Source organism: Scleropages formosus, chromosome 14 (genome assembly GCF_900964775.1).
Source record: "Scleropages formosus chromosome 14, fSclFor1.1, whole genome shotgun sequence".
In the NCBI taxonomy this organism is placed as follows: Eukaryota; Metazoa; Chordata; class Actinopteri; order Osteoglossiformes; family Osteoglossidae; genus Scleropages; species Scleropages formosus.
The window spans coordinates 19,214,557-19,284,515 of record NC_041819.1 but is presented as its reverse complement, the minus strand read 5'-3'; the positions used below and the strand labels follow the sequence as shown (position 1 = coordinate 19,284,515).

Below are 69,959 nucleotides of genomic sequence, written 5' to 3'. Positions count from 1 at the left end.
AGAGTCATTTGGTTGACTTTCGGAGAATGTGGAACAACGGCTTTTTTGGCACCGATTTTACAGTGAGACTGCCTATTATAGACCCTAGGAATGACATCTTTGGGTTGACCTGCATCTCCATTTTTCTGTATACTACTTAAATGCTTAGAATGAAATTTCTGTGCATCCCTTTTAACAGGTGATCCTTTCTTCCCTTTTGACACAAGTTGATCCCCTTGATCTATGATTGATATAGTTTCAGGTCTGCCTAAACTCTGAAGGTCTTCTAAAAATGCTGAATTTTTTCCATCTTTGCTGCAAAGTGTGGAAGCTAATACAGGATTAGCAACACCTACATACGTCCCGGGAAGGTTTATAGAGCCATTTACTGAAATTTTGGAATAAGATGTAGATGGTTCCAAGACCTGGTGGTTCAACAAAGTAATACCATTCTTTGGTGGAGCACCATTTCTCATGGTGTCTAGAAGGATTGCATAAGGAACAGTCGGTGCAATGTTAGCCTGCGTCTGATGAATCTTCTTTGAAGCCATGGTATCATTCTGCCCAGATTCCAGGTGAGGATCTGATAGTAATGCTTTCTCAGCTTCAGTTTTCTGTCGCTTTGACTTTGAAGACAAATCAAGGGGCAAGTCTCTTGCTTCACCAATGCACACAGTGGGATGCTCCTCGGTGCTACGCAGTGACTTCAGCCTGGCATACGTCAGCGATGCATTTTCAACACTATGAGGCACATTTGTTGAGGGACATTTCTCCATTTCGTTCAGCATCCTGCTCGGCGCATTAATGCTGGCCTGAGTTGAACAAGTGTGGGAGGAAGGAGAAATCGAGAGCGGGAGCACAGGAACAGAGTCCAGTGTAGACTGTTTTAATGGGAAAGGACCTGCGGGTGACGGCACAGATTCTTGGGTCAAAGTGTGCTCTTTCCTGGCTTTGAAGCTCTTCCTGCTGGACAAAGTGCCACAAGCGGGTTTCCGTGTTGCAGTAGGGAGCTCAGCCTCAGGTGCCAGGGCTCTGCCTATGGAGAGGTGGTAAGAATACGCTCGAAGCTGCGTAGACATAGCGGAACTTGTGCCTTGCATGTGACTATCAGCACTTACAGCAGCAACCTGCCCCAAACTGTGAAGAGCGATTTTTCCCACAGGAGACTCAGAGTTAGAAGGGACAAGAAATGCTATAGGCTGACCCGCTTTAAAATGTGAAGAGCACTGAACACCAGGGGGAAGATTTATTACAGTCTGAGGCTGCGTATGTGTTTTTTTGGTAGGGTCTGTAGGATCCTGGTTCAGAGGAGCCACAAGCTCATCACCGTCAACATTTTTACAGACCTTTGTCTGTTCCTGCAAAGCAGTGGTCTGCAGAGCAGGGCTTAACAAGGCTGTGCTATCATATGAGAAAGTGACGGGGGCTTCGAGACAGTTTTTTACGTGACCGCTCTTTAAAGACACTAGGTTCTTCAGATCTGCTGTGGGGCCTTGCTTCCGGTCAAGTGGAAGATCTGCAGTGAGATCTGGCGGTAATTTTTGAGATGGAAGATTCCCCACCATAATCCTGTGCTCCTTCTTAAGGTCTTTGCTTACTGCCACTCCATCCCCCACATTCATCTGAATGGGGTTCACCTGGTTAACAACAAAAGAACAAAATTCCATGCAGAAATAAATATTCTCAATGTTATGCATTACCAGTTCAGGTAACTCTGTTCCTCAAGATATGCCTGGATATTTTAGATGTGGCCACCTAAAAATGACCAGAGCTCTCCTATTTTCAGACTTGGGTAAAGTTGGTGTTATCTGAATCGTACAGCAGTTTCTGGACTAAAGGTTTGCTTTACTCTAAAAATATTTCACTGTTCATTAGCAGTCATTTTAATTTATGAACATCCTTAAAATTTAAAATATTTTTTGCTTCTTCCAGCGAACGCATACACCAGCATGTCTGACCTACAGAAATCCTAACTGGGAAAAAAAAACACGTTACCTGCATTCAGGAAATGCTAACATAACATTCCTTCTGAGGTGTTGCTAGCAGGTCTTCACCACTGGCCTTTTCTTCAGTATATGAAGCTCCACTGTTGAAGAAAATGTTGTAGAAGCATTTTATTCGGCATGTAATACGTTCACTGGAATATGCGCAGGTGCTAAGAGTATGTAAATGCCAACCGGTAAACTGATATTGAAAATATTTTTGGCACTTTTCTCCCACATTTTCTGTATCAAATTTGTCAAATCACATCTTCCTCCCCGAGATCTCCAGAGCACAGAGGACAGCTGAGGTGTGAACTTCCAGTTCACATTCTTAACTATGCCTTTATTTTCACACAAGTCTAGTTGACCCTCGTGGGAGGGCTAAGCAACACATCGCTCAACACTGGCAACCAGCAGCTTGCAGGTGCCTGACAGATTAGTCGAGGCTGTAATGAGAACCAAGAGGCAGACCTTGATCTATCACCCTCCCCAGTAAAAGGAGGCCAGTTTCGTTCAAAAACAAGATTCTTGGTCACAATCAGAGAACGACATACTCATGACTCTTACCGCAAAGCTCTATTGGTACTAGGCTGGTTGCCACTTTTACTACATTAGGATCCATTCCTTATTACTAATAGCATTTCGTGCTGTGCGAATGAATATGTGTTATGGTCTAAATTAGGGTTCCTAAAATGGTATCATGTGCTAGACAGTACATGGATTTAAAAGTGATCCATAAACCACCAAATTTACTGGAAAATAAGTACGAATTTCTTACAGAACCCGTTCAGTCAGTTCTTGCTAAAGTACAAAGAAGATCCACACATGCACCGGCCTGCGAGAGCATGATCTGAAAAACCTGCGCTAAATTAAATGCTTTTCCAAGCCTGAATATTAAGCAAATGGAAAAAAAAAAGTGCAAGTAAACTGTTTCAAAATATCTGAAAGTAAACCAAACTTTGTGCAAAAGCTGCTGATGTTTCACTAAAACTGAATACCTAGACTTCAAGTGTGATGCCCAGCAGTCCCTTATTTTCAGAGTGCAGACAGTCCAATTAAAGTCACCATTTGACTTCATCATTCATCTCACACAGCATACAGTTTATGACCTAAAACATCAGATTTATGAAGCACCAAAGACTGCTTTCTTTCATTTCAGCTTAAAGTACTCTTAACAGTGCTAAAGATCCCACAGCTAAAAAGAAAAGATTCACCTCAGAAAATATTTTATAAAACACAACACACAATTGCTAAAACAGAGCAAACATAATTACAATTTATACTGGATTGTAGCCACCGATTGGATGTATCAAAGCATTCTGAAATCGACTCTTCAACAGGGTAACAAACTGGCTAAGTAAACCTGCCATTTCCAAAGCCCCGTGCATTTGGAACCCTGTGTTCTCATGATCCCTGTGTGACTCCCTCACTGTTCTTTGCCGAAGTGGTCAACGATAACTGAGGAACATACATTACTGCGCTTGGGGTGCCAAGATTACAGCAGAGAAGGGAGAGCGGGGTAGGACCAGGGTGGGAATGTGGGATGGGTAAGAGAATGGGTCCCTCCTCTCCCTTTCTCAGATTCCTAAGGTGTTTTAACGCAAACACCTTAGGAATCTCAGGAAAAAAGTGACAGCAACACCAGTGATCTATTCAGAATCGGAGGGGGGTGAACCATTATTCCCATAAGCACTTTTAAGATCTAGAACATTAGAGTACTTAAGCTGAGTTTCAGTTTTGTTTTCAGGTTACTCACAAACATGAAAGTGCTCATCATTCAGGCCAGCGCAGATTAAATGTGCATATGAAAAAATTAATTGAAGAAATATCTGCACCAAACTCAAATTGCCAGAACAAAGGAAACGGCACATATCAGCTAACACCGAAGAACTTCCAATAAAAACCAGAGTCAAGATCTAGTTCTCCTGAACGAAACGTCCGCTGAAATCACTGCATCGGTGTCCAAGTAGATGACAGTGTGAGCTCATCATCGCTTCAGAAGGGATAATGAGCTCTGCTTAGAAATGTAAACTCATTATAAAATGGGATGCTCTTCATTCAAAGGTTTCAGCAAGGAAGGTATGCTGTTCTTTTTTTAAACCTTAAATTGAACAATCAATCCACCAGTCTGCTACTGAACTCTTACAAGTTGCTCTCCATTCATCAACCACTGCTCACCATACAGTAAGTACATCATGTTGTGACACATATAGAAAAAACCACATTAATTCTCTATAAAGATTCCTGTCTTCTCCAGAGTTTCCCCAAATCCACATTTCCCTGCCCTGAAGTGAATAAGAAGTAATTAAAAACAGTCTCAGACCTAAAGGATGGGGGGTTAGGAACCATATCTTTTTCTTGTATTATACAAATTCGAAAAAAAAAAGATGCTCCGACTTCTCACTTTGCTCACAATTCGAAGCATTTCGATTCTGAACTGTCACTCAAGAGTCCTAAACTAAAGTAAACTGATTTTTTTAATAAAAAAAAAAAGAAAAAAAAAACGTCCCTCAAGTTGCGTGTCAATTTCTCCACACATGGCAGTATCGATCTTCGAAGTTCATCGACAGATTCCACAAAAGTTCGCGGATTTTCGGCAGACTGGACTCTGGGGTGTTTTTATGAAGAAAATGCTACGGGGAAATTTGAATGAAAAAGAGGGGGCGCGTCATTAAAAAAAAAAAAAAGAAAAAAAAAAAAAAAAGCAGAAGTGTGGCGCACGAAATTGGTTCGGCGAGTTCATCGAGTCTCCGAAGGCTGAGTCGTCATTTCCATAGAGCTCGCGCGGACGTCGCGCGCAGAGCAGCGGGGACAATGTGGCCAACAGCGCCAACACACAACAGCGCAGCTCGCGCAGACTGAGTTCCCACGAGCGCCCAGCCGAACAAATAGACAACGAGCGTTTGCGTGGATCTGCGGGAAATAAGAGAGAGGAGGGGAAACACTTTTGACGCACTCCGTCTTCATTCGGAAACGTTAGGCGGGATGCCTCCTAGTTGGGGCGCTTTAACATTATCGCGAGCCGAACTCGCCGTCCGCCCGCCCGGGGCGTGAGGACACGTGAAGGAGCGCGTTTTCTCACAATGTGATCCGAACAACACAACATCTGAAGAGCCCACCTTGCCCAGACTCTGCCGACATCGCGTGGAATTGTGGAAATATCAGCGTCCGCCTGCGGGGAACCTCTACTATTTCGCCGCTGCGACTCGTCCGTACGACCGCATTAGATTAACATCACTATTGCATTTACTCTGACGCGGAATTAAAAATAAAATGTGGTTAGCAAGCGATGTGACAATTTGTGCATATTAAAATGACAGTTTCATCCGGTGTGCGTGCGTTTAAAAATTACATACAAAAGCCAGCGAATTCTGTGCCGTTCATTGTCGTCCGTCGGAGTTCAATAATCTTCCCCCCGTTTTCGGTTCCGAAAGTCCAGCGGGGTTTTGTCAAGGCAGTCCGTACTGTATTGCTGTCTCCGATGGGAGAGTGGTGGATTGAGAGCTAATTTATTATGGGATTTGTAGTTTTTCGTTAGCAATACTCTGCCAACGACGGAGCTAAGGAAGGGAGGAGCATCAACTACAAATCCCAGCATTCAATGCGATGAGTAGCCGCTCGAGGGGAAAAGGGATCGCAACGGTGCGCTAAACTGAAAAAGCCGTAGTGGTGAAGTGGAAGCAGAAATAAAGGCTAATAAAGAAGACTCAGACTGTCACAAAGCACATGCACAAAAAGAGGGATTTTAAAATTAAACTATGTAGCCGATACTGAATATGTCATCATGAAGTGTTAAAGACAAGGCAGTGGAAAGGTCTCGAGTGGTGCAGGGACATTGAGACCCGCGAACTGTAACGAAATGTTAACTAATAAAAATGATTTTACGTTCCTGGAACTCGCGCAAATTGTGTCGTGTTTTAGTCTGAAAGGAAGGCAGAGTAAAATACCTATCCACTCATAGACAGATTCTTGTCTAACACCTTTTTCCATTCTGACTCAAATGTACCAGGAGAGCACGAGAAACACGCAAAAGTTTGCTTAAATGACTGTAGGATAAAAACCTCTAGACTGAAAACCCCGTTAGTGGAAGAAAAGTACTCGTCTGACTCTACGTATTGAAGAAAAGTACTCGTCTGACTCTACGTATTCACCTCACCGTCTGGCGTTACAGAGCTGCTTTCCAGATCAAGCAAAATTGGGGTTTGTGACAGTATGTATTTATCGATACTTTTGCAAATGTAACTTTTCTTTATTCTAATACAAATACATAAATAAAGTAGCAAATGCACGTGCGATGAAAGTGATATGAAGTGGATTTTAGGCAATGCACTGAAAAAGAACTCAAATAAAAACGCCAGTATTTGGGGGGGAAAAACCCTAGACCCTTGAAACAATACGATCCAGTAAACTTTCCCTTCACTTTCTTTGGGGGAAATCTGAGTAAAATACCAGCCTCAAGTCCCAGTTGCAGTTAATCCCTTTAAAGGGTCCTTTATTCTAAAAGATTATAGGAACAGTGCAGTATTGTGAGGTATACCAAATATTACATAATTAAAATGCGAATATGGAAATATACCGTATATTTCAGCAAGCATTTTAAACCTTTTTTTTCCCCATACTGAATCTCATAACACAAAATTCATTTTAATTCAAAGTAATTGTACAGAATGCTCTTCTCACACTGACACAGAGCGCTGAACAAAGGATCAGAAGACATAATCCAAATAAGAATAATTTTCCTTACAAACCCCATATAGTAACATGGCAGTATCAGTTTTTTTTTTTTTTTAAAAAGGAGAGATCTGCGGGAGACCGTTACTGCATTTGTTCTGTTCCTCAACTACAATCGTTGTCCTACAACTATCAAGAATAGGTACCGATAATCATATCAGATAATCAGTCAATCATTCATTTTGTTCTTTAAATTTCTTTTTTCCCCGTTTGTTTCCTTGATTGATAGTTATAAAGATCTCGTATCCATACAATCCATTTTAATTAGTTTGCTCGGCCCTCATTAAAACAGCTTTTTGTCCTTCAACTCTGACCTTACATGTGAGGCCATGAGCATGACTGCCAATATTTCATTTATTTTAAAAGACAAGCTAATTAGTAATAAGGCAGAATTTACTGCAATTAACTTTGCTTACTAAATGACACCCGCCAAAAGAGCGAAATCTACTTGAAAAGCCTCTTGTTATACTTTTCATTTGGAAACCAACCAGCGAAGAATTGGGTGAACACGGCGGCACAGCGAGTAGCGCTGCTGTTCCACAGCGCCTGGGTGCTGCGAGAGCACGTGGGTTTTTTCCTGCTGTTCGCGTGGACTGGTCACTCTGAAATCACCGTGTGTGTTCCATTGCTGCATGGATGAGTGACCCAGTGTAAGTAGTGTATTTAGCAGTGTAAGTCACCTTGGTGAATAAGGTGCGTGGGCTGATAACACTATGAGTTCATTGGAAGTGACTTTGGAGAAAAGCGTCTGCTAAATGAATAAATGTAAGATGCTTCGAATAGAATATTTCATGTCTTGGAGTTGAAATTATATTTTAAAAAGTCTAAGCAAGCTTTACAAAGAAATTAATGGCGAAAAGCAATGATTATTACCTAACTAAAACTGATTTAGATATCTGGTAATTGGGAGACACGGTGGCGTAGCGAGTACAGCTGCTGCCTTATAGCGCCTCGACTGTTCGGCCGTAGATTCGAGTCCGGGTTTTGATAATGTAGAGTTCGCATGTTCTCTTTCTCCTGGTGTTCCAGTCCCCCCGCCCACCCCAAGTGACCACAGACATGCAGCTTAGGTGGACTGGTGACTTTAAATAGCTCGATGTCTGTGGCTACTCTGACATGAACTGGTCTCCTGTTCGGGATGTAACCCCCGAGCCTTGCACCTGATTCCGGGATAGGCTCATGACCCCCGCGACCCTGCTCACGAGAGACAGTTAATGAAAAAGGATAGATGATATTTGGTAATTGCTATCACGTTCATTCCCATAATCTTTAACGTAAAAAGTGGAAATTAGTGTTTTCTAAATTCTTTTCTATGGAGTCGCAGCAAGCACAGATTGTAAGAGACTAATACCACATGGGTTGCTGCTTCAAGTCCCAGGAGAATATCCTGTTGTACCTTTGGTAAGCACTTTATTTCTTTTTGCGGTGAATATCCAGGTATTTGTCTTAGTAAAAAGTCAAATATGGCAGCATTACTGAAAAGTGTCAAGTATAACGCATCACACATAACTACAAGCATACACATCAATACCGATAAGGGAAGATTCTTTGAAGAAAAATGTTAACTTTCTGCAAGAGAATTAAACAAGTCCTCATTAATGAATAAATGTTTCCACATAATCATCGTATTAAAAAAATCAGAAAAGGGGAAACCACGCAAGGAGAATGTGGAGCCTATAACCCCCCCCCCCGCAAATACTGCAATTTTTCACCCAAAGAGCTGAACACGAAGTCGTTTGGATCAAAGATAATAATCCAAATAATTAATTCTGGAGAATGAAAGATTTCTTCATTATTAGCCTATATTTAAATTTTAACTGATGCGTTTCTCAACAGTACGTTACAACATTACAGAAGCAACATGCGATGCCATGTACATCACCACTTTTACAGTATGAGCCCAGGGTAAGTATTTACATTTATTCATTTAGCAGACGCTTTTCTCCAAAGCGACTTCCAACGAACTCTATGTAGTGTTATCAGCCCACACACCTTATTCACCACGGTGACTTACACTGCTAGATACACTACATACAGTGGCTCACTCATCCATGCATCAGTGGAACACACTCTCTGTTACTCCCACACTATGGGGGAACCTGAAAAGCATGTCTTTGGACGGTGGGAGGAAACCAGAGCACCCAGAGAAAACCCACGCAGACACGGGGAGAACATGCAAACTCCACACAAACTGAGCAGGGATGGAACCCATGTCCTCTCGTACCACCCAGGTACTGTGAGACAGCGGCGCTACTCGCCGTACCACCGTGCCGCCGTAAGCAAGGTACCGTGTGGGGATTGAACCGGAGACCTAATTCCAAGGCTGCAGCGCTAACCACTACGCCACCTACTGCTCTCTTAAGTTCTCTTTCGTGACCCAACCGGCACAAGCAGAACGGACACCAAGGTCACACCTCACTGAGGAGGGGTCGCGTTCAACTGGTCTCCCCTAACTGACACCATTAACTTCGCGTTTTTCAACTGAAGTAACGTGGAACGCAAAATCAGAGACAGGCCCACGCAACAGAATGAATCGCGACAACGCGTTTCATTAGCCCAGTTAGTGACACTGTTGCGGGCAGAGGCTCCAGGGACACTTCAAGACGCCCCGATATTTTCCCCAGACACGGCCCCCGAGCCCAGAGAATTCCACGTGGGGAAGGAGGGTCACACCTGAGGTGGCGCCGATTTACACGCACACGTGGTTCACGCGCGTCTCAGAGTGAAGTAAATATAACGCGATCGCTAATTCCTTCACCGAGGCCTCGGATTGAAGAGCGACGCGAACGACCTCCCCCCCCCACCTCCTCTTCATCCTCCGCCCGGAAACTATCAGCGAAGAGGTGAAGACATCTGCGGGAATGTGCCTTACACGGGCGCGTGGGTTATATAAACACGCAGGCTCCGTACCACCTAAAACGTGTTAATATTCCGACAGTGTGCATGGCTTCGATCATCGAGCATCTGGATGCAGGGCGGCCGAGCGGGGAATGAATTGAGAGAGACGTAATTCCGTAATTAAACACGACGACCGAACGCGGTGGGTGTGTGTGTGTGGACAGCGCCCCGTGGGCTGCGACTCCCACAGTCCGCGTGCCGCAGGAAGGGAGCGGATCGTCCGGAAAAAAAGCCCGCCGGACGCGTACCGGACTGGGAAGGCGTGGCGATTCCGGCCCCGGGTCCGATCGCCTCGTCGAGTTCCGGTCAAAAGCTGCATGAGTGGCTTGTTTTGACCCGAGTGGACCCGGTCCTGACGCGTGATCAAGATTCGCGTGCCGACGTTCACAGCCTCCTGTCAGAAGAGAGCTGCGTGGCCCGTGGAAAGCAAGGGGGCAAAGCACCTTGATTAAGAACATTCCCCAAATAAAAATGCATTATGATTTCTTTATTTAAACCAACACCGCCTTCTGTACTGGTCATTTCATTTATAGTTTTGTTTTTTTTTTTTTTTTTAGGTCCACGCCTGACTCTCTTCTTAAACTCGCATAATGCTTAACTAAAATCCTCCGCTTTACTAAACCCAGCAAGTTTAAGCGAGTGAAGAAAACATTTTTGTAAAAGAAACACGAAGAATTGCTTATTGTTGGCATGGAACCCAGCGGTCATGTTGACGAATGGAAGCTAAACTTATAATCTAAGGAAACGGTGACAATTACAGTCCAGCATAACAAGCGAAGGATATGACCACATTTATTAAGTTGGACTGTTGGGCAGAAGTAAAACTGTTCAAAGCGACCCAGAAATAATAAATAGAACGCAGAAGAGCAAAGAAAGAAGGCAGCACACATGATAGGATACACGGGACGCGACCCCCCAGAAAATATTTTGTAGCAAGCGGTTGCGTTGCATTTCCAGTCCAGGTTTACACGCAGAATTTCACGTTTTCGCACGCTTCTCTGACCTTGTTTCATTTGTTGTACAAAATTAATTTGAAATTCCGCGACAAATTGTCTGAAGTGCAAAATGGGACCGACGTGGTTCAGTCAGTCTCGTGAATGCAGAGTAACAGCCCGATAATAAAAGTCTCATTTTACACGATGAAAAAAAAAAAAAAATACAAGGCGGACAGACCGTGCATGTGTTGTAAGCACCAATTATATTTAGCAAAAATACGTTAAAAAGTTTAAAGACTTAGAGTATTGCCCCATGACGTCGTGTAATGCCCCTAATACCCCTCTTTCGCCAGCAGTGCCTTTGTTATTAATGGAAATTGCTCTCGAGCCGCCTTACCTTAACCACTCAGAGCTGTCCGCCGGCCTTAGCCTGGACTTATTCACGCTGAAGCGTCGGATCACAGCGCCGATCCCTTTCCCGGGGATCTAAAATCGCCTTAAAGTCGAACAAAACGAAGGTAAAATTTGGGCTTCTCCGCACGATCTTCCCTTATTGCCAGTTTCAGTCCGCAGAAGCCGAAGCGAAGCATCGCGCACCCTGGGTCCTAGCGCCGGCGGGTTGGTGTCCACAGGTGAACAGCTCAGGTTGGTTGGTACCCCAGGTTGACGAGAGACGCGAATTAGAGGTGGATGTTGCGTGTACCTGCGTTACATTTATTAGCCTTTATTTAGCAGAGGCTTCCTCCAAAGCTAATCGAAAAGTTAGTTTATCGACGATTTATATTTATTCACTGTTCGATGCCTCGATAACTAAGGTTTCCACAGGAGCAATCATCTGAACCCGCGACTTTCAGGTTGCAAAGCGACGGTGTGTGTTAGTGCAAATTTAGGCTAATAATGACATGCAGAACTTGGTAAGTACTGGTAAATACTTAGGACTGATTACTGGTTACTGATTATTGGTAATCTTAAACTGTACATTGGAATGAATTACAATAAACTGAACTGATAAACGATACAGTGAAACATGTTTTGCCCTTACAAATTCCAATTGCTGTGCTGTGCATAGAATTTCAAACAACTGTACTTCTGTGCAAATGTATAGGCCTTTAGCATATACGGGGGCGTGGTGGTGCAGCAGGCTTGGTTGGGTCCTGCTGTCTGGTGGGCCTGGGGTTCGAGTTCTGCTTGGGGTGCCTTGTGGTGGACTTGCATCCTTCCCTGGATGTGTCCCCTCCCCCTCCAGCTTTGCGCCCTGTGTTGCTGGGTTAGGGTCTGGCTCCCTGCAACCCCGCTCGGGACAAGCGGTTTCAGCCACTGTGTGTGTGTGTGTGTGTGTGTGTGTGTGTGTGTGTGTGTGGGGGGGGTGGAGTGGGCTTGGGTGGGTCCTGCTCTGTGGTAGGTCAAGGGTTTGAGTGCTGCGTGGGGTGCCTTGTGGTGGACTTGCATCCTGTCTTGGGTGTGTCCCCTCCACCTCCAGCCTTGTGCCCTGTGTTGCTGGGCTAGGCTCTGGCTTGCTGTGACCCTGCTAGGAACAAAGGAACAAGTGGCTGTGGACATTGTGTGTATGTGTGTATGTATATATAATATATATATATATATATATATATATATGTATTTACATTTACACACAGCCTGTGATGGACTAGCATCCAGTCCTGGGTATACGACCCTGATCGTGACAAGTGATTCATGGAAATGGAGGTCAAGAGGTAAATGTATGTGTGTGTGTACAAATATTTATATGTGTGTAATATTCTTCAGGATTGCTTATGAGAAAGATCAATTTCAATTCAAAATAATTTAAAATAAATTTGAAAGTTTGAAAATTTGAAAGTTTTGAACCCTTTAGAATTTTCTGTGTTTCAGCATAAATATGAGGTAAAACATGATCAGGTTTTTACAAAAGTCCTAAAACTGGATAAAGAGAACAAATGAGACAAAAACATTAAACTGCTCTAATGAAGAAAATGGTCCAATGATACATATCTGTGTGTGGCAAAAGTATGTGAACCTTTAGGATTAGTTCATCTGAAGGGGAATTTAGAGTCAGCTGTTTAAATCAGTGGAATGCTGTGAGTGGGGGATGCCTTGCCTTATTTGAAGAACAGAAATCTGGGGCTTACCTGTCAAAGTCTGATATTCACAACACAGGTTTGTGGAAGTGTGTCATGGCTTCTACAAATGAGATTTCTGAGGACCTCAAAAAAAGAGTTGTTGATGCTCACCAGGCAAGAAAAGGTTACAAAACTGAGGAACTAAAGGCTTCACTTGCATTGGCTAATGTCAGTGTTCATGAGTCCACCATCAGCACAACACTGAACAACAATTGTGTTCATGGCAGGGTTGCAAGGAGAACGCCACTGCTCTCAAAAAAGAACATTGCAGTTTGCTAAAGACTATGTGGAAAGGCAAGAACTGCATTCCAGCATAAGAAACTTCTGTGAAACATGGTGGTGGCAGTATCATGCTTTGGGCCTGCTTTGCTGCCCCTGGACCAGGACAGTTTGCCATTATTGATGGAACAATGAATTCTGAATTATATCAGCAAATTCGTTAGGAAAATTTCAGGGTATCCGTCCGTGACCTGAAATTTAAGAGAAAGTGGTTGATACAGCAAGACAATGACCCTAAACTCACAGGTCGCTCTACCAAAGAATCGTTAAAACAGAAGAAAGTTAATGTTTTGGAATGTCTGAGTCAAAGTCCTGACCTTAATCCTATACAAATGCTTTGGAAGGACCTGAAGCGGGCAGTTCATGCAAGGAAATCCACCAACATCCCTGAGCTGAAGGTATTCTATAAGGAGGAATGGGCTGAAATTCCTCCAAGCTGATGTGCAGTACTGATCAACAGTTACTGGAAACATTTAGTTGCAGTTATTGCTGCACAAGAGGGTCACACCAGTTTTTGAAAGCAAAGGTTCATACTTTTTGCTGCACACATATGTGACATTGGATCATCTTGCTCAGTAAATAAACAAGTATAATGTTTTTTAATTGAGGTTTTCTTTATCTAGTTTTAGGACTTGTGTGAAAATCTGATCATGTTTTAGGTCATACTTATGCAGAAAAAGAGAAAGTTCTAAAGGGTTCATAAACTTTGAAGCACCACTGTAATAATATTAAACTAAAGTTAATAATGTGGAATATTTTTACCCTCATCCCATAGGTTCAAGTCCCAAGAGTGCTGGTTTTCGTGAGAAACAGACCAAAAATGTCCAGTAAAATATCCACCTGTTTGCATGGTTAAAACTTTTAAAATCATTTTGTGATACCTAAGCAATAAAGGTAGGGGATATGGTGGCACAACGGGTTTGAGCAGCACCTCGCTATTTGGCGGGTATGGGGTTCAAACCGTGCTTGGGGTGTGCAGTGGCTCTATGTTTCTCCCTGTGTGTGCCTCTCCCAACATACAGAAGATGGCACTGGTAACCCCCCTCTGTTCCTCCCTTGGCATGAAAACCCCACAGGTGGTTGCAATGGGTCAGGTTTGACTTGATGGCATCATCAACAATAAAGCTGTATAAAAATATCTGTACTGCATATTTCAATAACAATGGACAGGGTCTGATATTGCTATCTGGTTATATATAGTTACATATTTTTAGTGTTTTTTCGTGCAGTTACAATGTATTTTATTTTGCAGAAATAAAGTAAAATGATACAGGTTATATAAATTATATATACTTTGAAAATGTCAAACATTATTGTATTATATATATTTTATATATAGTAATATTTATGTACATTGGATTGGTGTTATAAGTTGAAACGCATTACTTGTGGAATTTGAAACAAGAGGGTTTCATACCTGTTTAACATGACATTTACAGTAAAACATATGCCATAAATAGACACTTTTCAGTTTTGAAATCTGGAACCAATTCAGTTTTTAGCACGGTTCAGTGTGTCTTAACTGATCCTCAAGTGCTGGAGCTATGACTAAAAGGGTTGTCCTGTTCCCCATAAAACTGACAACTGAGGCTTAAAAGACTCAAAGTGGAGTAGTCAAAGTGCTTTCATGCTCCATGAAAAACATCTAAGACCAAATATTCCTGCAACTGGAACACATTTTGTTTTATTCTACTGTTACTTTGTAGGCTATGCTGCTGTTATTATTGTTGACTATGCACAGCATTTAGGGTTGTATATATAAAATACATAACTCATCTGATCTAAACACTTAAGTTAAAATCCAGATCATGGATAGCATTACTTTTCCTCAGCGATGCAGACTAGTAGAGCAGCTTTTGTGGTCTGGGATGAGATTCTGATGTTTTACACTGCCCTTAGTGGAATTTCCATGTGGCGCTTTTGGTAAATATTTGTACATTTGTTTGGAAAATGTCCGACAAAAAAAAAAAGACTTTAGCTGGACAAAAACCACTCTTTGAGATTAAAGGGCAGTTTTAGCCAGAGCTACATTTAGAATGGCAAACTAAATTAAACATAAATGGACATTTTTACAACAGAAATGTCTTTAGCCATCCTACAGTTTCAAAAATAAGATGAGTTGTGGTGATTTATTGTTTTTTTTTTTTTTATGTATTACAAGCTATTATAAGCTACATCAGATTCAAGAATAAAATTCTGAATTACAGTTTGGGCAGCGGCTAGTTTGATGGTTAGAGTTGCTGTGTCGTGTTTCAATGACACAGGTTTGAATCTCAATTGCTGTTTCAGTCCCAATGAAAAATGCAGTTTTCTTTTGTCTAGCTATATAAATGGGTGTGTTGCTTTGGAGAAAAGCTAAAAGAAGTAAATAATCTATACATTTAAATCATATGCATTTGTGGAAACATTTTCTATTAGGCTTTGGAAGCAAAGTAAGAAAAGAGTGACTATGGAAGTTATGTTTTTCATGATTCATTTATGACATCCAAAGCTGGACTGAAGAAGTGCTACACACCTTGCATCACTACGTTTATTTTGCAACCTTCCTCATGTTTCCAGTCATACGCTTTATTGGCAGGAGCCAGAAAACCTTTTTTTTTTTTTAAAAAAAAAAGAAGTCCTTTCTCAGCAGATGAAGTGTAAGCTGTGGCAAGAGTGAGTTGCACACCAACAGAAAACGGAAACTGATTGCAGCGTTCCTGCCAAGGCTCCCTGGCTGCCACTTTGAAGAAGTCGGCCGTTCCTCGAGTCTTACAGGCCCTCGCCATGATCTTGGTTTGATTTGTGAGGGCCTCCCTCCAATGGCTTTTTGTGCATTTAATTCTCCTTCACCCTGTTGCACAGTTTTTGGTGACCTTCATTTTTAAGTGACCTGCAAATGGAAATAAATGATTAGCCAGTCAGCAAATCCTAAATAAAACAACAATTTTAAAAACTACTTAGACAATTAGACTCATTAAAAAAACAAAAACTTTTATGTATTTGCCCAGTCTTGGCTGATCCTTCGTTACATTTGCTCAATATCTTCAAATAAGCTGCATATTAAAACATTTTTTGAGCCTGCAGTGCTGATTTCTGAGACTGTTGCAATATATGTTCACACCAGTTTAAAATGCACTGCTGGCTCTATTAAATCATTTAAGCCATTATACCTTTTGGGCAGGGTTTCCAGCTGCCTGCTGACAATCCGTAAACAACTGAATGTGTTTCATACGGACTACATCTTACACAAATTATGATGGAATTTATGTCAACGAACTTCAGTCTAATGAACTTCAATCGGATTTATGTAGGCTTGTTATAGTATGTTGGATACATTGAATCCTCCACATTAGTTCTATGCAAATTTTACCTCTAATATGTACCATTGATCCAGTAAGAGGTTATTTTCTTTTACATGGGTCACACAAGTAAAACAACAGGCAAAATTTCAATTTAAGACAAAAAAGAAAACCAGTCTGACACACTAATACTAAAATATTTAAAAGATGCAAAACAAGTGACAGGACTGATGTCACCATCTGACTCAGAATTACAGTATACTAGAAAATATGTGTATACACTGCCCAAACTTTAAACTAAGCTGGAAATTTTGTTACTTTACTGCATCAGTTTACTTTTACCAAATTGTCAAACATGTTTGTGATGTTCACGTCATACTAGAGCAGACACACAATCTGAAACCGCTTGTCCCATACAGGGTCACGGAGAACCGGAGCCTAACCCGGCAACACAGGGCAAAAGGCTGGAGGGGGAGGGAACACACCCAGGACAAGATGCCAGTCCATCGTAAGGCACCCCAAGCAAGACTCAAACCCCAGACCCACTGGCAAGCAGGACCCAGTCCAACCCACTGCGTCATCATACCTCCAGGTCATACTAGAGCATTAAACAGCAAAACTCACACATTTAAGCATGTGACTTTCAAGCATGTTTTAAGCAATAAATAACTCTCATTGAGAAAAGATTTTAATGCGGGAGGTACTTCTTGATAAATACCAAGGTTTTTATATGAATAAATTATGAGGAAATTTAAAATTAAGCAGTTGTTTCCCAGTTTTCAGAAATTGTCCATTGTGGCTTGATAGTGACATTTCTTGAGGTTTTTCAACAAGGATAGCAGTTAAACTGCAGGATCCGCCCTTATCTCACAACACACTACACAGCTCCTAGTCCAGGCCATGGTGATATCCAGCCTAAAGTACTGCAAGTCTCTCCTGTCTTGCCTTCCAGCCTCTGCCATCAGACTGCTCCAGCTGATACAGAACCCCGTTGTACGAGTCGTGTTTGACGGGCCAAAGCATTCTTATGTGTCCTCGCTCCTCATCTCTCTGCACTGGCTTCGTATAGCTTCAAACTGATCAAATTCAACATTCTGGTTATGGCCTACAAAACCATCAATGGATCTTCTATCTTCTATCTACAAGACTTGATCACTGGCTATATCCCAAGCAGACTGCTGCGCTCCTCCACTTCTGCCCGCTTGGTGGTCACATGTACAAGAGGTCCAAAATCAAAAGCACAAAGGTTTTTGGTTCTGGCTACAATGTGGTGGAAGGACCTTCCCCTCTCATTCAGAACTGCTGAATCTCTCTCAGCATTCAAGTAGGGTGTCAAAACTCTGTTCTTTCACACTTACTTGTCCCCTGATCCCCTATATACAGTACTCATAAAGGTGTACTATCTGTTTTTTTTGTGCAATGTCTACAACTGCTTGTCCCAAAGGGGGGTCAGGGCAAGCCAGAGCCTACATAGGGCATCGGGTCAAAGGGGGAGGGGACACACCCTTGGCAGGACACCAGTCCACCAAGGCATCCCAAGCAGGACTCGAACCCCAGACCCCACCACACAGCAGGCACAGGCCAAACCCAGCACACCCCATGCAAATGTCTAGTAATGCTTCAAAGAAGCCAGAGATACCGTGGTATGACACAAACTGTACTCTAGAATCACGCGTCTGCATCCGGATCCCTCCTCTGTAAATGTAATGAACTCTTCGCATTTATTATTCTGAGATGTACTTGCTTTGGAGGAAAAGTGTCTGCGAAATGAGTACATGTAAACGTAAATACAATACACCCTCCAAGGTCAATTAAGGTCACGATAAGGCATCCAGGTTTCATTGGAAGCTAAGACGGTCAAAAATTAAATTAAAATATAAAATTGAAGTACAATATATAAATATACGGTATAAAATTAGGTTTAGATTAGATGGGCGAATGGCAGGTTTGTATGGGTTTCGGAGAAGATGATGGAGCAAAGCAGCAGGACTGCCAACAGCTCAGAGTAAAGCGCGCGCTGCTTCTCGCCGCCGATAGATAGAGCACATCAGTGAACACAGTATTTAACAGTACAGTATTATTATTATGGGGCAATGAGTGGAATTTGCTCCTTCCTTCTCGTCGGAATTGGAAGCGGCTGTTTGCGCTCCGCCCACCGCGGACACGACACGACAGACACGACACGACACGACACGTAACGCACACGGACAAGTTTGCGAAACACTTTCGGTTTCGGTCGTTTCGAGTCGAACGTCGCACATTTCCTACGGATGTATAAAACGCAGAAAAAACCCAAAATAGAAAAAAAAATAAAAGCGGAGCGGCTGATGATCTATAGGTACGGGTTTCGAGGAGCGTAGGACCGGAAGAGGTTCCATAGTGTAGTGGTTATCACGTCTGCTTTACACGCAGAAGGTCCTGGGTTCGAGCCCCAGTGGAACCAAGTGTTTTCTCACCCCTTTTACTCTGCATGTCTGATAAATCAAAACGCAGGCTTCCAGCCACAGAAACGTGCAGGAACCGATGCGATAAACGAAGGATGTGGGAAGTGCGGCTAATTTCAGGGCAGTGAGGATGTAGGACTTTTGGAAAAAAAAAAAAAAGAAAAAGACAGATCAGGCAGAAGTGCTGTGATCTCCTGCAGGACGTGATTCATTTAATCACATCCTTTCATTTAGCCAAAAACACTCCAAACTTCTTGAAGCAGTTCATATTCCAGACCTGAGCAACAAGCTTTCTTGCATAAACAAAGGTCATATATGAAGAGATTTCACCTAATGCAATGGGGTGTTTTGGGTAGGGCATAATGCAAGAAAAATTACATCACAGAGGCATCATGAAGATTGAGATTGATAGAAAAGATGGTGTTTCACAGTTTTTCCCAAATTCAAAAGCCTTTGAACCCTCATCAGGATTTTGCCCTTGGACTTTGCTCCTACTTCTTGAAGGTCAAAGGTCAAGAAGGGATGTGGACATGTGGCTGAACCTGGAACTCCAGAGGGTCTCAAACCAACAATCATTGAGCACCAAGTTATTTCAAATCACCGTCTTACATTAGACACAAGGGAAGGAGGAAAATATCTTGGGAGTGGCAATAAAAACTAACTACATGCTTATTTCAAAGCCACAGAGAAGTTTAGCATTTAAAACCTTGGTCAAGAGCTAGAGCTACACTGGAAAGACAGACAATTAAAGGGATTTATCGGTGTTAAATAACTCTGCAGAAAGGAACAAAGTGCTAACGCATTTGCGTTTATTTTTATTCTGTACAAAAGGAAAAGCCCATGTCTTTAGCCCAGTCAAAATTGGATTCTGTTCTTACCTGCTACTGCTGTACACGTTAAGGAATCAGGATGAGAAACATTCCACGATGGAAGGAAAAAAGAAACAGAAGCACTTCATATTCAGTATTTTACTTTTTTTTGTTGTTTTTAATAAAGACCTTTATGACTATAAGACATTACTTAAGATTTTCAGTTTTGGTGTTAGACAAATGTGCGGTGACTATTTTGTTCTTTTTATTGCTCTTCTTCTTGGGTTACGAAGGTTTCTGGCGTTGTTTTCCCCAGCTTTTCTCCTGCCTTTACGTGGCCCCTGCCCCTCGGCACCAGCTGAGGCCAGCACTATGTCGGGTGCCTTCTTCCCGCGGGTCTGTGCCTTGCTCTTGTCAAGGCTATCCCGGGTGATGGGTTCTATGATGGACCCCAGCTGGGTAACGACCTTCGGGGCAGTGAGCTTCTGCACGGTGCGCTGGGTGTTCCACGTGTGCCCCGTGGGGGTGCGTATGGAGCACTCGAACTGCTCTGGCTTCTCGAAGGAGAACGGCAGCTGGCTCACCTGTGGCGCAAATCAAGTTTAAAAAGTGGTAAGTGAAGAAAAGGAGCCGCCCGTACCACAGCGGTTCACGTAAGTGAGGGACCCAGGTTCGAAAATTCCCTCCTGCTGCAGCAATCCCAAGCAAGGTACTTACCCTGCTGTTATTCACACTTACATTTATTCATTTAGCAGACGCTTTTGTCCAAAGCGACGTACATCTCAGCAAAAGTACAATTTATGCATTAGATTAAGAGAAGGAGACATAGCCGCAGACAAGAAAGTCTCAAGCAAATCTAGTTCGTTACCTACCACTTGCTGCACGGAGGTTCATCGTTCGAGTAGGTGCATAAAACACAGGACAGACAAATCCTGACACCCTCCTACCATTTTTTAAAAATTTTTTTTTTTTTTTTAATATTCTAAGATGCACAAATAAGCAAGTACAATACCGGTGTAGTGGCTGAATAAAGGTTGTATTGAGGATTCTCATAAAGCTACGATGTGTGAACAATTACGCCGTAAATGAGCTGGAGAGATCTTGGGCAAAGTGGATCCGGAAAAAGTGAGTTTCCAGACCCTTCTTGAATATAGACAGAGCTGCCGCAGTTCTGAGTGACAGGGGAAGGTCAGAACTGTTATACAGTACATGGGTAAATAACTAAGTATCTTACTGTACAAACCTAATACCGTTACTGGCTTCGGAGAAAAGCATCAGCCGAGTGAATAAATATAAAACTCCACGTGCACAGAACCCACCTGGTGCATAGCGACGGAGGACTCCCTCGCATCGGAGATGATGACATTGGGAAGATTCCGGTCCTTCCTCGGCGGGGGAGGGGCAACCTTTATCCGAAACCTGAGGGGACAGAGAAAACGATCATAAAAAAAAACTGAAACTGATAAAGTTTAACTCAGAAATGAAACATATTTCACATAAAAAAGGAGTCTCAGCCTATTTGGAGTAGGTAAAAATCGCAAACGGATGTGAAATCTAATAAGAACATTTGTAGTGGAAATACTTTTTTGCTCACCTTCTGCGTTTGTAGCGTGAAGGTTTGAGGCCAACTCCTCCCCATTCTCCCCAGCCAGGTAAAGTGAGGTCTACCACCTTGGGCTTCCCTGCCTCGACCCGTTTCTTCTTGTCCTTCAGGAAGTCAGCAACCACATCGTCTCCAGCAAAGGCCTCCTGAACGAGCATCCTTTGATCCCCTTCACCCTAAAAAAAAAAAAATAAATAAATAAAAAAACCCTCAATGATTAGAAGAGAAGCACGGCAAGAACCTCTACAAAAATGCCATAACGTTTCCTTCATCTCCACGTAGACCAACAAAACTACGGAAGAAGCCGCCTCTCTCCGCTACCTCTTCCTCGCCTATTGCCGTGGGGGCCAGCGGGACACTGATGACCTTCGCATCTCTGGTCAAGACATCATTGAGATCGAGGATTTTCTTCTTTTTTCTTTTGTCAGTCCTCTCATTCTTAGTTTCTTCAGCTGTGGTTGGGATTTTCTCTTTAACTTCCGCAACATCCTCAGCATGTTCCCTTACGAGGCCTTGACCGAGAAGCTCGTCCACGTCCTCCAGGCTCCTGACTCGCGACAGACCTTCGTCAAGCAATGCCGGCTCCTCCGCGTCCGATTCTTTGGCGTCTTGCCCCGTCCCCTTATTTACTGTGCTCTCGTGCCCGTTTGCCAGAAGTTTCTGAAAGAGGCTCTTGAACTCGGAGACCACCTCTCCCTCGTGCTCATCCTCAGAGCTTACACACACAGGCTCCTCTTTCTTCTCACCCTCAGTTTCTTCTGTTTATATGGGGGGAAAAAAGACAAAGTAGTAAGAAATTAAGAAAAAATCCCAGTAAGGCAAACCACTGCTGATTCATATAAAAATTACCAATTTGCTTATAGACACAAAGTGCAATTGTCCACTTACACCTATTTCACTATTTAAATATTTGTTCAAAGCAATAGTGAACACAACAGCATGATATGATCTCGAACGCAAATATTCCACCATTCAATCACAATATGTAGCAAGTAAGGCACATTCTTCTATGAAAATGACCATCCAGACACAATTATGAGCATGTTTTAAAAATATGCAGGTAATCATATCTGTTACTTTTATAACAAGTACAATCTCTACCTGAACATCTGCATGTACTCAAAAAAAAAAAAAAAAAAAAATTAATATACTGGGATTTCAATTTTCAAGAACAAATGGGACCAGAAGTCTGTAACTGGGCGGTACAGTGGCTGTCTCTCAGCACCTGGGAGGTGGGTTCGATCCCCTGTTCAGTCTGTGTGCAGTTTGCATGTTCTCCCCATGTCTGCGTGGGTTTCCTCTGGGTGCTCTGGTTTCCTCCCACACTCCAAAGACATGCTGTTCAGGTTCCCCCAGAGTGTGTGAGTGACAGAGAATGTTCCACTGATGTATGGATGAGTGACCCAGTGTAAGTAGTGCATCTAGCAGTGTAAGTCACTGCAGTGAATAAGGTGTGTGGTCTGATAACACTACACAGAGTTCATTGGAAGTTGCTTTGGAGAAAAGCATCTGCTAAATAAATACACGCAACTGTGAAAAAATAAACCTATACTGGATTTTTAAAATCTATATAACTCCACTGCATTTTTGCCACTGCTTGTCTAGTGCAGGATTATCCCACAGGTACAGAGTACAAGGCAGGGTAAACCCTGCACAGATTACGTTCTTCTTATTCAATAATTGGGGGAGGAATACAAAAATCAAGTCTATGTTAAAAAGTCATCTCCACAACCTCTGGTTAAATGCTTATTGTTGACGGATTCCCCTCATCAGCCGGTCCAATATTCTTTAGCATCTGGCCATTTTCAGTTTTATTATCCACATTATAACAACTGTCACTAAAAACTGAATAAGAGAGATGCACCACAACCGATTGGCCATAGAAGTCTTGTGTATAACTATAATAAATAAAAAAATACACACACACACACACACACACATTAGCAACATTAAAACTAATTTAAAAGGACTAAAAATTGAAATATATCGCCCCTGCTAACTCTGATTCATTGCCAACTGTTGACTGATTTATCCTATAAACATGCGCAACGTTCATCTTCTTATTGGGCCTCGAAAATAAATTTTAGCTTTCACACACTACAGCTGTGCCTCGACGAACACACTTCTCTTCTTGTATTGGACACATCCACATGGGTCCCCTGTCACCACAGTAGAATGCCCAGGAGGGGTGGGCAGCCACTGGTAATTGGACCCCCAGAGAATCTTTTTTTATCCCTTTGTTTGCAGATTTCTTTGTCTTCTTTTCCTCTGTGACCAGATGACTTACTCTCCTATTTAGTGTATCTGTTTTAATTATAATAATGTTTAATTATAATTATGGGTAATTTACAGCAACTTTGCTCAGCAAATTTAAGACGAGCGCTACATAAGAACACGAGACATTAGCTGTAAACGCTGTGGAAAGTGAGGTGATCAATGCAGTCCCATTCTCTGACTTTCTTTGGGGGAATTTCGTTGCCTGGACGCAGAAACGGAGGTGACGTTTTCAACGTAACAAACAAATCTTTGAAAGCAGACAAACGAAAAAAAAAAAAAAATCAAAGAAAAATAAACTTAATGTTTGTATCTTGGAAAATTCACAACTTGAACGCACAAATCTGTAACGCGAGGACTGAACGTACTGTACCAGTTCACGGTCATCGGCTCTTGAAAAGACAAACATCTGTTATTGACCTCACCTTTGTCCACCTGAAATGGAGGAGCTAAAGCGTCATCATCTGGACGGCGCGATTTCCGCTTCTCGTCGAATTCTCGCAAGAGCACGTCCTCCTCGTTTTCCTCTTCCTCGTCACCCTCGGGCTCTCGTTCCTCCTCGTTCTGGGTGTTTTCCACAGCACTCTCCTTATCGTCACCACCGCAGTCCTTCTCCGCGGGCTCCGCACTCAGCTTTCCCATCATCCAGGGGTTGGCTGGGTCTGCCGCGGCCTGAGCGTCGTTGGCGAAGTCCGGCACAACCTCCGTCTCCTCTGGCTCCTGCTCTTCCTCGCTCTCTGGCGGCAACGCCAGCTTCTGCGTCAGCTCCTTGTTCATCTCCAGCTGCTGCTGCATAGCTTTACGGGCCTGAGGGAAAGGGACAAGAGAACATCTGCAGCAGGCATCGACACTGTATAATTTACTGGCGGCAATATAGCAATAACGGGACAGCCGGTAGCGTAGCGCTTAGAGCAGCTGCCTTTGGACCCAAAGGTCGCAGGTTCAATTCCCACCTCCAGCTGTAGCACCTTTGAGCAAGGTATTAACCCTAAAATTACTGAGCTAAATGAATACATGTAAATCCCGGAGCTTCTTACTTCATCGTCATATTTCGCCATGATAGCCTTGGACTTGGCCCACTTGCCACTGTTCTGGTGCTTCAGAGACATCCTTTCCTGTGGAGGAAGAAGACAGTTGTACTCCCATTATTGCACATGGTCTGTCCACAGAGACACTGACCTGCAATTTTGAAGTTTTTTTTAAAAAAAAAAAAAAAAAAAAAAACAAAAAAAAAAAGCGCTCACCTCCATTCTTGCGAGCTCCATCTTCTTCAGTTCCTCCAGAGCAGCAGCTGGGTCTTTATTGCGCATCTCCTCAAACTCTTTCAGAAGCTCTTTCCGCTTTCCTTTCTTTAGCACCTTATGATACCTGTGAGGTAAAGATGTGATGGGTAAATGTGGCGACAAGAAGCAAATTACGCTGCAGAAGCAATATAACGGGCGATGGGCTCCAAAAATTTAGGGATGTGTTACGAGTCTGTTGCGTCACACGCACATAGTTTAATGTAAACGTACCAGCGTTTTGTGACGGACAATTACGTGACCGTTTTCGTAAATTAGTCCCGGTTGATGTATTCGATTACTACAAAGGCGAATAACGACCTCAACAAAAAAAAAAAAAAAAAGAGAAAGTAACGCCAAGAAGCTGATTTGTAGGAAAGTTGTGCTACTTGTTCCATGCGAAAAATCGACAACTTGAAAAGTTCACTGAACGAGAAGAAATCGTGAATCCATTAAACATATGAAAAAGAGGGGGCAGAACTGGGGTCCAACCTCTATCTGCTTTATGCACGACACCTACAGTGAAATGCGGTTCTCAAAAGCTATAGACACGTAAAAATCATGCAACCTACTTTTGTTACCCGAGACACTGATTGTGACAGTAAAGGCTGCAGTTGGCCTTTCAACTAGTTCAACTTTTGCTGAAAAATCAGGACCCCCCCCCCCCCGATGTCCAGGGTCACAGCCAACCTACTGGGAACACGTCAATCTAGCCAAAAAACACACCGCAATAACGTACACAACATATAAACTCAGGGCCTAGAACGTGCGGCGGTTCCAACGTGCATCTCACTTCTTGCTTTTTATCTTCCGCTCGCGCTTCGCTTTAGCTTCGTAGTAGGACTGGAGCGCTCTGATCTTCTGCAGCTCGGCGCGACGGATCTTGGCCTGCGAGGGAACAACGGGACCGTGGAAGGCGACCGCCGCCAGAGCGAAACGCCGCTGCATTTTTACACACGGCACCAGAAAATGTGTGGTCCTACCTCTTCGAGGCTCATGGCTTTCAGGGATGCCTCCTCCATGGGTGTCAGGAGGGGGTCGTTGATCGGTTGCATGTTCTTATGCAGAAGGCTGAAGACCTCCATTTCCAAAGGGGTTCGTGGCTGCAGCACAAAGACGCTCCACATTTGCTCACAGAGAATTCAATACTTTCTACATCACTTCACATCTTGCAAAAAAAAGACGTTCTACCTTCCATCCCACAACCACGTGCTCCACGGGTTTTGGCCCAGAAGGCTCCTGATTCAAAGGGAAAACCAGCTGTTCTGCCCTCTGGTTTTGCTTCACTATACTCTCCCACTGGGAAACATCCTTGGACGTCTTTTCAAAGGCCACTTTCCTCTGGATCTAACGGACGGGAAAGAGCGATCAGCCGGGGTCGATAATGACCTACGACAGGTGACGTGTCACAATAATTTTCATCCTAGCCAGATCTCTCCCACCTTCTCGGTCTCCTGCCGGCTGAGGGGCAGCTCCAGCGTGTCCTTGCAGCTCTCCAGGTTCTGCAGCTGTTTCTTGGTGCTCTTGACAGCGCTGGGAGTCTGGTCCATGGCGCCCAGCAGGTCAGACAAACTAATCTTCTCTCCAGCCCCTGAAAAGGTGTATTATTTAGAGCTCCTCCTAAATCCGTTCGCCAACGAGAACCCGCGACGGCACGGTTACCTTCGGCGCTGACGGCGAACTCAGACACCTGCACGCTCGCTTCCGACCGTTCGGCCAGCTTTCTCCTGGAAGAAAGACGACAAGCTGCAGCGCCGACTCGTTGCGGTTTCAGCATCGTTCACCGTCACTTTACATTAATTCGTTTATTCGACGCTTTTCTCCAAAGCGACTTACAATGTCACCTACCTACTGAATTACCGACCCATTTACACAGCCAGGTAACTTTACTGGAGCAATTTAAGGTAAGTACCTTGCTCAAGGGTACTACAGCTGGAGATGGGGATTGAACCTATGACCTTTCAGTCCAAAGGCAGCAGCTCTAACCACTATGCTACCAGCTGCTTCAGCACTTTATTTTTCAGGCTCGATGATCCAAACCTTTTCTTTCCACCCAGGGCGCTAATGGCCTCCAGCAGCTTGCGGTGCTTCCTCTCGTCATCGCTTCCACCCTGAAAGTTTGTGTTAAAACCGTACAGATCAGTGACAACACACACACACACGGCGAGCATGTCTACTACAGAGACTTTTCCCGTTTCCCAACTGCGTGTGATGTTCCTCAGGAGTGAAATGTAACGTAAGACGCACCTCATCCTCCTCGCTGGCACTGATGACAGCATCATCATCATCCCCCTCCAGAAGTTCATCTTCACCGTCATCATACGTCATCACTTGGGTGCTGTTCTTGGCAGCTTTGCTACGGCGCCAAAAATATAAATAAACAGGCTTAAAAATTCTTCAACGCAGTTGTCAGTTGAGTTTCATTCATTTTTGGAGTGAAAAATCAACTTAAGCGGAAATGTTACGTCAGACTACTGAACACAATCATTGAATGCGGCAGTAACTTAGGCTTTCTCGTCCAGCGCAAGTCATTTCTAAAGTAATTCCGTAAAACGAAAACTAAAAAGGAACAACGTATGTATAGCTTATAGCCCCATAACAGAACAAACCTTGAGCTTTCAGAGCGAACCCTGCTCGCCTTTGCTTTCCTCTTTGCCATGTTGATCCTGGGGTTCCCACGTGCGGTGTCACTGCCGTAAAGCGGCCTCTGCCAGGTTTGGTTGAACTGTCGCAAAGCTTTGTCGAATGATTTAAACCTTTCGTATTTAGTATTTCTCACTGAAATAACGCATTCAGTTTAAGTACACAAACGTGATTAAAATATATAAATAAATAAGTAAATATCTAAGAAAATATTCGTGTATTTTTTAAAAATTGAAGGATGGATCAACGTGCAAGTCGTAATTTTTAAAATTAAACTACACGTCCCTTGAGCAGAAAAAGAGTTGAAGAGATTACTTCCGGTTTTTCTACCGCTGCGGTAATGTGTCGTAATTTGCTGTGCTGCAGTTTCTAAATACCTTCCGTCAGCTGTTGATAGGTTCTGTCGTGTGTTTTCTGTAATTGTTTGTAATTGTTCACATTTCTTGGTCATCTGTTTTTGTACCATAAATTGTGTGTTTTTTTTTAATCTCTGGAATGTTGTTTTTTTTGCTGATTTTGGATATGGGCTTATTTGTTTGCTGATGTTTTGTCTTCACAACTGTATAATTAATTTATAATAACAATATCTTTACTTTTGTTATGCTTTAATGTGCCCTCGCTATCTTTTATTTAATTTATTTAAGGGCTAACTATATTTCTTGCTCAATGTTTAAATGTTTAGCGGTTCCATTTAGAGAACTGTTAGTGTTTGAGTATAAGGATGAATATTGGGGTTTATATTTATTCCAGTGAAATGATTCTATATTGTGGGAAGTGTCAGCATCTATAGGACTTAATGTTTCCAAAATTATGTTTTGTACCCCATCATCACACACACATATTTGCTGTTGTTCAGTGGTACATTTGCCGTATCACTTGAGAAGAAACAGAGATGGGGACCTCCTTGACCGCAGTGCTCGAACCTGCTCGTTCAACTGCTGGGAACCAGCGATCATTCTACTTTTCTGACTTTCCCATCATGATGAACCGAATAGAACCACTGTTGCTTGATCCGTTCAATATCCTCGACTGACCTTATTTGTTAGTGGCCCACAACTGATGGCCTTCCTCTTGCTCTGTTATCAGTACAGTATTATAGAAATAATAATCATGCTGTTGATGAACCGGGTCCAGTTACAAGCTTGTGAAAAAAAAAAAAGAACAAAAAAAACCACTAAAATGTGTATTATCGGGATGGATGGAGGATGAAAGCCATGGACACATCAGTGAAATGATTAATATCTTGCTGGGTGTGAAAGGTTAGTCTTCTCAGTGCCAAGAAGATCTGGAATCTGGATACTGAAACTAGGCAGTTGATATTTTATGTTAACCACAATCTCATTAGTCTCAGGAATTTTTTAATGATCAACTCACACATTTAAAGCACTGAAACTGAAGGCCATGGCTGAGAAATGATCTCTTGGAGGCAGTGGTCACTGTAGGTTCCAGAACTGATCAGCTGTACAATGCCCAGAATGCCTCCATAGCAGATATTTGAACATGAACATGAACGTAGGCTGGAGGTAACGTGCTAATTAAACCTGCTGTTCTTTTCTCTGAATTTCACAGTTTTGAATTCCAAGTACTGCTGTAGTGCCCTTGAACAAGTCTCTCAGCCTAAAAGTGCTCCAGTAAAAAAAAATAAATAAATATCCAGCCATTATAGATAGGTAAACCGCTATAATTTGCTTTGGAGAAGTGCCAACTAAATAAATAAATGTAAACCAGATGAAAACAAGCAGTTCAGTTTTAACAGATTAATCTGTTTATTTGCAAGTGTTTCTAGAGGATCGAGCTGTATGGTGCGGACAGGCAAACCTAATCCCGCTTCCCACACACCTATAATCTCTTATTTGGGCCAGTTACCATGTTCAGTTCTCCAGCTCTCCACAGCTCCATAGTACTACTACCTAGGGAGACCTTCAAGATCTGTAGGATTGTGGTCCACTGGTTCTGCCAACCTCATATGAATGACATGTAATAGTTACATGTAGTACATGGGCAGCTGACAGTGATTAGATGTAAAAAGGTCACCGGTTTGAATCTCACGTACTGTTGTAGTATCTTTGAGGAAGGCACTTACCCTAAATTGCTCTAATAAAAGTACAGAGCTGTATAAACTGATAAATTGAAGGTAGCTTAACTATAGTACACAATCTGGAGAAAAGCATCAACTAAATATAATCACATATAATAGTGGTATATATGGTAAATAATAAATAAATTTTATGGTAAGGGTAGCAGCTGTTAGCGTAGTGATTAGAACCGCTGCCTTTAGACTCAAAGGTCACAGGTTTAATTCCCACCTCCAGCTGTAGTACCATTGAGCAAGTTACTTATCCTAAATTGCGCCAGTAAAATTACCCAGCTGCGTAAATGGGTAAATAATTGTAAGCTTGTAGGTGTAATAATTTTGACCTTAACATTGTTAGTCACTTTGCAGAAAACTGTCAGCTAAATGAATAATTGTAACGTTTTACATAATTCTATTGTGTGGTAATTCAGTAATGGTAGGAATTACACTTGTAAGGATATTATATGTAAATGCCCTGGTAAGGAGGGTGAACACTTGATGTGATGTGTCCTGTAGTGAGGTGAAACTGAAGACAGGAATTGACCCAAGGAGACCTTGTGCACATTTCTAGAGGCTAAAGTCATCCTTTATAGTTCCTTATTCTAAACACAGTAACTGATCGATATCAACTGCCTATTTCTTTCCTTCTTTTTGTAGATGTATTAATAAAAAACACATTTAGATCAAAATATACACATTGGCATAATGAGTTCTTCACTGGATCAGAATGTCTTAGTGTTAAATGTACTTTTTCTGTCTTTTATTGATCCGCTTTTTTTGCTGTGTACCGGGGTTATGTGGATGTGTATATTATGAAGATCAGGAGCTGTGGAGATATTAAAATTTAGTCCTTCCTTATTTTCCCAACACATTTTTAAAGAAGCATTCCAGTTTTATGGCTGAATTCCAGCTGTTTTTAAATAATGTGGTTTCCTATTTATATTTATGTAATCTGGTTTCTTGTGTCACAAACATTCAAGTTACAGATTTTCAAAGGCACAAAGATTTACCTGTTTATTTTAAATTGTGCCTTCCTCCCTGTTCTATATTGTAAAATTTCTGTCTGTTATGTAGACAGAACAACCTGCAGTGGTATGCTTAGGTGCTTGTTGGCAGTAAAATGAATTCAGACTAGTGTCGTTTGGGACCACCTTCATTCAACTCAGTTCCATGGTGTTTACAGTTTGCGCCGGTTGTTCCTTGGTGTCGCTGATCAATAACAATACGAGGAACGGTATACCTGTTTTTGAGTGGTTAAATAGGAATTTGTATAGGGAAGGTATTTTATTTTGAGATGTTTTAGCTTTTTTATGTAACTCAAAGTTAATATTTTTTTCCGAATGAAGTCTTCCAAAGTATTATTTGTCGTAACCGCATTTTTCAGAAAGTTGTCTGAAAATTAAACAAGGGTAATTTTTTAGTATTACAATCTTATTGATGTTTTAGAAGAGCCCTGCGACCTTCGAGGATAGGCTCCACAGCAGTGCAACCCTGCTTTCGGGAGTCGATAGTGAGTAAGTGTGAGAATGTGTCAATGAAAAGAAAACCAAAAGCATCCAGAAGAGGACAAGCACTGCACATGCCAATGACGAATAATTCAGCAATCAGAAGTGAACTGGTGCTTTTGAAAAAGATGTCTTTTAATTTTCAGTCATTTGAATTTTTTAGGAAAATAAATAGGAATAGTATTTGTACACAACCTGAACTGCGGATAATTGGCAGGTTGTCTGAATTATATAGCTTTTTTTACTGATTGTGGCTTAATGGTGAAAGTGACTTCGGTGTTAAAAACAAACTGAGTTATGAACACACTTCTAGATGAGGTAAGGTCAGGTGGGGACGGCTACTGTCTTTGGATCCAAAGATTGCAAGTTCAATCTCCGCCTCTTGCTGTAGTACCCTTGAGCAAGGTACCTGCCCTAAATTGCTCCAGTAAAATTACACAGCATAATAAGCTGGGCGCTACAGCAAGTAGCTCTGCTGTCTCGCAGCCCCTGGGTGGTGCAAGAGGATGTGGGTTCGATTCTGTGTGGAGTTTGTATGTTCTCCCTGTATCTGTGTGGGTTTCCTCTGGGTGCTCTGGTTTCCTCCCACAGTTCAAAGACATGCTGTTCAGGTTCCCCCATAGTGTGTGAGTGACACAGAGAGTGTGTTCAACTGCTGTATAGATGAGTGACCCACTGTAAGTAGTGTATCTAGCAGTGTAAGTCACTGTGGTGAATAAGGGGTGTGGGCTCATAACACTAGATAGAGTTCATTGGAAGTTGCTTTGGAGAAAAGTGTCTGCTAAAGAAAATGTGAAGTGAGGAATCAGAGCTCTTTTATTGTATTTTGCTGCACATTACTAGCACCGAGGGGCGCTCTAAACCCATGTTCACTTTCAAGCCAATATTGCGGATCTGTTGCAATAACTCCATAGCTGTTGTTTATTTCCTTCTTGGACATTAGAATCATGTGAGCTGCATTTTCTACAAAGTGATTTAATAATGAAATGTCATTGCTATCTTTATTATTTTCCATGAACATGAAATATGCTGAGCCTGAACAGTTATGCTTTGCATGTTACTTTCAGGTTTTTCCCTTTCTGTGTCTTGAATGGTTCTCAGTACAGTATTCTTCTTTCCGAAGGGTGGAAGGGTCCTTTATCAAGCAACCACCATATACCAACAGCAGGAACATTAGAGGAGCAGCTGTCTCTCTTGAAGGGCTTCTTTGTAAGCGTTCCAGAAATGCGATTAACATGGACAAGTTGTCACTATAAATATTTGACAGTCAATGAGTTGCGCAGAGATGAGTTTTATTTCTTGTCTTCAGCTCTGTCTGTGCAGTTTCCAAGTTCTCTCCTTCTAATGGGTTTCCTCCCACAGTCCAAAGACATGTGTTTCAAGTGCAGTGGTGACTTCAGATTGCACATAGTGTGTGATTGCCTTCTGATAGAGTGGCGCCCTGCCCAGGGTGTAGCTGATCCTTTGTCCAAAAATGCTCATGTGACAGTACTTTGTGTTGCCTTTTCTTTGTTCATGATACAAGATTCTCGTAAACAGCTATTTCAGTTCCAACTTGAGAAGTTTATCTCTCTTTCATGATGTAACTTCCTGCTTTGTCGAGGGGGGAGGGGGTCTGTGGTAATAGCTGTAACCCAAGTTACCGATTTGTCTTTGGGGAACGTTGTTCTCAAAGTGCTGGATACAATAAAATACAATAAAAGAGTTCTTTGTTGCCTCATTTGCTTTTATGTCAACAGAGCACAAGAAATGAGCTGCCAGATTTTTAAGGAATATTATTGTGAGCTTTTACTTCATAAGAGGTTTTCCTTGAAACTGAAGCTGCTAGTGTAGTGGTTACAGCTACTACCTTAGGACCCAAAGATTGCAGGTTTGAAGCCAACCTTCAGCTGTAGTACCTTTCAACAGAATACTTACCTTAAAAAATCTGCTCCATAAAATGATCCAACTGTATAGATAGGTAAATAGTTGTAGGTACCTTAACATTGTTACTTGCTTTGTACAAAAGTGTCAGCTAAACAAAAAATCTGGTGCTTCCATACCGATTAAGGTACAACCCCAAACGGGATGTAGGGATCGAGACTTGTCAATTTGCCAACAGAGGTGTGAGCAAACAATCCAGCACTTTGAGAACAACGTTCCCCAAAGACAAATCGGTAAGATTTTTAGGTATTTCACTGTCTACAATACAAATATAATTGAAAGATTCAAGGAATCTGGTTAAATCTCGGTGCGTGCAAAACAAGGCCAAAAATCACTTTTGAATGCACATGAGTTCCAAGCCCTCAGACATCACTCTTCTGAAAACTCTCATGTGTCTGTAATGGATATTATGACATGAGCTCAGGAATACTGTGGTAAAGCATTTTTAAAGTAAAGTATGACTTCCTTTGTCAGTCACCACCATTTGAGGAGGCATCCACAGATACAAGTTAAGGCTTTACTATGCAAAGCAGAAGCCGTACATCAACACTGTCCAGAAGCTCCACCGACTTCTCTGGGCTCGGTCTCATCTGACATGGGCAGTAGCACAGCGGAATCCTGTTTTGTGGTCTGACGAGTCAACATTTCAAATAATTTTTGGAAAAAAACAGCCGTCGTGTTCTCTGGGCCAAAGAGGAGAAGGACCATCCAAGCTGTTATCAGCATCAGATCCAAAAGTCAATGTCTGTCATGGTATGGGGGTATGTCAGTGGCCATGACCTGGGTAACTTGCACATCTGTGAGGGAACCATTAATGTAGAAAGATATGTACAAATTTTGGAGCAACATATGCTGCCATCCAGATGCCATCTTTTCCAGGGACCTCCCTGCATTTTCCAGCAGGACAACGTCAAACCACATGCTGCCAGGATTATAAGTGCATGGCTGTGTAAGCAGAGAGTGCGGGTACTAGAGTGATCTGCCTGCAGTCCTGACTTGTCTCCGACTGAGAATGTGTGGCGCATTATGAAGGGCAAAATACGTCAACGAAGGCCCCGTACAATCGCACAGCTGAAGACCTGTATAATGGATGAATGGTGGAAAATTCCGCTTGCTGTACTTAACCAACTGGTGTATTCAGTGGCCAAACGCTTAATAAGTGTTATTGAAAGACATGGTGATGTCACATGGTGGTAAACACTCGCCTGTCCCAACTTTTTTGGAATTGGGGTTGTAAAATTGAAAGGCAGAATTCATTACAATAGTCATGGAAATCAGACATCAGTGGGAGAAATTTAAACACTTCAGTTATGCACATATTTATAGAGACAGCTTCTGGGGTAAATGAATTTCTGTGTCAAAAATGTAAGAGCGGCTAGTCTACGTACAATGCCATCATCAAGAAATGAGTCTGGTTGTTATTTGATATGAGATTAGTTTGGGAAGATAAGTTTTTCTTAAAGGTGTCTTGGGTGTTCCACGAACCCCAGTCCACTACATTGTACCCCATCACATTCCCAGAATAAATGCACCAAAGCGCCTGGAAAGGCTTTGCATTGAAATTACAGCTGAGATGTCCCTGGGAGCATCCTGTGGAGATGTACTGGAGTGAGGTACCTTGTGTGAGTAAACTTTGGGTTTTGACCCTGGAGGTTCTTGGGTCTGTCTACGTAGGAGGACCTGAGTGCAGAGGTTCTGAAGGCTTTAGCTGTAGGTCCAACCAAAAATGGACCATGTGGAGACCAGAGAGCTTACAATGCTATGATTGGATACCATAAATGATATATTATATGACTGGATACTATAAATTATATATTATATACACATATATATTATTCACTCTATATTATATAAAGTAAATAACTGAGGGTACTACAGGAGGAGGCCTTGAACCCGCGTTTGTGGATTGCACTACAGTGCTGGCTGCCTATCATTGCTTCACTTCACCAGTCATTCTGGAAGATTTTTAATACCATTTTTGCATTTTAGTACTTTTGGAAATACTTTCTCAGTGTGCTTCCATACCAGTGTATTTAGTGACACTGGATCACGCCTTAAAAGCCTCAAGTCCAGGAACAGGTTACGTTACTCAGAAACTAGTTTCTTAAGCTGCGAAAAGGCATTCAGGCTTGCAGATGGCTGGTAAAAACTCATTCTGATGCAGAACATTGGTGATAGCGAGAATGTTACATTACGAATTTTATGTCACTTTGGGGAAAAGCTTCTGCTCAATGAATACACACACCATCTGAAACCCCTTGTCCCAAGCAGGGTCATGGCAATCCAGAGCCTAACACAGGGTGCAAGGCTGGAGGGGACACACCCAGGACTGGACACCAGTCCATCGCAAGACACCCCAAGTGGGACTTGAACCCCAGACCCACCAAAGAGCAGGACCCAGCCAAACCTGTTGCACCACCACACCACCACACACTAGTGTCCCCTCCTCAATGAAAAGATGCATGTAGATGCCAGGCACTATTGTTCTCATTTGAAGATTTCATTACTTTGGTTGCCTTGTCAGTGTGAGACTAGTAAAACGTTGCCCTTCAGCCTTTGTATAGAATTTAGCCTTCCATCTGTCTTCCCAGGAAGTCATAGGACTCTGTGACAGCAAAATGACACATGTAGTATGCTTACATTTATTACAACCTGTACAATCTTGGGGTAAGGTAGAAATAAAGGAAAGTAAAAAAAAAAAAAAAAATCCTTAAAATTAAGGTGCTGAAACACAATCATATTGATCTAATTTTTTCTTTTAGTAATAAGCACTTTTAAAGAAAAAACTTTCTAATGTATTTATGCAGAGCTAGTTTCTAACTGCACAAGTTACAGTAATGGAGCCTACAATTTCACAACCACAGAATGCTTATAATGATGACGGACATCTTGGGTCACAAATTCATCAACACACAACGTGTAACTGTATTCAGATATAAATAACAAAACCAGGTTTCTCCTTAGAAGTTCTCCTTGTTGAAGTAAAAATTCGTCTTTCTAGGATCCACATCCGAGTACTTCACACATTTCTTCTCCAGAGTCTTGGCCAGGGTCTCTGGACCACACAAGAACACGCCAACCCCTGACCTGCAAGGGCAAATGACGACCAGAAAAAAGTTTGTGGCCGGATCACATGTAAACATATACTAGGACCACAAAGGAGATCATCACGTGCTCCTTGAAACAGGCATAAAAAAAAACTTACGTGGGATTCTCTTTGCGGATCTCCTGAAATTCCTTGTCCCAGATCGGCCTGCCGTAGTAGGTCTTCTGTTTGAGACCCGTGACGACGTCAGTGTCTTTGTCAAAGTGAACCGTCACATGGGCAGTCTGTAGGGGCAAAAACGAAGGAAATCTGTCTTTCGAGGGAACAAAAAAAATCAGAAGAAACTTAGTGTGCCAACCTATTGTGGTAAGTTGCTTTAGCGAGAAGCATCAGCTACATGAATGAATGAATGAATGAACGAACGAAATGTAGATAACTTGATACTACTGGCAACTTGGCTTCGGTTGAGCCCTGGTGAGCCTGTAGGTACGTACGTGATTCTCGTCCCATCCTGTGAGGTACAGATTGTATGTGAGGAAGTCTTCCATACCCCTTCCTGCCATCTCCTTCTCGAGCACCTGCAGGAGGTCTGCAAACCACTCGAAGGCATGCGTTTCCCTGCATAACCAGTAGAAGTAGATCTAAACCAGGAAAAAATGACACAAAACAAGAATGAAACCGTTTAAAAACTCAACAGCATGAAGCCAGAGAATACAGAAGAATCAGGGGTATTATTTCTGATGGAATGATTCTTTGTGATGAATGACTTAGATTACAAAATGACTCTTTTGTCCTGTAGATGTGAATCAGACATTGAGCAGGTCAGACCAGTTGTTATCATAACATAGAGACAGAAGTTGAACCCGGACATTACTACAAAGGTACCTTTTTTGTCCGCAGCTTGGGGCTCGACTGCTTGAACTTGTACCAGATGGATTTCAGGATGGACGCGAAGGGCGTCACGCCAATCCCACAGCCAACCAGCACGCTGACTTCATAGTCAAACACGTCCTCGCTGGCCGTGCCGAATGGTCCATCCACAGCCATTCTGAAGAAACCAGATGTCAGACCACAGGTAGAGAAATCTAACTTTGTCGGAAACCTTAGTGTTTTCAGCCCAAAGGCAAATTGTACTGCTTAAGAGGCTGAAAAGGGAAAAGGCCTTACTTTGGTCCCTGAGCCCCCTCCGGGAGCTGTTCTAGCATTTTGATGAGTTTCTCAGTCCAGTCCCCAACAGAGCGGATGTGCACGCTGAAGAAATCCTCCTCGGGGGCGGATGTCATAGTGAACGGGTGCCATTCCAACTGGGAGATGGCAGGGCAGTTCATGAAGATATACTGGCCCACCTCCATCTTGAAACCCCGCTTGACCAGCTGCAGCTCTAGCACGTTGGACGGACGCATAATGATCTGGACGTGGAATGAGAGAAATACATTGTACAATGAAGCAGACATCGAGACCGACACCAGCGGAGGTGGTCTTCACTCTCTGGTCCAGGATGATCACTCACCTTCCTGTAGGTCACAGACTGCAAGTAGCGGATGAAGCGTAGCAGTCGCTCGCAGAGGTACAGGAACATCGGGCCAATCACCCACATCCAGGTCTGTGGGGTCAGAAAGACCATCAAAGAGCTACCATCATTGTACTAGTTGCTATCAGCATTAGCAGGTATATGCGGGAAATGTGAAGCTCTAGTCTCCTACCTGTGGAAAACCTCCTGCAAACTGTGGAATGGGGCACTCCGGGACCTTCCCCCACTCCAGTGGCTGATCTTTGCAGACGGTAAAGTTGTGTGGCGGGTTGGTAGGAGTCTGACTACGCACCATGCGCCTGGAAGAAGGACGGAGAAGACAGTAGAGTCCTTGGACCTCCTGCAAGTGAAAGCTCCCCAGATCAGTTCCTCGTACATTGTCTTACCCAGCACCGTGGATGACCAGGCCAGCAAAGAAGATGATGAACAGGTGGTGGATGTACCAGAACACCTCAAAGTAGCTGCGACGGATGACCTCCATAGACGAGGTGATCATGAGGATGAGCGCCAGGGTGATGATGACTCCCGTGAGCCCACCGATGGTGGTGAATGCCACGTAGGTTGGAGTCTGGGACGCATGAAGAACGTTAAACGCCGTATATCTCTGTACTGTATATCTTGCTATCATGTCATTGGATCCTGCTTACAGCATTGGGGTCGCGAACTGGGTTCAGGTACGTTTCATTTTCTAATTCGCCAAGCCTGGACAGGGTAGTGCTGAGAATGTCGAACCCTCCCTGTCGGCTTCGGGTGAACCACTCAACGTTGAACAAATGGGCGATAGTGTGTACAGCTAGCAAACATACAAAAAAGACACAAATAACTGCAAAGTATCACTAAGACACCTGCATGACAAATTTTCTAAACCGTTTTGTTCTTGCTACTGTAAATAAGAATTTAAAATGACATTTTTATTAATAAATTACAAGATTTCTTCAATACATGAAATGTGGTTCTACTATACATTTACTCACTTAGCAGACACTTTTCTCCAAGGTGACTTACAATGGATACTATGTAGTGTTACTAGCCCACTCACCTTATTCACCACAGTGACTTACACTGCTAGATACACTACTTATACTGGGTCACTCATCCATACATCACTTACACACTATGGGGGAACCTGAACAGCATGTCTTTGGACTGTGGGAGGAAACCAGAGCACCCAGAGGAAACCCACACAGACATGGGGAGAACATGCAAACTCCACACAGACTGAGCAGGGATCAAACCCAAATTCTTTCACACCACCCAGGTGCTGTGAGACAACAGCGCTACTCGCTGTGCCACCGTGCCACCCGCTGTAATCATGCAATGTTCACTTGGAACCAGTTTTAAATGAAAAATCTGTACCAAAACTAATTTTTCATATTTCTATATAATTCATTCCACCATAGATAGTGGTCCAGTAACTTGCGTTTAGTTTTTACAATTTTTTAAAAATTTCTAATGCACTCATGTGTCATGATACAGTGACAACAGACATTTGTGCATTAAAAAACAAACCAAGAGACAAACCGTTTCGATTACTTCATTTGTAGCTCCTACTCTCAGTTAATTCTTAGAAAGCAGAATAGTAAATACGAAAGTCATACCTGTCATTAATCCAATCATATAGCCCACTAGCTTGTGGAAAGTGAGATTTTTGTCCAGTTGTTTTCTCAGAGATCTTCCACAACACTGAATAAAATAACAAGGAGATGACATTGAGAATGGGATTTCTTTGAATGCACCCAAGCCACGGTGTAATAATATCTCAGGTATTGGGAACCAAAAAAAATTAGCATTGATACTCAATAGAGTTATGCACAGGCTTGCTTGACAGGTCTCCTGGCCCTTTGTCACAGCTGAACTCCCAACTATACAGAATAAATGATTTAGCAGAAGTGATTTAAACAGATTGTGTATTTACTGGAAAAAAAAACAGTGAAATGTAGACATTGAAGGGGATCTTTAACTTTGGCTCTTGATGGCGTTTTCCCTTATGAAGAGGAGAGGTATTATGGGTGTGATTTCTGCATATGTAATTTATTTCAGTTCATTTTTTTAGAGCGTTCTTCCCAGCACGGTGAAGCCTTTATCCAAGGAAATGTACTGTACAACGATGCAAATGCAGAGCTTTGCAGTGAGCGCTCAGTGAATAATAACCTAATGAGAATTTACAGTAGTTTCTCATTTTTATTATAATAGAGGAGTTTCCTTTGACAAAAATACAGTTTTGCAGTTTTTCGATTTCTGCAGATTTTGGGATGCTGCCTAGGATGAGAGGTTATCAATAGTGATTACGTGAATGAATGAATGATCTTTCGCTGGTCTGAGATAAAACAAAATCCTTAATAGGCTGACAGGTCTTGGCACCACTGATCACTCGCGTCATTAGTCACGTCCAGGGGGAAAAAGCAGTTTTTACTTTCTGGCCAGTGGAGAGAAGCCCCACATCTGTGCACCTTTCTGTCACACACAGTCCTAGATGTATAGTACCAGTCAAAAGTTTGAGTACACAAAACAAGAATTTTGTTCACGTGGCATTTAGTTAACATGTTTGATGGGGGGGTGCGGTGGCGCAGCGGGTTTGACCAGGTCCTGCTCTCCGGTGGGTCTGCGGCTCGAGTCCCGCTTGGGGTGCCTTACGACGGACTGGCGTCCCATCCTGGGTGCGTCCCCTCCCCCTCCAGCCTTGCACCCTGCGTTGCTGGGTTAGCCTCCGGTTCACCGCGACCCCATTCGGGACGAACGGTTTCATACGGAGTTTGTGTGTGTGATGAGGAACTGAGCCCACATTGTCTTCCCAGCTCCTCTGCACTGTGGGTTGCTTCACTTTTACACGCCTGTCCAATTTCTCCCATGTACGTGCTGTAGTGCTCAGGTGCACTCAAACTTTTGACTGGAGCTGCAGTTACACATGCCATAGAAGTACAGATGAGACGGCTGCACATCCGTCCTCTAAACTTCCTCCCCGCAGCAGCAGCGACTCACCACGAAGGACCCCCGCAGCAGGGACAGCAAGTTGCGGCAAACGGGCAGCAGGACAAGCAGGCAGTTGAAGTTGAGCACGGCGGCCGGAGCTCGGGCCCAGGACAGCGCCGACTGGAAGGTCATACGCAAAGACGCGATGCAGAGCAGGACCGAGCATCGAACTTGTCCACTAACGGGGTCGATGGATGACACTCACCCCTATGATGTGGCGCGTGTAGAAGAAGCGATCCCCTCGGTCATAGAACAGGTAGAAATACACAAAGAGGAACGTGTTGATGCCCGTCCACACAAGCTGTCGAGAAAAACGGCGCAAACGGGTAATCGGTTACAGCTGATCAACGCTCTTTCAGTGCTACCCAGCACTGATGTCGGTACAATTTTTTCCTTACCAGTATGAGCGCCGACGGCCCGTGGTCGATGATCCAGTTGCCCATGCTTTCACTTGGGCACCAGGTCACAAGGAGTTCACTCAAGGTTTGCAGGCGGAAGGCGGAGTGTGTTCTTATACAGCACGTTGCTTGAAACCACGCCTGTACGTGCACACACTCTTGGACACATTGAGGCATTCAGGAAATTCAATTGCAGATGGCAGAAGACAATATTTCCTTGTAGCAACGGCATACCTTGTTAATTAAACATTGCTAAAATATTTCTGACACCATACAAAGAAGGATATTCAGAGAGACACAAGGAAGGAACAAATATTCTCCTTTTCTCACTCGAAGATTATCTTGAAACCGGTAGAAAGAATTATATAATGTCAGTTTATCCTCATAACGTAAATAAACCCTGCTGCGTTACTTTTCGAAAACACCGGACCGTGTTCGTTACTTCCATGTGGAATAGTTTAAGATTTCTTCGTTCATTTACTGGTGCACTTCCATTGTTTGTCATTCAAGTCAATCATAAATGCGGTTTGACATCTGCAGAAATGGATGAAAAACGAAACCTCGCAAAGTATGGTGTTTCCATAGAAAATGTTTATTGCACTCGCTGGAAAAGTCACTTCACAAGGAAAATCGTATTGTGTTCTTAGAGGCCGTCTCCCAATGAATGTCTTCATTGTTAGCTTAGAAAAAAAAAAAGGCACTGAAGACAATGAGTCAGATGTACTGTAAACCATTTCTGGTTCAGTACTGAGGAAAAAAAAAGTGTAAATATTGTGCTCGTTCACACACATTACTGTCCCGTTGGCATATATAGAGGTCTGCATATAACCATGTTTGTACAATGTACTGCTCTATTGCTTTTCAAAACTAAATTGGTAACTACTCTCTTTGAAGACTGAAATTTGTTGTTGGGCTTTTATATTTATTTATTCAGCTGACACTTTTCTCCAAAGCAACTCGCAGTGTTAAGCTACTTACAATTATTTACCCATTTATACAGCTGGGTAGTTTTATTAGAGCAATTTTTCCTTATTCAAGGATGTTAGAGGTAGTGGTGGGATTCGAACCTGTGACCCTTGGGCACAAAGGCAGCAGCTCTTACCACTACACTATTAATCACCCATTTTTGGACTGGTACATGCAAAAAAAAAAAAAAATGAACAATCTTCAGAAAACTAATTGACATCAGTATAAAAAGTTAGGAGAACATTGATCAAAAACAATCTGTTGCTTAGCTTACATTTTCAGCCAAAGTGACATACAGTATTTGACCCATGTACACTGCTTGGTGTTTACACCGGAGTCATTCAGGGTAAGCACCGTGTTCAAGGGTTTTGAGGGGCTGGCAGCTTTGTGGCTGCAACTCCATGTTGTTCGTCTGTATTCTACCTGCTGCCCCATTGGCACAAAACACTAGGAGGTCATGGGTGTCTAAATGCAAACATAAGGACCAAACCGGACCTGAGAAAACCATTTCCGAAAGAGCGCATAGCCACCAGTGCATAATTTCACCCGAAAAACATCCATAGTCGCAAAACGGGACCCGATCAATCCGTGTGCATGATGTACGACGGTTGGTCAAAAAGCATCCGCAGTAAATTTTTTTTATACTGTTCGCCGTCCTGGCAGTTGCTCGAATGTGTGTGTAAGCTTGGTGTGTCGAAGTTGCTCTGACACGGTCCCACACCGGTCTGCTCAACTCTTGGCGCGTTATGTCAATGTTAACGTGGTTCCTCCCGTCTTCATGCACCAAAGAAGAGCAGCATAGCATTTTCCATTTTTTGTGGGCCAAAGGTGTACCTGGAGCACGGATCCGTTACCAACTTTCAGCACTGAAGTTTGAGGTTTGAGACCATCCTCCGTAGAGTCCAAACCTCGATCCTTCGGACGACCGACCGTTGACCTAAGAGGTCGGCCATTCCCCATCGACCAGGCGATGAAGGAAGTTGTGTATGCCTGGCTCATTGCTCAGCTAAAATTAATTTTTTTTGAGGGCATACAGATGCCAGTCCAGCTTTGCACTGTGCTAACAACCTAGGAGACCAAGTCGGAAAATTCTGCTCAAGCGAACTCTGTATTCTTTCTCTATTCATTCCGATAAATACGGTGCGGATGCTTTTTGACTTGCCCTCGTAACAGAAAACGGCAGTGTCAACAGTCAGCAGAGCGAGTGCCGAGGCTGGGGGAAGGTTTCGGCGTCGAACGTTGCGAAGCGGCATCTTTCCTGCAGCAGTCGCAGCGAAAACAGTCGGCCACGTTGTGCCTGAACAGGTGACGACACGGGTGGCAGTACTGGTAGAAGATCATCATGAAGGCCACGGCCATTCCGTAGCCAGTGACCAGCTGCAGCACCAGCAGAGGTGCGCACACGTACTCGTAGAAGTCGGACCTGAAGAAGTACCACATGACCACGAGGAAAGTGTTCTCCAGAAAGCGGAAAGCGTAGTACGCTGCCATCTGGGACCAGCTAAGGTGCTTATCAATGAGGTCCCAGCTGGCCAGGTTCAGCTGGATGGTGGAGTAGCAGAAGGTGTTGATACAGGCGTACAGGAAGGTGACCAGGCACAGCGCCACCAGGGTTCCCGCTTTGCTCAAGCTTTTCTCTACCGAATCCGGAAGCGGGGCCTTCTTCCTCCAGAGCAACAGCCAGGGCAGGGCAAAGAAGAGCGCCAGGTTGCCCAGCCCCACGGGTATCACCCAGTATGTCAGCGCCGTGCTGAAGAGCACCAGGGCGGCGGTGCGAGTGGCGATCTCCAGCCCCCGCCACAGCACCATGCACAGGTAGGCCGCCGGCCGTAGGCGCACCTTAAACTCATCGTACTTGATCTGGATGGCGAGCACGCTGCAGACCAGGGCGCCATAGGTGATGGAGAGGAGGGTGATGACAATCAGGGCGACTGCGAGACACGAGAGAGAAGGAGACTCGTCACGGGCTCTCAGCTGCAACGTCTGGCGTTCGCTTTGGCCCCCAGCGCACGGGGGCTAGCAGGAGGACTGACCTCTGGCAGGCAGCATGTACTTCTCCTGGATGGTGATGTACAGTTGCAACGTTAGCTGCGGCGCGGAGCCCAGGAAAGCCTGGATGACGGCGGCACGCTTGAAGGCGTTGCGGTGGGCGGCCAGCTTGTGCGCCGAGTGGCCGATCTCCCTCTCCGTGGGGGTGCCTTGGCTTCCCTTCAGCTTGACCTTCCTGGAAATGGTGAAGTAGGGCTCCTCCTTTTTCCCCGCCTGGAAGTATATCACTAAGGCCTCTATGCACCTGCACAAAGGGAGAGGTAAATTAATGAAATTACTCTGGTTATGAAAGAGCTGTTTCCGATTGCTCAACTCTTTGGCAGCGGTGGTGATGGGGAGGTGCAGAGGCACCGCGGCCACGCAAGGGAACCGTTTGAACAAGGACCAAGGCTAATCATGTTCGGCAAACTGCTTCTCAAACCACGACCCGTGGAGAAGAAGCTTAATTCATCTGTTTCATTTTGACATTCATGTATAGAGTACCAGTCAAAAGTTTGAGTACACACGCAGGAAACTAGTGTTTTCCGTGAGGGATTTTGCTGATCCTTTTCTTCAGGAAAGGAAGTGCCGGGTCTTCCCAGCTCTTCTGCAGCACACCTCAGAGGTGTAGGACACTTGTGGGCTACTTTTCTTTCACTCTTCTGCTCTGTTCAGTTTATCCCATACAAGTATTGGCCAGGCTGACTTTTGACTGGTTCTGTACACATAAACACTAAATACACATTTACATTTATTTATTTAGCAGATGTTTTTCTCCAAAGCAACTTCCAACGAACTCTATGTAGTGTTATGAGCCCACACACCTTATTCACCGTGGTGACTTACACTGCTAGATACGCTATTTACAACGGGTCACTCATCCATACATCAGTGGAACACACTCTCACATTACACACACACTACACGCATACAGCATAGATGCAGGGGGGGTGCAGTGGTGCAGCGGGATTGGCCGGGATCTGCTCTCCGGTGGGTCTGGGGGTCAAGTCCCGCTTGGGGTGCCTTGTGACGGACTGGTGTCCCGTCCTGGGTGTGTCCCCTCCCCCTCCAGCCTTGCGCCCTGTGTTGCCGGGTTAGGATCCGGTTCACCGCGATCCCGCTTGGGACGAGCAGTTTCAGTTAATGTGTGTGTGTGTGTGAGTGTGTGTGAGAGTATACATGTGTATACAACAGTGCTGAGAGGGAAGACAATAATTTAAATGTTTCCTTTGCACTGCAGGAATATCTTGTCACGCTTATTAAAGGCACTACTGCTGTATACAATATAACCAAGAGAGAAAAAAACACTACAACTTGTAAAAGGTATCAGTCATCATATTTTATAATTATACTGTATCCATAAACCACAATGAAAAGTGACTACTGAAGCCGACTTGAAGATGTGCAGCTGCCACACTCACTCCAGGAGGAAGAAAGCAGATGAATAGTTCGGAAGATCAAGAGGGCGACCCGTTTTAATACACGTACACCGGGTTCCTTTCGCGAGATAAACCACGATGGGAGAAGGGTGTAAAATTCCCCATGTGCCAAACGTGACAGTAAGCGCAGTGTAGTAACAAACTGAAACTCACAGGGTAAATAGTGGTGAAATAAACTGGTGTAAACAGCTCCAAGGCGGGACGACTCAATCAAGGCAACGGTGATGCACATGCAGGACAGTTACACACGTACAACACCTTTCCGAAAAGTGCTCAAGGCAATTTACACTAAAATTCCAGCCGCGCACTCGGTACCGTAACAAATCTGATCACACCCACGGCTCCTTATTGCTATAAAAGTCACCTGCATGAGTCACAGCTTAACTTTTGAATCACGTGCTTTTCTTTTTCCAAGAAGCAAAAGCTCAGCATGTTAGTGCACAATAAAAGGCCATTACATGGATGTACTGTGGAAATAGGGAAAATCTCCGCTTCTGTCTTACCTATACGACCTCTAGTGTCAATAGCGGAATTCTTCACAGTTAATTCTTGGACAAAAGATTTTGAAATCCTACATTTCCGGAGCACATTGTACAAATATGCAGTAGGATGTATATCTGGCCCATAGGGCAAGGAACAAGCAGCCTATCATTCTCTCTCTAAGAGGGAGTACAGTACTGTATTTGTACTACACTTATTGCTACATCCCTTCACCTTTAGTTACCCCCTTAACAATAAATGTCTGCTTCTGAGTTCTGCATGTCTGGACCTGGTCCACTTGTCAGGGAACGTAAAATTAATTCAACAAGAAAATGAATGAATGAATGAATGGAGTGTATTATGATATGCAGCAAATTTTGGAAAGCAGATGGCATAAAGTGAGTGTCCCATAACCTAGATGGAGTACCGTACACTTAACCAGCAACAACAGCGGTAACAGCAGAATCCTTACCGGTGTGTTTACTTTGGTCTGAAGTCCACTTCACAAATAAGTAAACTAAGCAAATCAGAACAAAGGCGGCTCTGTCTTGCGTGCTCATTGCGCCAAGCTGCACGAGATTAAGTTCAGTGCCAAGAGTTATGTGGTATTTAAAAAAAAATATTTTAGAATGCTAATCGAAATAACTACTCTTTAGTGACGGGAAGAAGCATGACTTTGGTGCAGACCACACACACACAGCGGCTGAAGCTGCTTGTCCCAAACGAGGTCATGGCGAGCCGGAGCCTAACCCGGTAACGCAGAGCACAAGGCTGGAAGGGGAGGAGACACACCCAGGATGGGACGCCAGTCCACCGCAAGCAGGAATCGAACCCCAGTTCGACCAGAGAGCAGGACCCGGTCAAACCCGCTGCACCACCGTGCCCCCCTGCAGACTACCAGATAACACATACGGTTCGGTGGTTCCTGCTCAAAACTGGACGACTGTTACGGTCCCAGTGTGCGATAACCTATAAGGGTGTTTCACGAATAAACAACCACAGAAAACATCGGCAGAGACTAAAAATGTCAGTTATTTGTGCATTGCACAGAACATTTATAATTTTGTCACTCTGAATGTAAAACAGAGTTGGCAAATTAAACTAGCGTTAACATGTTTGCCTATTAAGAGGGTGATCATCAAAAGTTTGAGTACACTAGATAATATTTGTATGGGAGGGACTGGAAAGAAGAGTGAAAGGAAAACAACCATGTTGACTCACTTCCTGATCAAACCTGCTAACTGAAAATGCTGCCAAAAAAAAAAAAAACACAGGATGACTTTTTTTTCTTCCTTTTTTTTTTTTTTTACAGACCAACCTTAAGCATATGCACTTGGACTAGAAAGCATGTCAGATGATTCTCTCATGGTACATTACACCCCCTTACCAAAAATTATACTCATATAGGCTGTTAAATTAGGAAACAAGATATTTCCTTGTGTATGACATCATATAGGTTTTCCAAAATCAGTAAAATCAAGAATCTAAGGCATTAAAGAATACAATCAAAGATTTTTGTATTACGCCTGTAAATTTAATTTTACAGGCTGCCTGCATTAACATTACTAAGTCATTCCACGGCTTCTCCTGGTATTGATCTTGGGCTCTGCACTCTTTCAAAACCAAGGATCGTGAGATCGAAGCAGCACGTTTCACAGCGAGTCGGCCTCAGTTTCTCACAGGAAGTTCAGAGAAGAGCAGCCTTGTAATGATGAAGCGATAAGAGGATCAGAGAAATAGAACCTGTCGAACTGTGAAGAGCACAAGATGTCACAAAGTTGCAATTTATACATTTTTTTTCATTCAAATGATGCGTTTCTCCAAAGCAATTTGCAATGTTAATCTGCTTAGTTACTGACCCATTTGTACAGCTGGGTCATTTTAATGGAGTGATTTAAGGTAAGTACCCTGCTCAAGGGGGTGATTTGAACCTGTGACCGCTGGGTCCAAAGACAGCAGCACTAACCACTACAATCCCAGTTGCCCCCCCCAAGTAGAAGGGGCCGATCATCTGTGCATCATTACAGTCTTGTCAGCACTGATTTTGAATAAGCCTGCCTGCTTTTTTGCATGGTCACTTTTTTTGAGAAAGATTCACTGCCCCATGTGAGGATCGAACTCACAACCTCCCGATTACGATATTGACACGCTATCTGCAGAGACCTGCTATTTTTTTTTTTTTTTTTTTTTACAGCACAGCCTTTTTTAAAAACTCTTTACAGAAGCTATTGTTTGCCCCCAAATAGAGTCAGGTGGTCAAACATGTCTTCATAGAGGTTATACTACACAGTAGTTTTATGTTTATTTCTTTAGCAGACACTTTTCTCCAAAGCAACTTCAAATGAACTCTAACCCTAATCCTTTTCACCGAGGTGACTTACACTGCTAGATACACTACTTACAATGGGTCACTCATCCATACATCAGTGGAACCCACACACTTTCTCTCTCACTTGCACACTATGGGTGAACCTGAACAGCGTGTCCTTGGACTGTGGGAGGAAACCAGAGCACCCGGAGGAACTCCCCGCGGACATGGGGAGAACATGCAAATGCACAGGCCGAGCGGGCACCGAACCCATGTCCTCTCGCACCACACAGGCGGCGTGCCACCGTGCCGCGCAAGTTTTGTAAGAAATCTTGAGAAATTGTTTTTGTTTCAGTGAGTAATTAGAATGGGCCTTTCGCCATGTCAAAAAGTTCAACTTTTGTCATTAATGTACATTGAGAGTATGGACAGTATTTCAGTGTAGTGGCTAAATAACTGACAGTTACAGATACAGATGAAACGGACTTGTGTGGAGAGGCTTCCGAAAAAAATGACTGTATGAGTTATAACAAAATGTACAGTTACATGTCACCTCACTTTGGAGAAAACTGCCCTAAAATGACCCCGATGGAGAAGACTTAAGAAAAAGTGTCTCCTAATGAAACTTGTCCCCAATAAAATGTGTCCCATAAGAAATGTGTGCTGTAATGACAGCTGTCCCCTCATACAAAGTGTCCCTTAATGAAACCTGTGCCTCAATAAAATGTGTCCCATAAGTGTCCCCCAATGAAACTTGTCCTCAGTAAAACCTGTCCCATAAGTGTCCTCCTGTGTCCCATAAGAAAAATGTCCCCACTAAAATGTGTCCCATAGGAAAAGTGTGCTGTAATGAAAGCTGTCCCCAGATACAACGTGTCCCCTAATGGAACCTGCCTCTCAATAAAACTTGTCCATAAGGAAAGTGTCCCCCAATGAAACTTGTCCTCAATAAAACCTGTCCCCCCAGTGTCCCCCTGGGCCCCAATACAATGTGTCCCATAAGAAAAATGTCCCCACTAATGTGTCCCATAGGAAAAGTGTGCTGTAATGAAAGCTGTCCCCTAATGAAACCTGCCCCTCAATAAAACTTGTCCATAAGGAAAGTGTCCCCCAATGAAACTTTTCCCCAGTAATGTGTCCCTTTCTTTCACAGTCCCCTCTCTGGTCCATGGACAAACGATGCGAAAGGAGAAGAGCGCTCAGGAACCGAACTCCCGCCAGACGCGTTGCTGCAGGTGCATTTGTCATGATTTGATTTGTGGGTCGAAGCCTCATTTCGATGGCAGCGCGACACACCCACTGGGACTGGGGAGCGACACCCACGCGTAAACACTGAGCAGTGCTCCGCGTCCTCGTGCGCGGCGCCGTATCGCGAACACGAACGGAGTGGGACTCGTCGAGCGTCCCGCGGCCGTGCGCGGCACTCGAACCCTGATCTGAGCGCGGACGCGCAGCGCTCACCTGACGACAGGTCCCAGCAGCAGAAGGTGCAGGAAGAGCACGAAGGGCCGGTCCCTGCCCAGGTCCCGGTGGATGAAGGTGAGCGCCAGCTGGGTCAGGAAGGCGTGCACGAGCGCGAACGTGAGCGTGGCCGCCATCCAGAGCCGGTCCAGGCTCTCGCTGTACTCGCTGCAGAGCACGACCGCGCACACGAACTCGGCGCAGTAGAGCGCCGTCGAGAGCAGGACGCTGAACGGCGCGTGAACGCGCCCGCGGACCACGGGCACGCTGGGGGAGTCGCGCGCCCCCCGCGCCCCGTCCGCGGGCGAAGCGCTCCCGATCGCCTCAAGCATGGACTCCCCCCCACCCTACCTGCACAGAGCCCCTTCGCTTCACCTCGGCGAGAAATGCCGCGCGCAATTGAACATTTACAGCCAGGCGCGCCGCGGACGTTTCCGTGTTGAGCTGAAGCGGATCGACAGCCGCGGGGGGGGGATCGACGCGCTGAAGACGCTACGTGCTTAGAGACGGAGAGGTTCAGGTTGCCCGTCCGGTGTCCAGAATGTTCCGAGAGAGGGGAACGACCTCGTGCCGACCGGATCGCTCGATCCCACCGACTCGGCGCGCTCCCGGAGGACACAGAGACTCCGCCCACTAAACTGAGTCACACACCCGTCCAGTCACCAGTGTGTGTCGGGTGTGAAACACACAGCGGGGGACACCTGTTTCCTGCGCTCGCCATGTGGTCGCTCCGATAGGGACGGGCTGGTCCTCCTACACTGGCGAGACAAAACTGCCTTAGTCTGTGTCCTCGCTTAGGATTTATTTCTCATGATGGATTATGCAAATTAATAAACATTTCATTGTCTGCTGTTTCCCAACCCCACCTACTAGCTGCTAGTTCCAGCCACACATATTATCATGTTCAAATATTTACTAATGCAAACACTGGCTTTTTCACCTTGAGTTACCTGATGGGGCACCCAAGGTGACTTACACCATTAGACAAACAATTTACATTTATGTATTTAGCAGAAACTTTACTCCAAAGCAACTTCCAATGAGCTATATGTAGTGTTATCAGCCCACACACCTTATTCACCCAGGTGACTTACACTGGGTCACTCATCCATACATCAGTGGAACACTCTCTCCCTGTCACTCACACAGTAGGAGTGAACCTGAACAGCATGTCTTTGGACTGTGGGAGGAAACCAGAGCACCTGGAGGAAACCCAGACAGATATGGGGAGAACATGCAAACTCACACAGACTGAGCAGGAATCAAACCCACATCCTCTTGCACCACCCAGGCACCATGAGACAGCAGCACTGCTCACCATGCCACTGTGGCTCTGCTTAACTTTGCATTCATCCATTCTCAACAACCACTCATCCCAAGCAGGGTCGCATCGAGCCAGAGTGCGCAAGGTCGAAGGGGGAAGGGACACACCCAGGACGGGACACCAGTCCGTCGCAAGGCTCCCCAAACAGGGCTGTGCCACCACACCCCCCTGCAACTCTACATGGTTTGCCTAATGGTTAGCAGGGTATTTGTCCTGGAGCAGTTTGCTACAGCGGGAGTAGGGTTCGAACCTGTCAGATTGCTAAGTAACAGCTCTAACCACTATGCCACCCTCTGGCCAAAAAAAGGACACAGTGGTTATGCACCTGCAAGGACAGACTGCTGATTAACACTGGACACCTTTGTCCAAAGAAACACACCACTGTCGATGACACGACTTTACGCAGAGCGAAGTTTATGCGCATCACTTACCCATTTACACCGTAAGGTACTCTTACTGTAGCCCTTAGTTCATGCGGGCACCCACAAATAAGGTGACGGTCCTAACTAGTGCGCCACCGACTGTCCTGTCCATGTTTCCGGAAGGTTAGCGGACAAGACCCGTTCAGCGTCTCATCATCTCTAGTGATTTGTTCAAAATGCACGACCATTTTTAATGATCACAAGATTTCTAGACTTTCTTCTCACGCATCAACATATCCTGTCCACTGCATTTGGTCATGTAATGATTATGGTGATTTTTGATTATGGCTGATTTATTTTGCTACATTGTGCTACATATTTGTCAGTCACTATTAGTATTTCCCGACTTCTTGCTGGAGGTGCTGGGATTTGCCAGCATCAGTTACATGGGATCACAGCAGTTACATGTCCTGCGAGAACAATCTTCCCAACAGCAGTCAGTACTGCTGCCAGTAACTGCTCGCATGGTTCAAAGACACGTGTTTCAGATGAGCTCATGACTCTAAATTGCCAGCAGTGTTTAAATAAGTGAGTGTGTGTGGACTGATGTCTCGTCCAGGGTGTACCCTGCCTCACGCCCTGTGCTTCCAGGACAAGTTCTGTACTGCAATGACCTGGAACTGGAAAAGGGGTTAATGAAAATGAATGAATGAATGAATGAATGAATGAATGAATGAATATGGAGTCTCCTTGACACTGTAATTGCTAAGCTTTAGTTCAGAGCTTCAGAGTTGTTTGGAATTATTTGCGCCGTTCTGTTTCGAGGAACTTGTGTTTCAGGAGCTTCTCCGCACAATCTGAATGAGCGCAAGGTGGAATGCTCAGCCTACAGACTGCTGCGCCGAATTTGGATGAACTATAAACTTGATGATAAACACCCCGTGGACTTAAGATCATGCACGTTTGGAGTTGCTTTGCCCTTATAAAGTGCAATCTGAGAGCTGGTCTGCCTTCAAATGTCTTTTCCTTCCAGGAGAGCGATGAGAGGACTGGATTCTGGATTCCAAGCATGCTGTGTCCTTTTTTAGGCTCTTGGGTTGCTCAGCCTTGGAATAGCTTGTGTGGAATTTGGCATTGAGCGGTAAGAGCGAACAAGCTGGGACTAAGGCTCGCTGCTGTGCTCCCCCCCCACGCACACTGTTTGATTGCTGCTCTTTGGACTTTTATCTCAGGCTTCCTTGGAAGGCAGACTTAAGATTACAAGCCGCACCAAAATTCTCATGTCCCACAGAAAGTTGAAACAAATGCCACGCACTCATTCTACACACATGCTGGCTGAGGCCGCTTGTCCCGAGCAGGGTTGTGGCAAGCTGGAGCCTCACCTAGCAACATATGGTGCAAGGCTGGAGGAGGATGGGACACACCCAGGACAGGACACCAGTCCATCACAAGGCACCCCAAGCGGGACTCAAACCGCAGACCCACCAGACAGCAGGACCCAGCCAAACCCACTGCACCACTGCACTTGTTCCCTATGATCATTATTTGTATTATGCAATTGATCATACCTAAAACTACAATGACAATTTCTGAATAGCCAGAATGTTATTTAAAGTAATTTTGCATGATGAACAACTTCAGCTTGAAGGTCTTCAGCATGATGAACAACTGTCATTGTAGCTGTAGATGATCATCCGCCAAGATCTTATTTAATGCATAATGGATCTGTAAGTAAGGTACCGTATGCAGAAACTGATGTAAATATATATCGGTGATACAATCTGATGATTCTATGCAGTTTCTGAAAAGAGCATTAATTATAAACCTGCTTTAGTTGCTTAGAAATTTCTCCCCTTGCATTGCTCCAATTTATGTAGACATTTAGCTGGTCCTTTTCTCCAAAGCAACTGACAATGGTAAGATACCTACAATTATTTGCCCATTTATACAGCTGGGTAATTTTACTGGAACATTTCGGGTTAAGCACCTTTCTCAAGGGTGTCCCAGGCAGAGATGGGGTTCACTTTGGGTCCAAGGGCAGCAGCTCTAACCTCTTCACTATAGTGAAGGCACAGCATTAGAATAAAGAAAATCAAGTTTTCATAGTTTGGATATGACTGATACTATGTACTTTTTCTGGGTAAAAAGCAATTAAATAATATAATAATACGTATAATCAAATACTCACTTAAATATATTGATCAAAGTTGCATCAGTTATTATGCTCATACAATCAAGAACTCATAATAAAATTCTAGAATATGTACAGGCCTTTTTTGTGACCTAGAGCTATAACACAGGAAGTAAGATAAGTTTTTTCACTGTCGCACTGGTATGTGTTTGCTCTTTTTTTTCTGTTAAGATGCTTCTGGATGGTTCTCCACTATGAGGGAGAAAACACAGGTCAGGGCCTAGGCTACGTCCGCTTTGCAACTACGTATGATATCACGATTACTGAGTACCACTGTGTTACACCTGTCATCGGTTTCCCATGACGCAGTGCCACTTCTCCAACTTTTAATCCGATAAATAATCACCTGATGTCACAAAGAACCAACCATATGGCGCAACAACATTAGAGAGACGGTGTGAAACAATTGCCTTTGCGCAGAAGCAGTGAGTAGCTCAGCAAATGATCCGCTGGGGACTGTAGTCCTCTCTGTCGAGGGGATACCTGACTGACCGGTCATCCCGAACAGCACTTCCCAAGGTGCACCACCTGTATGAAGTGACTCAAGGATTAGGGGAATAATTCAAACCTGATTAGACTTTAGCTGGCGACTGCAAAATGCCACACAACAAGCAAACCCATACAACTGCATGGATACCGAATTCCTACTGTAAGTACATTGAGCATTTAATTTTTTTCAGTTCAATGTCGCACAGTTTATCAAATTTTTCCTGGCAAGTTCTAGTCTAGTATTCAGATGGCCTGTAGTTAATTCTGTATGTGCCATTAAGATTATAGTGCCAAAAGAGATTTTTCTTCATTTATTTAGCTGGCTCCTTTCTTCTAGATGGCATACAATGTAGGATTTGTACAGTAGGCTATTTATGATAAATTATAATTGGGTAATTTTTACAGTATCAATTCAGAGTAAACACCTGAATCAAGGATTCTACAGCAGGACTGAGATTCGAACCCTTCCTGTACAATAGCTCTACCAATCCAATTACCAGCAGATATAGTGCGGTATTTGGAGATGTAACACAGTTTGTGTCTGAACATGATTTAGGATGCAGCAGGTACATAAAATCATTTATTTATTCTATTTCTCTGTAATGTTTAAACCAGTACACACACACACACACACACACACAGACACACACACACACACACACACACACTTTCTGAACCGGTTGTCCCATATGGGGTCGCGGGGAACCGGAGCCTAAGCCGGCAACTCAGGGCGTAAGGCTGGAGGGGGAGGGGACACCAGTACAGTCTTCTATAAATAGAGCAGCCCTTCTGTTTACACAACATTAAGCGTCGATCTGCCCAATTACATGTATTTTTGTACAGATCAAATCTATAACTTCTTAGCCAGTTTTTCCTTGATAATGACCTGCAGAAGGGGGGTCAGCTTGCTGAAAGCTGAAAAACCCACAGAAATACAGTAGGCTGCACTTTAGGAGCTTAAGCACGGTGAGCAGATGTGCAGGGTGGATGGCTCAGACTTGTTCTATCTGCAGAGGAGCAATCCTGTCCTGCTGACTGCTCCCATATGGTCATCAGCAGCAGGTCTCTTGGAGTAGGGCACAAATGTTTGGGGCTCATGAAATCTCATCCACCCTAAGGCACAACCATAAAAGTATTACCGATAATTTGCTAGTGTTCATATGCACTAACTCCCTGTAATTTTTCGGACGATTAACCTTATCTGTAATTTTGAGACTTGAGAAAGCATGCCTATCTGAAACACGCAAAACGTGTACTCCACATAATGTGCAAGTTTGACATTTTGAAAATTTATTTATGTACTTATTTGTAGAGTTTACTTTTTTTAATGCACTGCTAGAAAGTTTAACGGCCACTTTACGACAGTTCATATAAGCAAGGGAAGTGGGACAATTGTGGAATCATTAAGCAGATGGCCTTTGGACCCTTAGATTTAAATGCCTTGGAGGTACACTTGGAGAGTTATGCAGTGGAAATGTCCAGAGAGATTCAAACTATTCTGGCACTAAGTGCTGAAAAGTGAGTCATCTGTTTACAGCTCTTTAAGGGCAGGGCATTAAAAGGAGTTCTATAGTGCAGTGGTTACCATGTCTGCCTTACATGCAGAAGGTGCTGAGTTCAAGCACTAGTGGAACAACATATCCTTTTGAAAGTGGTTTATGTAAATTTATATTTATTTGGGGGGCGTGGTGGTGCAGGGGCACAGTGGGTTGGACCGGGTCCTGCTCTCCAGTGGGTCTGGGGTTCAAGTCCTGCTTGGGGTGCCTTGCAACGGACCGGTGTCCCCTCCCCCTCCGGCCTTACGCCCTGTGTTGCCGGGTAGGCTCCGGTTCCCCATGACCCCGTATGGGACAAGCGGTTCCAAAAATGTGTGTGTGTGTATATATTTATTTGTTTAGCAAATACTTTTCTCCAAAGTGACTTCCAGCAAACTCTATGTAGTGTTATCAGCCCACACACCTTATTCACCATGGTGACTTACACTGCTAGATACACTACTTACAATGAGTCACTCATCTATACATCAGTGGAACACACTCTCTCTGTCACTCACACACTATGGGGGAACCTGTGCAATGTGTCTTTGGACTGTGAGAAGAAACCAGAGCACCCAGAGGAAACCCACACAGACATAGGGAGAACATGCAAACTCCATGCAGATTGAGTGGGGATCAAACTCATGTCCTCTTGCATCAGCCAGGCCATGTGAGACAACAGTTCTATTCTCTGTGCCACCATGCCACCCAATCTAGTGTTATAGGACACATTGGAGGAAAATGTGTCAGCTCAGTACTACAGAGTGCTCATCGAAAGTTGCTTTGGATACATGGGTCTGCTAAATGAATAAATGCAATAACTCTGAAAATGTCGCAGACACAATGTATAGTATATAGTACACAAGAAATAAATGCAAAAAATTATTTGCTTGACATAAGGCATCATCTAGGAAAATTTAGATGGTTGTTTTATGTATAGCCTATTTCAGAAGCCTGTGGTAAAAATGGTTACAGATCTCTGGTGTACCACATTGTAGACTGTAATCAGTGCTGTGTAGCTCACAACAAGGTAAACTGAAGAGTCAGGCTTCCCCCCAGGTACGAGCTAAAGAGAAGATGGTGGCCGCTGTGCACTCCCCAGGTCAACATGTTTAACCTGATGAGCAACTGCTGCAGCTGGGTCTCCAATTTCCAGCAACCAATGAGGTGAGATGTTAATGTGTCCACCTGTGTTTGCTGGGTCAGAAATAGACATCTGATACATACTAGTGAATATCTGTGGATCCCTAAATTCAGCTGAAAATAGTAGAACACCTTCGGTTTAGATGTTTCCCTGGCCATAACCATGTTTTACATGACTATGACATGGGTGGTCTTCTAGTAGATTGTATTTAAATTTCCATATTTATAAAAACAAACAGAATAAAACACACCACAGTCACCAAGCTGAACACTAGTTTATTATTTTAAAAAAGAGCCCACAGAGTTAACTCTATTACTTAAAATTCATAAACACTTTCACTCCTAATCTGACCAACCACGGGTGGGTGTAGGTCTGCTGGTGACCCGCATGGTCTTTTCCACAGAAAAGTCACGGTGCTGATGGTCGGCCTTGACAATGCAGGCAAAACATCCATTCTTCGAAGCATCTTGAAAGGTACGGCCGGGGAACCGACAAGGACAACACAATGATAACAAGTGTCAACATGTTTAGAGTCTTGTGGAATTCGGAGTCGTTTTTTAAATAATCTTGACTTCTTTGTTGCCCTGTCAGTGCCCCCGAAGGAACTGGGCCCCACCCAAGGGTGCGTGCGCACGGAGCTGAGAGTTGACAACTTTATAGTCATGGTGTTGGATATGGGTGGGAGCCCGGAGGACCGCAGGTGCTGGAGGGACTACTACGGGGAAGCCCATGGGATTATCTTTGTGGTGGATTCCAGCGATGAGCAGCGGCTCCCAGAGGCCAAGGAGTTACTGGTGGACATGTTAAAGCAGCCCAGGGTAGCTCGAAAGCCCCTTTTGGTGTAAGGCTCCTTTTGTTACTACAGTAAAGAAAGACCAAAAGATGAAATAAAACATTGGTAGTATACTAATTATTAATGTTAATATCATTATAATAATTAAATGTTGCTTTGAGGTTAACCAAAACTTGTGCCATTAATTTGAAACAATGACAAATCCATAACATTAGCAAAAATAATTTTTGGATGTCCGACAATTACCAGCGTTTTACTGTGTTATTGTCATGAGCCCATATGGTCTGTTATTAATGACTTTTGGTATTTTTTAGGCTGGCTAACAAGCAGGACAGGATGGATGCTCTCCTGATCAGTGAGCTCATTGAGGGACTGTCTCTGGAGAAGCTGGTCAATCAAAGCCGATCTCTCTGTCACATTGTGAGTTACACATAAAATTGTACGCTTATGCCACTGTTTTCTTTAACTGTAATGTTGAATCCTTAAAAATGACACAGTACCCTTATCCCCATTATCTGGTTCTAATTTTTTCCCCCAAACAACACCAAATGCCAAAAGATCACATAACTAAATTAATTATTGCATTATCTCTTAAAGGGAAAAAGTCCAGCTAGTTCCAAGATCATCCTAAATTCACCCCAAAGTCACCTTAAATGATGCCTAATATCACAAGGAAAAAGCTGTGTAATACATCAAAATAGAATAACAAATAATGACAGTATTATATAAAAAATACATTAAAACATTTCATAAAATAACCAGTGTGACGGTGTGTGGACTGGCTTGAGGAAGAAAAAGCTATATGTCACATTTAATAAATAAATAATTAGAAACTTAAAGCAAAATGGTGCAAAACCATTTGTGAGACCATAGAATAGCAGAATGCAACTGAGAGGATGGGTACCATGTTCCCATAATGCAGTGCATCTCGCAGTCTTTCACACTGCCTCTTGGTGTGATATTCAAAAGCAGTCTCAGTTTATTGCACTGGATCAAATGCCATGGGCCTGAAACGAATATCGCAAGAAAAATGAATCAGATCAGTGGTATTAATAATTACTGATTAAATAAATGAAAAACCTGATATCATGAGACTGAATAACAGAGATTTTCATACCATAATTAGGCATATTCTCAGAAACAAAAGTGAAAAGGTATATTAATCTTTGGACATAATATCTAATGTTTTTCTTAACTGTAATGCAAAATGCTGTTGATTTCAAACGCATTAATTTCACAAAGATGCTACAGTGAGAAGCAAAGCCCCGTTTTTGAGCAGTTTTTTGTCCACCTCCAGGAACCCTGTTCAGCTCTGGTGGATCTGCGCAAGTGGTCCGACAGGAAGACACTGAGGGGTCTGCGCTGGCTGCTGCGTGCCGTCTGCATGGACTACTCAGACCTGTGCTCTCGAGTGGCCAGGGACAGCAAGCACCCTGTGACCCGGGAAGACAAGGAGCGGCGGGGGAAGCCCGAGAAGACACGGGGAAAGCCCAAAAACGAGAAGTGAGAATCCATTTCTCATTAGCACTTGTCCACCTTCTCCAGCCCCATCCCTGTTGCAAAGGTAAATGAAAATGCTGTCAGCTTTTGTCACAAGCACACATCTCTGGGCAGGATTCGCACCAGTAAAACGGACCTACGCCACAGGCAAGACCCTAAGAAAAGGAGAATACACCCGAGAACAGCCCAGAGGGGAAGCTACAGCCCATTCGAAAAATTCTCCAAAAGGTTAATTTATCTACATATTGCTATATTTGCATATGCGTTAAATGTGTTTGCATTTTCCTGAGTTCCCATTTAGGGGAAAGTTAATAATACAAAAACAGGGTGAAATGGATCCTAAGGGCTCATAATTTTCTATGAACTGTATGAAACTATGGTTGAAGTGTTTGCTGGAAAACTGTAGCCAGTATAGATAGATAGATAGATAGACTGGCTGCTGTTGACCAGACATGTGTTCTTACACTGTAGGAAAGCACGCTGAAGAAGAAGCTTAAGATGAAGAAAAAACAGGTGAAAATCAAGGACACAATGGACAGCACAATCCCAGCAACAGGGGAGGAGGATGGAGAGGAACAGGAGGAGGGGCAGGAGACGGGACAGAGGCAAGACAGGTCCAACGGGACCCTATTGCCCAAGAACCGTGGCAAGACAGGGCGTAAATCCAGAAAGGGCAATAAAGAGGGAACTGAACCCCTGGAACTTCGTAAAAATGCAGACTCAGAACCAAAGACAGGTACAATGTGCTGTCATGACAACAGTGCGAAATCACATACGCTGAAATTCGTCTTATTTGTTTTACGTTCTACGATACACACCATTAAATGGTTAAAATAACTGTTAATCAAAAGTTAGAATTTTAATCAAATTTTATTGTATTGCTAAGAATTCTGCCTTGTATTCTTTTGAAATACAGGAAACGTAGAAAAGAAAAAGAAGAAGAAGAAAGTTGTGAAAGTGAAGAAAAAGAACAAAATTAATTCTGAAGGGATACCTGCTGCCTATTCACAGCCAGTAGACCTCTCTGCAACATTTGGTGAGCCTCCTTTAATTGTTTAATAGAAGTTAAAATTAAAAAAAAACCTAACTGTGCAGAATCTCAAATTTCACCACATATTATGTCAGTCATTCATAGTGTAATTTTATTTTTTGATATTTGCACTGACATGATTGTGAATTTTTCCTGTGCTAGACCTCTACAGGAAAGCAATCTTGTCTCTGAAGACGCGGCAGGAGCAGCAGAACTAGAGCAGATGCTTGTCTGCAGTCACAGGGATGCTTCCTTCTGAATCTGCTGCAGCACCTCAGTGACACGTGAAATGTTGTCATCACAGGCCCTACGAAATCATTCATTCATTCATTCATTCAATCATTATCGATAACTGTCCTTTCTAATGCAGGGTCACAGTGGACAAGAGTCTATCCCAGAAATATAGGGTGGGTAGCAAGATTCATCCTAGTCAGGTTGTCAGTCCATCGCAGGGAGTCACATGCACATTCATACGCTGATTCACTCACACACACGACAATTTAGAATCACCAATTCACTTGAAACATGTGTCTCTGGAGTGTGGGAGGAAACCAGAGCACATCGAGTAAGCTCATACATACACAGGGAGAATACGCAAACACCCTCTCCACTTCTTCCTAAATTCCTACCGTGGTCCTTCATGGTACAGTGATGCAGAAGTGCCAGAAGGGACCTTTTCACACAATCCCCTTTTTTTTTTACTTTCCCTTCAGCAACTTCAGTGTCATCTTGTGGTGCTCAGTGGAATGTCCTGCAGCCAAAATCACATTTTTCCACTTATTAAAAAAAGCAGAAATTCCTGTTGAAATGTCCTCAAACAAAATTAGAACGGATGATGCCCTAACCACCAAGGTTGATTTCTATGCGAGGACATGCAAAAGGTGATGCATGCTGGCATGTGTGTTTCTTTTAGTTTTCTCTGTTACTTTATCAATCAATACTTTTATATGAGTTTGTATACGGTTTATTACTTTCTACTGTAAATGCCCATGCTTTTTATTTTTTTTTATCTCTCAAAAAAGTTTCACCTTTGTGTTATGGTTTAGTCATGATGTATCTATATTTTATACTTGTGTGTGACGTAAACAGCAGAAGTTAAAACATATTTATTAAATATATTTTATTGTGATATGGGTAAAATGATTGGCGGGTGTGCTTTACAAGGGTAGTGAGCATAAAGATTAAAACGAGGGATCTTCTTTGTTTCCTGATGTTAATGCCAACTGTTTACTCCTTGTTATCTTTAATATTAACTCTGATTTATGTTTCTTCGTTGCCTGCAGAGAAGGTGACAGTGTAGAAGTATTTGTACTTTACAAGAAAATATACAGAAATCATCAGTGTAAAAATTACATTGTAAAAACAATTTTTAAAATATTAAAGTTGTCCTTCAGAACTGGTGTTGCTTTTCTGTTTTTTCGACCAAGTTAGGTTTGGGATTTTGAGATTCTGCTTCATCTATGACCAGAATAGTGGTAAGAATTAGCTGGGCTTTACATTATTCTAGAAAGTTCCAAGAGGGGCTAATTCAGTTCTTTTGGACCATGTTTGTAAGTTTTAACCAGATGCTACACATTGACTTGTCATGATTTATATAAGATATTTTCAGTCAATGGTATATATCCCGTGTAAAGTTGGTCACTCGCTGATATCCTTGGAAAACAGAGAAAAATTCAAAAATTTTGTTTCAAATATATTTGGATTTCCTTGCATGCATGTCAGTGTTTACAAACACAAACAGCTGAGTAGTTTTGATTTATGACTTCAGAGAGGTTTTATTGCAGTTTTTGAACACGTGACTGAGCTATTTTATATTTCTATAAATAATAGTTTACTGTACACCATGTTTACCATATTTATGGGGGATTTGAAAAAAACAGTTACATAGCGCCTCCAGCTGGGTACAACTGTGTGTCAGGGAATTCATTTTTGTTTTAGAGAAGTGTATACTCATGCACAGCGGAGTGCAGTACGGACAGATAAAATCTTACATTCTACGACATTTCGCAACTACAACCAATACGCGGAAAAACCCGGTACAGTATAAAGACACTCAATTTGGGAAACGCCTCCCTGCATTCATTGGTCTTTTAACCTGTCAATCAAACCATATTATGTCCTCATTCGCCGACACGCCATCGCTCACGCCTCTGGCCCCAGTCTCTTATACTACCCGACGCGTAAGATGGAACTGGCGGGGTGTACGGCAATAAAGCGTCCGTGTTTGACCTTGAACCCCGAAAATAGTGAATGAAGAGTTTCACCCATCTATTAAATGCCCCGCTTTCAACAAACATAAACGCGAAGGTTCTAAAGAAATCGTTTTGAAACACCTCATGGCAAGAACCTTAAGATAATTAGCTAAGTGTTAGCTGCTCCCAGCTGGTCAGTAGTAACAGCCACCACACACACAGTTCGCGAGTAGTGGACTAGTAATACTAAGTGAGGTAGCTATATATTAATTGATTACATCCTGTGCCCCGACACAGGAATATGAATTGTATCACTTGAGAAAATGTAGTGAGGGGGAGGATTATTGATCCGCTGTATGAGTAGTTTATCTCTCCCTAAGCGGATACCTCACGCACAAACACACAGACGTGGGTGTCTTTTGGCAAACTGAGCCGCTGGCTGGGAGTGAAAAAGAAAATAGTGAATGTTTGTGTATTGGTTTGGACAGCAGTGGCAAGTGTACTATAGTAAACCAGCTGAAACTTGAAAGTGTCCAGTGTAAGCTTGCCACGGAGCTTAGTTAGTTAGTTGGTTAGCTAGTTAGCTAGTCAGTGGTCCACGTAGGTCCACCGAGCTGAAGTCTAGCTACTGCAAACTGTTTGGCATTTTCAGTGGCCTTCGTTTGCCGTCCTATATTCCGAATAAGCGCACGTGTAAAAGCAGAAGATCCATTTCCGCCACTTTGCTTGAATTCCCTAGTTCTTTATGATTTCTGGTAAGAAATATGAAGGTATTGCCTCCCCATTTCTCCAGGCCTAATCCCAAGACATTGCCCTCACAATTGGGTTCAGTGTCGAGAGAATTAGCACTGCCAGGTAACCACGCGCATCATCTGAAGCCACTTGTCCCATACGGGGTTGCGGGGAGCCAGAGCCTAACCCAGCAACACAGGATAAAAGGCTGGAGGGGGAGGGGACACACCCAGGATGGGACACCAGTCCATTGCAAGACACCCCAAGCAGGACTCGAACCTCAGACCCACCGGACAGCAGGCCCCAGTCCAACCCATTGCACCACCCTGCCCCCCACCGGGGGACCTCTCCCAAGTAAAACCTCAAAGTAACACTGATAAAAGGGTTGCTTTTAATATTAATAATGAGAAGTATTTTTTTAATATAGCCATGCAGTTTTGGCATTGTTTTTTTTTTTGTGTGTTCATTCATGTGGAAAAAAAAGGTTCACATGAATGCACACATGTACTGTTTACATTTACATTTTTTCATTTAGCAGATGCTTTTCTCCAAAGCGACAGACGTCTCATAAAAAATATAATTTGTGCGTTACGTTAGGAGAAAGAGACATTGTTGCAGACGCGTGATTCTTAAATACAGTTAGTTTGTTTTTTTTCCGCCATGTGCACCAATGTTCGTCACACGAGCAGCTGCATGAAGTTTATTAAGATATACATTGTCAGTCAGGATTCTTAATGGAAAATACCTCTTTCTCTGTGTCTGGGAAACCAGCCCTATGTGTGCTGAAAAGGTATTATTTAGACACTCACAAATTTTCGAACATTTACAATTATATTTACTGTCCTCCAAGTCTGTCTTTCACAGTGTTTGACATATCTGGACATTTACCGCCCCGACAAAAAGTTCAAACCTTAATTCCTTTGTGATACTAAAAGTAATCGAGCTTTCATTCTGGCATATTACTGCTGCGAACCTGTTCTATTAGGGATGCCCAAGCCATAATATTTGTGGTAGACAGTTCAGACAAGCTGCGTATTGGTGGCAAAAGAGGAACTGCATGCCCTCATCAATCACTCAGGTATTGATTGGGTTTGGAGTAATTTTTCTCCTTTGGATACAGTAGAAATGAATGCATGCATGAGATAAAAGGTATCGGCAAAAAGGCAGTGGCCGGAAACACATCAAAACCCAATAGAACTGTGGTTCATGGGCATTAGTAAAGATTTAGTAAAGCTAAACAAAGCACAAGCTCCAGAAATGTGGAAGATGCTCATTGTTAAACATTTATGAGTCAGTATTATAATACAAAAAGGGTGGATTATGTAGCTGTCGAAACAACACGGTAATGCTATTCATGAACATTCAATACATACACTACTGGTGTGATATAGTTTGACGAGTAATCGTGTTTCTTGACGTATGAATGTGTTTGTTTATGGTATCAGGATGAAGACTCATATGCTGTAGTTACCTTCACCATGTGTTTTAATACAGCAGTGTCCCAATTCATTACGTGCTGGTTGTAAATAGGTCTTTTGAGGAGCCCGAAGGTGCAATATACATTGTTCACATCACCTGAAGAAAAAAAATCCACTCAAAAAAAGTCACCCACAGTGTGTGAGTGAGAGAGAGAGTGTGTATGGATGGTTACATAAGGGAAAATAAAGTCTGTTATTACAATATTAGAAAGGATGGGGGAAAAAGTTCATACCCGTTGTATATAGTGTATCTAGCAGTGTAAGTCACCTTGGTGAATAAGGTGTGGGCTGATAACACTATGTAGAGTTCATTGGAAGTCGCTTTGGAGAAAAGCGTCTGCTAACATAAACTTGAAATTATTAACACCCAGTCTATATAAAAACTACATTTAATTCCAGTATTACTGAACCCCATATTTAGAAAGGTTTCTTTCCATAATAACATCACATAAAGCAATATTTTTGCAGTTGTGTTACAATGATCCAACTGCCAAATGAATAACATTTTATTGTTTTTCTGTTTTCCACTTATTGTATGCTATTTATGAACTTTAAATCATTGTTAGTTACATCTTATTAGATAACCATAAATGTTCTTTTCATACTATTTGCTTACATATAGTGTGAATGTTGTCACTCAAGAGGAAAAATTACTAAGTTATTGTAATGTCTATCATTGAAATAACCCAGTCGTGTAGTTGGCAACAGGTACACGCCGGTCCCAAGCCCAGATAAATGGGGAGGCGTGGAGAAAGCAATGGCAAACTACTCCACTATCTTCGTCAAAATAATTTATGGATCACAACCAAACGTCCTCAAACATGGTGCTGGAAGGTGGGACCTCTGGTCGGGAAAGCACCCTACGAGCGACCAGGGAAGAGCAGGAGGGCAAAATCACCAAGCAGCGGCTCTCATACTTAGATCATATCATGCAAACTAATTCCTTGGAAACAACATTAATGCTCGGCATAGTCAGTGGGATGAGAAGAAGAGGATGTCAAAGAACACGCTGGCTGGACATAATCAAGGCCGACACGAACATGCCCACGAAGGAATTGGAAGAAGCGGTCACAGATTGTAAAGCGCAGAGAACGATGATCCATAAAGTGACCGAAAGCTGGCCTCGACCGAACGGTTAAATCATCATCATTGTAATAAAGTTCCTGATACCACTACCAGAAAATAAACAAAATAGGAATTCATGTTTTTGCAGAGGTGAAAAACAAAAGGATTCCTTTTCTCTTCTTTGCGAGCAAGATGGACCTTCTCGAGTACCTGTCTTTGGCCTAAGTGTCCCACACGATGGGCCTGGATAATATCAAAAGCAAACCCTGGCATATCTGGTAGTTTCCTAAATAAACTCAGAAGCTTGAATGCATTATGAAGTTCCCGAGGACAGAAAAGAACCCATTTGTTCCTTGTGTTTCTGCAGTGCCAGCAATGCTTTGACAGGAGAGGGGCTGCAGGAATGGGTGCATTGGCTCTAGGGTATGTTAATCTACCACTGTTCTTGACCTATCTTTGCGGTTATACTTTTTCAACTTTTATATGCATATATTCAGCCAGACACGGTGAGGACAGATGTCCGAAGCCAACAACTGCTTGCCCTTTCTATGCCTGTGCTCGTTCATGTAAGACCTCTCATGAATTCATAGGTCAGTCTCACTTTTTCTCATGATCAACCTTCAGAAAACATGTGATGCTGAATTTAATGTACCTTGAATCTATCTTAGCACATCTTTATTTTTTATTATATTGCATATGTTTGTGATTTTTAAGATCATTTTGCATTGTCATACATTGCTTGATGCACTAAAGATCAGATTATGAAGTGAGTAGTTGAAGTCCATCGATTCATTATTTTTGTTGTTTTACATTAAATTTAAATTTATTCATTTAGCAGACACTCTTCTCCAAAGCAATGCATATCTCAGAGAATACAGTTTGTGGATCACCTCAGGAGAAAGAGAGACATAGTTGCAGATGTGTGATTCTTAAATTGTTTGTTTCATTCCACCATATTCGCCAATGTTCATCACACGAGTAGCTGTTTTGATTGTGATTATGTTACTGTGCTGTAATCCAGAGATGATGTGTCTTCACCCCAAAGGCCAACATGTTTCCGACCTTCTTTTAACTCTCATTGATATTGAATGATATATTTTTGGATTATTTGGTTCTGACTAAATAAAAGTCCTAGAATCTAATGACTAATCTTGCAGCCATGCAGTGTGTTAAGAATTAAAGTACTATCTTTTTATGTGTCATTACTTTCATATTAATTTTTTTTGTTTTTATGATATGTATATTATTGTGTATTGTATACTGACTTACTCCTTCTAGTGTTGTTTGGTGGTAAAAATGTCCATGTAATATCTATATTTTCTTTCTCTTCTAGACCATGTCCAGTCCAGGAAAATGTCTGATCCTGCTGGAAGCTATGAATTTATAAGTACATTTTTACCTGAACTGCAGGGTGCTACTCTTCCGCACTGGAGGCACCTAGTGATTTGTGCTGCAAAATTTTTATTATTATATAGGTACCTGTGCAAAGAGAAGAAAACTAAATCTTTGTGCAGGAGAAATATCTGTGGCATATTTCAGACATTTATGTTTAGTTTTTGACTTTTCAATGTCCCCTACTTCACAGTAAAATATTAAATATACACAAATAATTAATTGTTGAGTGCTTTTCATGCTTCTTTGGTAAAGTGATTTACAATGAAATGATAAAAATAGAAAATAATAACATAAATGACATAAAAAGAAAAAACTCCTCATAAATGAAGACTAGCTCTTTGTGTAGTGGTTAGAGCTGCTGCTTTTGGGCCTACGGTTTGCAGGTTTGAATCCCACCTTCAGGTGTAATATATCCTTAAGCAACGTTCTTACTCTAAAATTGCTCCAGTGAAATTACCCAGCTGTATAAATGGGTAAAAAACATTGTAAATTGCTTTAGAGAAAAGCATGACCTAAATAAATGACTAAACAGCTATAAAAGAGGAAGGCATTTGATTTTGAAATTTTCAATTCAGCTCTGGGTACAACTAGGAAGGCTATAAGCGAATACTTTTGATATCTTTCCATGACACCAGTTTCTTGATAAAGATTCATCAAAGAATGTGGTGTGAAATGAGTCCACATGATTGTGGGCAGACAGCTTCTAAAAGTATGTGATGTGTGGTGTGTGTTTTATCTTGAGTACCTTCCCAGCACTGGGCAAACAGGCTGTATGCAGCCTCTTAACTATTTTTAAATAGCACAGATAAGGCACAGTCCTCTCTGACACAGAGTACCACTGACCACCCACTATGTTGTACCTTGTTTAGTTCCTTGGTTACATAAGTAAAAATAAAAGTCTGTTATTACAATATTAGAAAGGATGGGGGGGAAAAGCTCATGGAAGCACTTTAAAGTGTACTTTCTGAAATTCTGTGCCAGGTATGAAACAAATAATGCTTCCTGAACACATTTATCCACCGTGAACAGGTTTATGTTCCTCACATTGCTGACCTACATGTTATATGTTTCAAATGTAGTTTTATTTTTGCACATTTTGACTTAAGTTCAAGTTCAAGTTGTTTATATTGTCATTCCTCTATAGCTTGTACAGTGGAATGAGATGTCATTTCTGTGGAGACCATGGTGCAACACAGAGCAGGAGTACAAGGCAGTAAATAAATGCACAGGACAGGAGGTGGACTTAGAGTATGCATTAAGGTTATTTTTACATTTAGTCTGTTATACATGTTTGATTTGACACATTTTGCGTATGTATGTGCTCAACATAGTACGCTAAATACAGTCACCCCTCTACTTACGTAAATTCGACTACGTAAAAAATTTCCGGGATACGCATTATTTACCGATAACGCTTACGCAAAATATCTGACATATGTCGGCGTAGCCACACAAGGCAGAAAGCTGCATCTTCCCAGTTCCTGCGTGTTTTGAGCCGTGAACGCATCACCTGATTTGCGGCAAACTCGGGTATAAAAAAAATTACAACAGAAATTAAATTACACTATACAATTGTGTAGTAAATGTCAGACATATTAAATACCGTAATAAGACATAGGCCTAGTCAATGAAATAATTTCTGTAAAGCATAAATTTTCATGGACAGGATATCAAGGCGCAGTCGAGGTCAGGAGGGCATTTTATGTGGGAGTCGGAAGGTGACGTCTCTGCTTTTTGTGGCTGATGTTGTCCTTTTGGCACCGTCACATAGTTGCCTCCAATGTGCACTGGAACGGTTTGCAGCCAAGTGCGAAGCGGTGGGGATGAGGATCAGCACCTCAAAGTCTGAGTCCATGGTTCTCTCACGGAAAAGGATGGTATGCCCCCTCCAGGTAAGGGGAGAGTTTTTGCCCCAGGTGGAGGAGTTCAAGTATCTTGGGGTCTTGTTCACGAGTGAGGGGAGAAGGGAACGTGAGATCGGCCGCAGACTGGGAGCAGCGGCAGCAGTAATGCGGTCGCTGTACCGGACTGTAGTGGAGAAGGGGGAACTGAGTCATAAGGTGAAGCTCTCTATTTACTGGTCGGTCTCCGTCCCTATCCTCACCTATGGTCATGAACTCTGGGTAATGACCGAAAGAGTAAGATTGCGGATACAAGCGGCCGAAATGAGTTTTATCCGCAGGGGGTTCGGACTCGCTCTCCGTGACAGGGTGAGGAGCTCAGACATCCGGGAGGAACTCGGAGTAGAGCCGCTACTCCTTCACATTGAAAGAAGCCAGTTGAGGTGGTTCGGGCATCTGATAAGGATGCCCCCTGGGAGCCTCCCTTTGGAGGTATACCAGGCACAGCCAACTGGGATGAGGCCCCGAGGTCGGCCAGGACCCGCTGGAGGGATTATATCTCACAGTTGGCCTAGGAATGGCTGGGGATCTCCCAGGCTGAGCTGGAGGAAGTTGCCGGGGACAGGGGCGGCTCTCTGCTCAGAGCCTCTCTGCTCTCCCTGTTGCCACCGTGACCCTAACAGGACAAGCGGGAAAGAAAATGGATGGATGGATGGATAGATGGATGGATAAAGCATGAATTTAATGAAAAAATAGATGACTGCATATGGTATGCGTACAGTACGTGTAGCATTCCTACACTATTTACATCAGTCGATACAGCTAAACCTGCCTGGTCCCTGATAATCTTTGTCCACATTCATACTTCTTCATTACTTTCAATTTCATCTCCAAATTGATTGCAGTACGCTTGCATTGTGAATAATCAAATAGGTTAAAAATATGCAAAAAAACCCCCACTACATTAACGCAAAGGAAATGGGAAGGCTTGGATCTGTAACGGAGGACAGGGGGGATCCGACATAAGTAAATTTTCACTTACGTATGGGTTGCAGAACGGTCTTTCTGCGTAAGTCGAGGGGTGTCTGTATGTCTCATGTAGGGTTTTCCATGTATTTTATTTCTAGCGTATGCATTTCATTACTCTTATCTAGATACGCATTTTGAATTTCCTGTCGCATAATCAAATGTTTAACAAAAAAATAGATATTATTACTTAATCACTGATAACAGTAGTCTGCTGAAGCCGGAGATTGTCTACACTACAGTCGGTGCAAAATTTCCTTTAATCTCGTTTATAACAATACTGCATCTTTGAAAGTTACTACAAGTAAATATGCGGTGCACTTTGCCGTAGGAGCGCGCAACTGGGGCGCTTCCTGATGCGCAGCACCGGCACAGCGCTTCGGGCGCTAGGACCCTGAGGCGGCCGCCGACCCGGGCGGGATACCGAGCTCGTTCTCGCTTGGCGCCGCTGCGGTTCGCCGGGGCCGAGCGCTTCGCG

The 69,959-nt window shown here is 43.2% G+C and overlaps 6 protein-coding genes, 1 non-coding gene and 1 pseudogene across 11 annotated transcripts in view; 4 read left to right on the top strand and 4 right to left on the bottom strand.

Moving 5' to 3' along the window:
* Window positions 1-11,085, bottom strand: part of LOC108931052 (BCL-6 corepressor-like protein 1) — a 20,261-nt gene extending 9,176 nt beyond the window's left edge. Inside the window, exons 1-3 of one of the 3 annotated variants that reach the window (XM_029258131.1) lie at window positions 10,923-11,085; window positions 1,975-2,065; window positions 1-1,616 (exon numbers count right to left, since the gene is read on the bottom strand). The exon at window positions 1-1,616 is cut by the window's left edge and continues 850 nt beyond it. In XM_029258131.1, coding sequence (XP_029113964.1) covers window positions 1-1,616; window positions 1,975-1,980 — 1,622 coding nt within the window. In that variant the 5' untranslated portion in view covers window positions 1,981-2,065; window positions 10,923-11,085. Of the gene's footprint in view, window positions 1,943-1,974; window positions 2,066-5,317; window positions 5,429-10,922 lie in introns of those variants that run through there. The other 2 variants (XM_029258130.1, XM_018746639.2) reach the window with 2 other exon arrangements.
* Window positions 11,086-18,572: 7,487 nt separating this feature from the next.
* trnav-uac (transfer RNA valine (anticodon UAC)) lies at window positions 18,573-18,645 on the top strand. Its single transcript has one exon. It is a non-coding gene; the product is annotated as a tRNA-Val (tRNA).
* Window positions 18,646-19,618: 973 nt separating this feature from the next.
* Window positions 19,619-27,309, bottom strand: LOC108930999 (U3 small nucleolar RNA-associated protein 14 homolog A). Of its 2 annotated transcripts, none has more exons than XM_018746539.2 (15): window positions 27,222-27,309; window positions 26,860-26,977; window positions 26,653-26,723; window positions 26,275-26,339; window positions 26,055-26,203; window positions 25,804-25,959; window positions 25,596-25,715; window positions 25,406-25,500; window positions 24,577-24,700; window positions 24,370-24,447; window positions 23,758-24,139; window positions 21,380-21,816; window positions 21,050-21,234; window positions 20,775-20,874; window positions 19,619-20,039 (listed from the first exon to the last, which is right to left on the bottom strand). In XM_018746539.2, exons 1-15 carry the CDS (start codon window positions 27,269-27,271, stop codon window positions 19,707-19,709), a joined length of 2,463 nt encoding a protein of 820 aa, XP_018602055.2. In that variant the 5' UTR covers window positions 27,272-27,309; the 3' UTR covers window positions 19,619-19,706. The 2 variants fall into 2 exon arrangements, with proteins under 2 accessions (XP_018602055.2, XP_018602056.2); XM_018746540.2 differs by having other exon boundaries at window positions 26,860-26,968.
* An 8,176-nt stretch (window positions 27,310-35,485) lies between these two features.
* LOC108930998 (cytochrome b-245 heavy chain-like) lies at window positions 35,486-40,775 on the bottom strand. 2 transcript variants are annotated; one of them, XM_018746537.2, is made up of 13 exons: window positions 40,703-40,775; window positions 40,510-40,605; window positions 40,314-40,424; window positions 38,933-39,017; window positions 37,982-38,127; window positions 37,721-37,902; window positions 37,507-37,633; window positions 37,314-37,406; window positions 36,971-37,212; window positions 36,689-36,851; window positions 36,298-36,444; window positions 35,963-36,087; window positions 35,486-35,844 (listed from the first exon to the last, which is right to left on the bottom strand). In XM_018746537.2, the coding sequence occupies exons 1-13, from the start codon at window positions 40,745-40,747 to the stop codon at window positions 35,718-35,720; spliced, it is 1,689 nt and encodes a 562-aa protein (XP_018602053.1). In that variant the 5' UTR covers window positions 40,748-40,775; the 3' UTR covers window positions 35,486-35,717. The 2 variants fall into 2 exon arrangements, with proteins under 2 accessions (XP_018602053.1, XP_018602054.1); XM_018746538.2 differs by lacking the exon at window positions 35,486-35,844 and having other exon boundaries at window positions 36,008-36,116.
* A 340-nt stretch (window positions 40,776-41,115) lies between these two features.
* LOC108931018 (membrane transport protein XK-like) lies at window positions 41,116-49,807 on the bottom strand. Its single transcript, XM_018746568.2, has 3 exons — window positions 49,385-49,807; window positions 43,702-43,961; window positions 41,116-43,599 (listed from the first exon to the last, which is right to left on the bottom strand). Exons 1-3 carry the CDS (start codon window positions 49,714-49,716, stop codon window positions 42,854-42,856), a joined length of 1,338 nt encoding a protein of 445 aa, XP_018602084.2. The 5' UTR covers window positions 49,717-49,807; the 3' UTR covers window positions 41,116-42,853.
* Window positions 49,808-53,890: 4,083 nt separating this feature from the next.
* LOC108931017 (ADP-ribosylation factor-like protein 13B) lies at window positions 53,891-59,970 on the top strand. Its single transcript, XM_074559718.1, is given in 11 exon segments — window positions 53,891-53,910; window positions 56,345-56,452; window positions 56,833-56,903; window positions 57,021-57,270; window positions 57,537-57,642; window positions 58,520-58,725; window positions 58,837-58,877; window positions 58,880-58,950; window positions 59,194-59,458; window positions 59,639-59,758; window positions 59,915-59,970. Coding segments are annotated over 11 exon segments (1,314 nt in total).
* Window positions 59,971-60,624: 654 nt separating this feature from the next.
* LOC114912224 (ADP-ribosylation factor-like protein 6) lies at window positions 60,625-65,641 on the top strand (annotated as a pseudogene).
* Window positions 65,642-69,818: 4,177 nt separating this feature from the next.
* LOC108931008 (transmembrane protein 35A) overlaps window positions 69,819-69,959 on the top strand; it is a 6,117-nt gene continuing 5,976 nt past the window's right edge. The window contains exon 1 of the mRNA XM_018746559.2: window positions 69,819-69,959. This exon is cut by the window's right edge and continues 167 nt beyond it. The gene's annotated coding sequence lies outside the window, so the exon portion shown is untranslated.

What these genes read in the sequence shown, in the direction of transcription:
- LOC108930999 (XM_018746539.2), bottom strand. Translation starts at nt 27,271, where the DNA reads ATGGCAAAGAGGAAAGCAAAGGCGAGCAGGGTTCGCTCTGAAAGCTCA. An exon ending in CGGAAGATAAAAAGCAAGAA is followed by an intron (nt 24,701 to 25,405) that starts GTGAGATGCACG and finishes TTTACCTCACAG; the next exon opens with GTATCATAAGGTGCTAAAGA. An exon ending in CGGCAATAGGCGAGGAAGAG is followed by an intron (nt 21,235 to 21,379) that starts GTAGCGGAGAGA and finishes TTTTTTTTTTAG; the next exon opens with GGTGAAGGGGATCAAAGGAT.
- LOC108930998 (XM_018746537.2), bottom strand. Translation starts at nt 40,747, where the DNA reads ATGGGCAACTGGATCATCGACCACGGGCCGTCGGCGCTCATACTG. An exon ending in CAGTTCGCGACCCCAATGCT is followed by an intron (nt 37,903 to 37,981) that starts GTAAGCAGGATC and finishes CATGCGTCCCAG; the next exon opens with ACTCCAACCTACGTGGCATT. An exon ending in ATCCGCAAAGAGAATCCCAC is followed by an intron (nt 35,845 to 35,962) that starts GTAAGTTTTTTT and finishes TTGCCCTTGCAG; the next exon opens with GTCAGGGGTTGGCGTGTTCT.
- LOC108931018 (XM_018746568.2), bottom strand. Translation starts at nt 49,716, where the DNA reads ATGCTTGAGGCGATCGGGAGCGCTTCGCCCGCGGACGGGGCGCGGGGG. An exon ending in CTGCTGGGACCTGTCGTCAG is followed by an intron (nt 43,962 to 49,384) that starts GTGAGCGCTGCG and finishes CCCTTTGTGCAG; the next exon opens with GTGCATAGAGGCCTTAGTGA. An exon ending in GTACATGCTGCCTGCCAGAG is followed by an intron (nt 43,600 to 43,701) that starts GTCAGTCCTCCT and finishes CGTGTCTCGCAG; the next exon opens with TCGCCCTGATTGTCATCACC.